Genomic DNA, 72,089 nt, shown 5'->3' with positions numbered 1-72,089 from the left:
GCAGCTCTACCCTTTAGCTCAGTGCGAATGCTACCTGTAATCCATGGCTTCTGGTTGGGGTATGTACGTACAGTCACTGTAAGGACGAAGTCCACGATGCACTTATTGATAAAGCCAGTGACTGATGTGGTGTACTCCTCAATGCCACCGGAAGAATCCCGGAACATGTTCCAGTCTATGATAGCAAAACAGTCCTGTAGTTTAGCATCTGCTTCATCTGACCACTTTTTTATAGACCGAGTCACTGGTGCTTCCTGCTTTAATTTTTGCTTGTAAGCAGAATATAGTTGTGGTCGGAATTACCAAATGGAGGGCGAGGGAGAGCTCTGTACATGTCTCTGTGTGTGGAGTACAGGTGATCTAGATTTTTTTCCCCCTCTGGTTGCACATTTAACATGTTGAAATTTGGTAGAACTGATTCAAGTTTCCCTGCATTTAAAGTCTCCGGCCACTAGGAGCGCCACCTCTGGGTGAGTGGTTTCCTGTTAACTTATTTCCTTATACAGCTGACTGAGTGCGGTCTTAGTGTCAGCATCTGTCTGTGGTGGTAAATAAACAGCCACAAAAAGTATAGCTGAAAACTCTCTAGGCAAGTAGTGTGGCCTGCAATTTATCACAATATATTCTACTCCAGGCGAGCCAAATCTAGAGACTTCCTTAGATTTTGTGCACCAGCAAATATGCACAGACCGCCCCCCATCGTTTTACCGGAGTGTGCTGTTCTATCTTGCCGGTGCAGCGTATCTCCCGCTAGCTCAATATTCATGTCGTCATTCAGCCACGATTCTGAAACATAGGATAGTACAGTTTTTGATGTCCCGTTAGTAGGATAATTTATTGTCCAATGATTGCACGTTGGCGAGTAGTATCGACGGTAACGGCAGCTTTCCCACTTGCCTTCTCCGGGTCCTGACCAGGCATCTGGCTCTTTGTCCTCTGTACCTGCATCGCTTCCTTTTGCAAATAACGGGGATGTCGGCCCTGTGCGTCCTCCTTGTAGAAAGAGGTGAGTGATCACTGTCCTGATGTCCAGAAGCTCTTTTTTGCCGTAAAATACGGTTGCAGAGACATTACATTTACATTTTACATTTAAGTCATTTAGCAGACGCTCTTATCCAGAGCGACTTACAAATTGGTGCATTCACCTTATGACATCCAGTGGAACAGTAGTGCATCTAAATCTTTTAAGGGGGGTGAGAGGGATTACTTTATCCTATCCTAGGTATTCCTTAAAGAGGTGGGGTTTCAGGTGTCTCCGGAAGGTGGTGATTGACTCCGCTGTCCTGGCGTCGTGAGGGAGTTTGTTCCACCATTGGGGGGCCAGAGCAGCGAACAGTTTTGACTGGGCTGAGCGGGAACTGTACTTCCTCAGTGGTAGGGAGGCGAGCAGGCCAGAGGTGGATGAACGCAGTGCCCTTGTTTGGGTGTAGGGCCTGATCAGAGCCTGGAGGTACTGAGGTGCCGTTCCCCTCACAGCTCCGTAGGCAAGCACCATGGTCTTGTAGCGGATGCGAGCTTCAACTGGAAGCCAGTGGAGAGAGCGGAGGAGCGGGGTGACGTGAGAGAACTTGGGAAGGTTGAACACCAGACGGGCTGCGGCGTTCTGGATGAGTTGTAGGGGTTTAATGGCACAGGCAGGGAGCCCAGCCAACAGCGAGTTGCAGTAATCCAGACGGGAGATGACAAGTGCCTGGATTAGGACCTGCGCCGCTTCCTGTGTGAGGCAGGGTCGTACTCTGCGGATGAAATGTCCTTTTTGCCTTTGTGCAGATTGCCATGTCTCATTTCCGATTAATTGAACATTATTTTTTATTTTTCCTTCAAACAAGAATTGCAGAGCAGGCAACAATTTCAATTTCATCCCCCTGAAAAGTTAAAACAAATATTACAACAAATATTATGGCTGAACTCAAATGTGCTGGTTGATGAAACATTATGTAGACATTATCTAGACATTATGTACAAAATAAGTTACAAATAACGCTGTAATCAATTGTTTGTACTCTTGGATTGAGCAGACCTTCCCGTACAATTCTGATAACTCCATGAAGGACATAACTCTACCATTACAATTTACAATATAATTTATGAATATATAATATATATATATATAATATAATCCCATAAATACAAGTATTTCATCAACCAGCACATTTGAGTTCAGCCATAATATTTGTTGTAATATTTGTTTTATCTTTTCAGGGGGATGAAATTTAAATTGTTGCCTGCTCTGCAATTCTTGTTTGAAGGAAAAAGAAAAAATAATGTTCAATTAATCGGAAATGAGACATGGCAATCTGCACAAAGGCAAAAAGGACATTTTTAAACAATGGATGAGTTTTTGTTAGTAATCTCCTTGAGGACCATTTAGGGTTCAAGTGAAGCTTTTAGAGAGAGGTTTAGAGCTTTTATATTTAATCATCTCAACCCACCCATTTCATATTCATTATATAGATAGGCACACTTCATTTTGTCTGGTTTTAGCGTCCCAGATAAAGCAAAATATTTTTTGCTAATATGATTTGAAAAACTAATCATCAGGAGTAGGCAGTGCCATAAGTAAGTGAGTAAACTGAGATATGACTAAGGAGTTTATCAGGGCAATTTTTCCATAAATAGACAGTTATTTACCTCTCCATGGTTACAGGATCTTGTCCATGTTTTACAAGTTTTCTATTCAAATTCATTGTGGAGAGCTTATTTACATTGTTTGTGATATGAATACCAAGTATGTCTACTTCATCAGCCCATTTTGTAGTTAAACTGCAGGGTTTTTCCAGGCTGAAAGGATTTAATAGCCTCAAAGTTATTCCTCTGAAAATGTGGCCTTCGCTTTGGTCTTTCTGTAAATTTGTAAATTTTTATTTTTTTATATTATTTGGAAAGAATTTCCAGAAAAGAGAACATCTGACTAAAATAATTAGCTTCCTCTTAAAATATCATTCGGAGAATCATAGATGACTCTGTCTTCAGTAACGAGTTTCAGCAAAATATTTTTGTTAACGTTCCTGTATTTGAGATTCAGGAAGAATTTTGTACATTTTTCTCCATATTCCATCCAGTTTGCTCCTTACCGTAACTAGATACTATTCTCAGCCTAAATTGACCATAATTAGTGCTTGTAAAGTTACTGCCATCAGAGGTATTATGATGGTCAAAATTAGAGCTTTCAAATGTCTAATATTTCGAATTCAAGAAATAGGTTCTAACAATATTTGTTTTATTCCCTTGCCTGTTTGCCTGTGAACCAATTCCACAGATGTTAGAACATTGAGACAAGATATTATGTGTGTAGTAAATCTGAGTAGGTTGATGTGTATCATATTGGATGTGATTTAGTGAGAGTGTGTACGATGTCTGTATAAGAGTAAGAATATAATGTGTGATGTCCAAATAAATAATAACTCAGCCAATTTGCATGGTTGAGTGTCTATGTACATAACATGTAGTGTGTATAGCCTTAATATTCATGATGATAATTGTAATCCATATCGTATCACCGTCATGGTTGCATCATAATTACCTTTAACGTCATTGAAAAACACATCCCTGCATTTCCATAGCAATTGACATTTCACATGATCATGAAAGAGACCTTGCATTACTCTAGAGACGGCTTCACTACAGTACAAATGTATTCTGTACAATATGTTATTATTCCCCAATGCCCCTATTCTGATATCTTGCCTGTTGTAAACATATATAAACTTTTAGACAAATAACATAAAAAAGATAGACAAACAAGAATCATATTAAATTATAAGACAGTTCTCGACAATGAGAGAATAGAGGAGAGAGTGAGAGAAGAGAGCGAGATCAGGTGTGTGTGTATAAGGCCGTACGTGTAAGCGAGCATGTAATTGAGTACGTGTGTGTTCATATCCACTTCATAGTGTTCAGATATTTTTACAGTTCCCATACTTTCTTTTTTTCGTAACCTGAAGTCCCTATAAAATTTAGTACAGCCTTGGTGTTATGGAGCTGTCTCGGAATAGCTGTCCATCTATAAACAGTTTGTTCACAATGAGAAAGGATCGCTTACCCTTCTCTCTCTGTTGCCTTTGTACCGGATACAGTCTCTTACGACGTTTGTTTATCTCCCTTGGAAATTGGTAATTGAGACCGAATTTGGTCCCTTTAAGCTCCCTTCCCCTGCTTTTGATCAGCTCATTTTGTTGGTAGTGTTCAAATTTTGTGATGATCGGTTCGGGGACCCTTGGTCTTGTCGCTCCGAGCTCCAAGTCTGTGTACTCGGTGGAAAGCCACCTTGTTTACAGTCTCTATAGGAAGTTTCAAGACGGATTGCATGAATTCTCTGATCGCGCCCTCTGGATTATTGGATGCGTCCTCAGGAATCCCAGAATTTTTTTTTATTTCACGCATGCTACGACTTTGTATGTCTAGTAGGGTCTCCTTCATCACCCTGCTCTCCCTGAGTAGACAATTCATGTTGGAACTGTGGATTTTTACCTTGGCTGTGAGTGCCTTGTTCTCTGCTTGGAGCGTGAGAATTTCACTCTGGCTAAACTCCAAACTCCCCTTCAGCCCTGCTACCTCCTCACACAACTTTTCCAGTGTTGCATGTAAGCACATTCCCTGCATGGGACTTAGATGGAAGCTTTTTCTTCATCCTCTGCTGCTTCCTAAAGCATCCTTGATTGGGAGCTAATTGTAAGAAGATCCTTAACTGCTTTGAGACTCCAATACACAGGTGCTCAATATAACACATTTTACAGGACATGATTGCCTCAATCAAATATATATTGTGTTTACTAAAACACCCTTTCCATTTTATTATAATAAACTCAACAGAAAACACCTGCTTTGCATCTTGAAGTAACCCGGACTCTTGATCGAAACCAAACTGGATTTGTCATTTGCAAGATCTCTTTTGCAACATCATAGACTTCATCTGCGCAGAGAGACATCAAGAAGTGGTAGATATGCTCATACTTGAAAATCAATATTTCAGTGTAGTCATAGACATGTTGTTTCAAATCAAATATCAAGGGTAAGGAATACCAGCATGCTACAGTTGGCTAATTTAGATTTCTAAGCTACTACTTAACATGTCTATCAATCTTTTTTCAAAGGATCTTTGAATACAAATGTGCAATGACAGATTTGGCCAGACTTAGGGCCAATGGTAGTCTGTTTTGTTTATTTTGTATGTTTCAATAAGGTTGCTTTGTGTATAGTGATGAGTAAGTGAAGATATGTCTATTGATCTCTCTGATTCTGAACGTACTGCTGCCAGTTTGGGAGCCCTCCTATAGAATATTTCATGTTTTTTTGCCGTACAGTGGGTTAAGAGCATCTTAGCGCTGTGTCTCTCTCTCCTCTCAGTTTCATCCTCAGGAGCAGAAAACAAGTTGACTCAGCAGCTCTGAAGAACGTTAGAAGATGCAATGTCATTTAGACCTAATGATTATGACAAACTACCGATAATACAAGTATTATTCATTATCCTTGTGATTTAAAAAAAAATACTAAGTTCAATGACTAATGTAACATTGTTAGCTTTTCGGTGCTATTCAAAATGGCTGATACACTACTGCCTTCTAGTGGTTGGAAGCTCACTGTGCGAGTCAAGTAAGCAAATATCTGAGAGTTGAAACACTAAAGACTAATATTAGTTGCTGTGCCAAGGATGAGAGCACGGGCAAAAATAGTACAGCTCTAACTGCAATGCCGTCTTTAGGTTTTCATACATCGGCAATCTCAATTATCCCTCTGAAGACCAAATTATCTACAAGGTACGGAAAAGTATTAGGGCCAAGTGAAGAGAACATTTTTATAAAACAGTGATGGGTCCTTAAAGTCCAAATGGAATGTTGTGAATAAAGTGCCAGTATTTTGAGAATAAACTCAAAATGAAACTTCAAGAATACAGTGGCAATATGTCGGGAGTGAATTCTAAATTAAATTCAAGAATAAAGTATAAATATTTTGACAATAAACTTGACATTTAATTTAGAGAATTAAGTTCACATTTTGAGAATATAGTCACAGTTATATTTCAAGATTAAAGTAGGGGATTTGGTTAATTGCATGCCTCCCTGTCTTCCTGTTCTGCAATGTTAAAATACCTTAGATGACCTGGTGAAACTATACTTAATAATTGGCTTTAGTAACAAGGCCTCCACCCACAAAACATAATGCCTAAAGCATCTATGCAGCTATTTACTTTAATATCATATGGCTTCAGTTTGTCATATGATTCTACAGTATATGCCATATCGGGTTGGGACCTTTGGTCGTGTACTGCCCTAAAACTCTTCTGTAACAAGGCACATGTGACAATGGCAGGTTTCTAAGTTTTGTAGTAAAAAATAAGTGTTTCCAATTACATCATCAAAGTGTATCATGTGATTTTAACCAATTATGAGTAGGCATTGCCTACTAATTGGTTGATGATGTCATTGGAAACACTTATCTTCCTCTATTTTTTACAGCAAAACATGGAAATGTGCCCTTTTTACATATGTTGATGTTGGGGTGGTGCTGGAAATTATGAATATGAAGTTTATTATTATTTTTTCCTTTAAGTAATGTGATAGGACACTTCCGTAGGTTGGCAAGGGTAGGGAATCCAAAAGATGATGAGAGACTGGGGCCTCAGGAGCACTCATCCATGCACAGGGACCCAAATCAAATCAAATTTTATTTGCCACATGTGCCGAATACAACCTTACAATGAAATGCATACTTACAAGCCCTTAGAAAATACACACAAATTATGTAAGAGATAAGAATAACAAGTAATTAAAGAGCAGCAGTAAAAAACAATAGCAGGGCAAAATACAGGGAGTACCGGTATAGAGTTAATGTGTCAATGTGCGGGGGCACCGGTGTCAAGGTATTTTAGGTAATTATGTACATGTAGGTAGAGTTATTAAAGTGGCTATTGCATAGATAATAATAGGGAGCAGCTTGGGGGGGGGGGGGCAATGCAAATAGTCTGGGTAGCCTTTTGATTAGCTGTTCAGGAGTCTTATGGCTTGGGGTAGAAGCTGTTTAGAAGCCACTTAGACCTAGACTTGGCATTCCGGTACCGCTTGCCTTGTGGTAGCAGAGAGAACAGCATATAACTAGGGAGGCTGGAGTCTTTGACAATTTTTAGGGCCTTCCTCTGACACCGCCTGGTATAGAGGTCCTGGATGGCAGGAAGCTTGTCCCCAGTGATGTACTGGGCCGTACGCACTACCCTTTGTTAAAATTTTGAAATATCCAATAAATGTCGTTCCACTTCATGATTGTGTCCCACTTGTTGTTGATTCTTCACAAAAAAATACAGTTTTATATCTTTATGTTTGAAGCCTGAAATGTGGCAAAAGGTCGCAAAGTTCAAGGGGGCCGAATACTTTCGCAAGGCACTGTATATACATTTGACAGACACAGTATATTTTACATTAGTTACATTTTTTTGTTTAGTCCCACCTTTCAGCTATCCTCAACCCCTCCCATCTATCTCTGAAAACCATCCAGTTTTGGTTTCTAATTTCCATATAACTGTGCTGTGATGTTTCCCAAAAGTTCTGAACCGTTCTATTCTCATAGTTTCTACAGATTGTAAATTAAGTCTATATTTTTTTGCTAAGAGTTTTATTATATTATTGATTGATTGACTATGACTTTTCAAATCACCCAGCATTGCTATTTGCAGAGTTAGCTCCAGGTAAATATTGCAAATATTCAGCCATTCCTGAACCTGGAACCAAAAACAAGCTACAGTAAGAGCAGTACCAAAAAAAGTGATTTGATGATTCTCTCTCTTCGCGGCAAAATCTGTAAAGCTGGGATGGTTGTTTCCCCATACATACAGTGCCTTGCAAAAGTATTGGTGAATTGGTGAAGTGAAATGAAAAAAAATACTTGTTTTAAAAAATTCTTTAAAAAGAAAAAAAGAAAAGTGGTGCGTGCATATGTATTCGCCCCCTTTGCTATGAAGTCCCTAAATAAGATATAGTGCGACCAATTACCTTCAGAAGTCACATAATTAGTTAAATAAAGTCTACCTGTGTGCAAGCTAAGTGTCACATGATCTCAGCATATCTACATACACCTGTTCTGAAAGGCCCCAGAGTCTGCAACACCACTAAGCAAGGGGCACCACCAAGCAAGTGGCACCATGAAGACCAAGGAGCTCTCCAAACAGGTCAGGGACAAAGTTGTGGAAAAGTACAGATCAGGGTTGGGTTATAAAAAAATATCTGAAACTTTGAATATCCCACTGAGCATCATTAAATCCATTATATTTTTTATCTAATAATTTGTTTAAAAAATGGCACCACAACAAAGCTTACAGGGCCGCCCACCAAAACTCACAGACCAGGCAAGGAGGGCATTAATCAGAGAGGCAACAAAGAGACCAAATATAACTGTGAAGTAGCTGCAAAGCTCCACAGTGGAGATTGGAGTATCTGTCCATAGGACCACTAAGCCGTACACTCCACAGAGCTGGGCTTTACGGAAGAGTGGCTAGAAAAAAAGGCATTGCTTAAAGAAAAAAATAAGCAAACACATTTGGTGTTTGCCAAAAGGCATCTCCCCAAACATATGGAAGAAGGTACTCTGGTCAGATGAGACTAAAATTGAGCTTTTTGACCATCAAGGAAAACGCTATGTCTGGCGCAAACCCAACACCTCTTATCACCCCGAGAACACCATCCCCACAGTGAAGCATGGTGGTGGCAGCATCATGCTGTGGGGATGTTTTTCATCGGCAGGGACTGGTCTGAATTGAAGGAATGATAAATACAGGGAAATTCTTAAGGGAAACCTGTTTCAGTCTTCCAGAGATTTTTTGAGACTGGGACAGAGGTTCACCTTCCAGTGGGACAAGGACCCTAAGCATCCTACTAAAGCAAAACTTGAGTGGTTTAAGGTGAAACATTTAAATGTCTTGGAATGGCCGAGTCAAAGCCCAGACCTCAATCCAATTGAGAATCTGTGGTATGACTTAAAGATTGCTGTACACCAGCGGAACCCATCCAACTTGATGGAGCTGGAGTAGTTTTGCCTTGAAGAATGGGCAAAAATCCCATTAGCTAGATGTGCCAAGCTTATAGAGACATACCCCAAGGGACTTGCAGCTGTGATTACTGCAAAAGGTGGCTCTACAAAGTATTGGCTTTGGGGGGTGACTCATGCACGCTCAAGATTTCAGTTTTTTCGTCTTATTTATTGTTTGTTTCATAATAAAAAATATTTTGCATCTTCAAAGTAGTAGGCATGTTGTCTAAATCAAATGGTAGAACCCCCCCCCAAAAAAAGTATTTTAATTCTAGGTTGTAAGGCACCAAAATAGTACAAATGTGAAGGGGGGTGAATACTTTCGCAAGCCACTGTATATAACATTATATTTGTTGCAAGAATTTTGTATAATCATTTGCAATGAAAAACTCAAAGTTTTGTACATTTTTTGGTCCTTAAATGAAACTGGTATACTTTTTAATTTATCACAATTTTCTTTAACCAATTTTGTTCTTTAATGCAGTGCCGACAGACCAGTTCCTTACCTTCTCCCTCTTCCACTTCCCTCCTCCATTTTTTAGGTAAACTGTAATCAGTTGGTTTTAATTGTGGATGGAGCAGACATTTCCATATTTTTTGTTAACTGCATGTGTGACAACTCCATCGGTCCTATTTATGATATAATTTACAAAAATTAAACTGTTTTTAACCTATTCGTTTTCTTCTTCTTTTTAAAATCAATTAGTATATTTGAGTTCAACCCAAATATTTGTTGTAATATCTTTTCTGGTGGATTAAACAAAAATGTCTTTCTATGGCTTGTTTTAAAAATAGTAATATTTTGTAGATTATTTCATTTTCAAATAATTGAAAGTGAGAGGTTGTAATCTGAAAAAAGGTAAAAATTACATTCTTGAACACTGGGTGAGACATTGTTACTAATCTGCTAGAGAACCAGTAAGTATAGTTTTTGTATGACTGAAGCCTTTAGTGAGAGGTCCAACGCTTTAATTAATATTTATTCATTTCTTCCCTCCGAATTCATATTCATCATATAAATAAGCCAGTTTAATTTATCTGGTTTGCCATTCCAAATAAAGTTGAATATTTTGTGCTCATATAATTTAAAAAACAGGCGTAGGCAGGACCATAAACCAGCGGTTGTTCCCCAGCCAGTCTCGAACACGTGGCCGACAAAGGAATTCGCCTCTGCTGCGTATTTTGCAGGGAGGTATTATAGCCAAACCTGTGTCAGCGTGATTTATTTTAGAGGAAATAAAATGTGTTTCATATCTTGTGTGCATCTCATTCTGCCTGTGTGTTTTTGTGTTTCATGCTGTGTGTATATATAATGTTGTATGGGTGTGTATAACAGTCCGGACCTCTGTCAAGAGCATCACATGAGAGATGCACGCACGCGCTCTGGATTACTGACCTCTGCTTGCCCTTGACCTGTCGTTTGCCTGCTCCCCTGTTTTTGTAATAAACTTTTGTTACTTCGAAGCGGTCTGCATCTGAGTCTTCTCCTGAGCCTTGACAGTACCGAGATGTAACCGAGATGGCATAGCAGTTCAGACGTATTTTGTCCTCGTCTTGTCGTGTCCTGTATATATATATATTTACAACTTTTTTCACATACATTTTATTTTTATTTTCCATCAACTCATCTTCAAAACACTCTCCTGCAACCCGCCTCACCAATTTATATTTATAAATAAGTATTATTTACCTCAAATCTGCAATCCTCCAAGAAGCTAGCCAGAAACTCCAAGAAGCTAGCCAGAAACTAGCCAGAAGCTAGCCAGGAGCTAGCCAGAAGCTAGCCCAGAAGCTAATCCAGAAGCTAATCAGAAGCTAGTTCAGAAGCTAGTTAGCTTCTTTACTGGCAAATCGTTAGTATTCAGCTAACCACGGTTTGTGGTCATCAGCTATCCTTTAGCTCGAAAATCTATCGCCAGTTTTGTACGGCGCAGCGCGGCTCGGAACGGAACATACCGGACCAATTTTTCTCTCCATGTCCCTGGATTTCAACTGCTCTCTGGACATTCATACCCGGATCTCACAGCTAGCTAGCTGCTATCCGTGTGACTATCGGCTTTCGTCGATTCTGGAGCAAACATCAATTACTCCGGAGCTAGCCAGCTCCGTCAATCACTCCTGAGTTCCATCAATCACTCCTGGGCTGCAGTCACCTATCCGGACCCGTTTTACTGCCTACGCGGAGCCCCACCGGGCCTTCACAACTGGACTGCCGACGTTATCTACCCGAAGGAGATCCGGCTGGCTCCTCCGTCGCGACGTTACCTGAACGCCCATCTGCGGCCTGCTAACCGTTAGCTGTCTTACCGGCTGCTCTCAGAATAGACAATCGGACAATTTATTTATTTTTATTATTATTATGTTTCTTCTTGGGCCTCTATAACTATATCTATTGTTTTTTTGTTTTTTTTGTGTGATTTGGATTAATCCCCTCTACCACACGGAACCCCACTAATCTACTGACGGAACGCAAGAGGTGGCTAACAACAGACCTCCATCCTATGCTACCTTGCTACCGATGGCCTGGCTAGCTGTCTAAATCGCCGTGACCCCCAACCAACCTCTCCACTCACTGGACCCTTTTGATCACTCGACTAAGGATGCCTCTCCTTAATGTCAATATGTCTTGTCCATTGCTGTTCTGGTTAGTGTTTATTGGCTTATTTCACTGTAGAGCCTCTAGTCCTGCTCACTATACCTTATCCAACTTATTAGTTCCACCACCCACACATGCAATGACATCTCCTGGTTTCAATGATGTTTCTAGAGACAATATCTCTCTCTTCATCACTCAATACCTAGGTTTACCTCCACTGTATTCACATCCTACCATACATTTGTCTGTACATTATACCTTGATGCTATTTTATCGCCCCCAGAAACCTCCTTTTACTCTCTGTTCCAGACGTTCTAGACGACCAATTCTTATTGCTTTTAGCCGCACCGTTATTCTTCTCCTATGTTCCTCTGGCGATGTAGAGGTGAATCCAGGCCCTGCAGTGCCTAGCTCCACTCCTATTCCCCAGGCGCTCTCTTTTGATGACTTCTGTAACCGTAATAGCCTTGGTTTCATGCATGTTAACATTAGAAGCCTCCTCCCTAAGTTTGTTCTATTCACTGCTTTAGCACACTCTGCCAACCCGGATGTTCTAGCTGTGTCTGAATCCTGGCTTAGGAAGACCACCAAAAATTCAGAAATTTTAATTCCAAACTACAACATTTTCAGACAAGATAGAACTGCCAAAGGGGCGGTGTTGCAATCTACTGCAAAGATAGCCTGCAGAGTTCTGTCCTACTATCCAGGTCTGTACCCAAACAATTTGAACTTCTACTTTTAAAAATCCACCTCTCTAAAAACAAGTCTCTCACTGTTGCCGCCTGCTATAGACCACCCTTTGCCCCCAGCTGTGCTCTGGACACCATATGTGAACTGATTGCCCCCCATCTATCTTCAGAGCTCGTGCTGCTAGGCGACCTAAACTGGAACATGCTTAACACCCCAGCCATCCTACAATCTAAACTTGATGCCCTCAATCTCACACAAATTATCAATGAACCTACCAGGTACCCCACCAAAGCCTTAAACACGGGCACCCTCATAGATATCATCCTAACCAACTTCCCCTCTAAATACACCTCTGCTGTCTTCAACCAAGATCTCAGCGATCACTGCCTCATTGCCTGCATCCGTAATGGGTCAGCGGTCAAACGACCTCCACTCATCACTGTAAAACGCTCCCTGAAACACTTCAGCGAGCAGGCCTTTCTAATCGACCTGGCCGGGGTATTCTGGAAGGATATTGATCTCATCCCGTCAGAGGATGCCTGGATATTTTTTTTAAATGCCTTCCTAACCATCTTAAATAAACATGCCCCATTCAAGAAATTTAGAACCAGGAACAGATATAGCCCTTGGTTCTCCCCAGACCTGACTGCCCTTAACCAACACAAAAACATCCTATGGCGTTCTGCATTAGCATCGAACAGCCCCCGTGACATGCAGCTGTTCAGGGAAGCTAGAAACCGTGATACACAGGCAGTTAGAAAAGCCAAGGCTAGCTTTTTCAAGCAGAAATTTGCTTCCTGCAACACTAACTCAAAAAAGTTCTGGGACACTGTAAAGTCCATGGAGAATAAGAACACCTCCTCCCAGCTGGCCACTGCACTGAAGATAGGAAACACTGTCACCACTGATAAATCCACCATAATTGAGAATTTCAATAAGCATTTTTCTACGGCTGGCCATGCTTTCCACCTGGCTACTCCTACCCCGGTCAACAGCACTGCACCCCCAACAGCAACTCGCCCAAGCCTTCCCCATTTCTCCTTCTCCCAAATCCATTCAGCTGATGTTCTGAAAGAGCTGAAAAATCTGGACCCCTACAAATCAGCCGGGCTAGACAATCTGTACCCTTTCTTTCTAAAATTATCTGCCGAAATTGTTGCCACCTCTATTACTAGCCTGTTCAACCTCTCTTTCGTGTCGTCTGAGATTCCCAAAGATTGGAAAGCAGCTGCGGTCATCCCCCTCTTCAAAGGGGGGGACACTCTTGACCCAAACTGCTACAGACCTATATCTATCCTACCATGCCTTTCTAAGGTCTTCAAAAGCCAAGTCAACAAACAGATTACCGACCATTTCGAATCTCACCATACCTTCTCTGCTATGCAATCTGGTTTCAGAGCTGGTCATGGGTGCACCTCAGCCACAATCAAGGTCCTAAACGATATCTTAACCACCATCGATAAGAAACATTACTGTGCAGCCGTATTCATTGATCTGGCCAAGGCTTTCGACTCTGTCAATCACCACATCCTCATCGGCAGACTCGACAGCCTTGGTTTCTCAAATGATTGCCTCTTCTGGTTCACCAACTACTTCTCTGATAGAGTTCAGTGTGTCAAATCGGAGGGTCTGCTGTCCGGACCTCTGGCAGTCTCTATGGGGGTGCCACAGGGTTCAATTCTTGGACCGACTCTCTTCTCTGTATACATCAATGAGGTCGCTCTTGCTGCTGGGGAGTCTCTGATCCACCTCTACGCAGACGACACCATTCTGTATACTTCCGGCCCTTCTTTGGACACTGTGTTAACAACCCTCCAGGCAAGCTTCAATTCCATACAACTCTCCTTCCGTGGCCTCCAATTGCTCTTAAATACAAGTAAAACTAAATGCATGCTCTTCAACCGATCGCTACCTGCACCTACCCACCTACCCGTCCAACATCACTACTCTGGACGGCTCTGACTTAGAATACGTGGACAACTACAAATACTTAGGTGTCTGGTTAGACTGTAAACTCTCCTTCCAGACCCATATCAAACATCTCCAATCCAAAGTTAAATCTAGAATTGGCTTCCTATTTCGCAACAAAGCATCCTTCCCTCATGCTGCCAAACATACCCTTGTAAAACTGACCATCCTACCAATCCTCGACTTTGGCGATGTCATTTACAAAATAGCCTCCAATACCCTACTCAACAAATTGGATGCAGTCTATCACAGTGCAATCCGTTTTGTCACCAAAGCCCCATATACTACCCACCATTGCGACCTGTACGCTCTCGTTGGCTGGCCCTCGCTTCATACTCGTCGCCAAACCCACTGGCTTCATGTCATCTACAAGACCCTGCTAGGTAAAGTACCCCCTTATCTCAGCTCGCTGGTCACCATAGCATCTCCCACCTGTAGCACACGCTCCAGCAGGTATATCTCTCTAGTCACCCCCAAAACCAATTCTTTCTTTGGCCGCCTCTCCTTCCAGTTCTCTGCTGCCAATGACAGGAACAAACTACAAAAATCTCTGAAACTGGAAACACTTATCTCCCTCACTAGCTTTAAGCACCAACTGTCAGAGCATCTTACAGATTACTGCACCTGTACATAGCCCACCTATAATTTAGCCCAAACAACTACCTCTTTCCCAACTGTATTTTATTTATTTATTTATTTTGCTCCTTTGCACCCCATTATTTTTATTTCTACTTTGCACATTCTTCCATTGCAAAACTACCATTCCAGTGTTTTACTTGCTATATTGTATTTACTTTGCCACCATGGCCTTTTTTGCCTTTACCTCCCTTCTCACCTCATTTGCTCACATTGTATATAGGCTTGTTTATACTGTATTATTGACTGTATGTTTGTTTTACTCCATGTGTAACTCTGTGTCGTTGTATCTGTCGAACTGCTTTGCTTTATCTTGGCCAGGTCGCAATTGTAAATGAGAACTTGTTCTCAACTTGCCTACCTGGTTAAATAAAGGTAAAATAAATCAAATAAAAAATAAAAGTATGAACTGGCCCCATGTGGTGGGGTTGGCAGAGACAAGGCAGCAAAGAGTTGTCTCCAGGTCTTGATTGGCTCGCTCCGACTGACTGTTGGACTGAGGGTGGAACCCGGAGGACAGGCTGGCCGGTGACCCAATAAGTGTGCAGAATGCCTTACAGAACCTGGACGGGAATTGAGGACCCCGGTCAGACTATGTCCACCGGGAGTCAATGGATCCGGAAGATGTGCTGCACCATGAGCTGGGCCGTCTCTTTGGCAGAGGGTAGCTTGGGGAGAGGAATGAAATGGGAAGTTTTGGAAAACCGGTACACTACTACCTCAAATGGTATGCATCCAGCCCTGGAGTTTCGCCAGACTTAAAGGCTATAATTGCATAAAGAAGTGCCACCTCTGTAATTTGGCCTTCACATGAGTCTTTCTGTTAATTTGATATTATTAATAGAAAAAAATCCTCACAAATAACTTCAGTTTGTGGAGATGAAGGAGACAAACTAAAACATGTGCTTTTAAAGTACTTTGCTTCCGCTTTCAAAATATAGTTTGGTGAATCATGTTTCAGTAAATTTATATGTTCATGAAAAAAAAGTGGTTTCCCTCATATTCCATCCAGTTCGCTTTATTTTTGTAATATATTAAACTTGATCTTTCTTGAAAATGTTCAAGGTCTTTTTGTTTTTCATTCAACTTATTCTGTGCCTCTATGATAGCAAAAAAAAAACTATCTATCTATCTGTATTGTTAGTCCCTCTATTTCCTTTGTTAATATGAACTCTTTTGACCTAAATTGCTTAGTTTTAAAAATTCGAATTAAATTGCATGACCACTAAAGGCACATTTTAAAAGTGTCCCATACAGTTATAAATGATTCTGTCTGGGTTAATAACAAGTTGTCATCTAATACGCTTTGTTTAAATTTCCAATATCCTCGCCCTCGTGGAAATTCTGTAAGAGTAATGTATATGCCAATTATTTGATAGTCCGACCGCGTTCTGTCCCAAATCAACTTTTTAAACATTTGGTGCCAATGAGAATGAAATAAGAAAGCGGTCAAGACGACTGGCTTGATTGAGCCTCAGCCAGGTACACTACCGGTCAAAAGTTTTAGAACACCTTCTCATTCAAGGGTTTTTCTTTATTTTTACAGTTTTCTATAATAGCAGTGAAGACATCAAAACTATGAAATAACACGTATGGAATCATGTAGTAACCAAAAAAGTGTTAAACAAATCCAAATACATTTGAGATTCTTCATATAGCCACCATTTGCCTTGATGAAAGCTTTGCACACTCTTGGCATTCTCTCCACCGACTTTTGACCCGTAGTGTATATCTCACTAGCTCAGGATATTTAAGCTTCCATATATCCACTAGTTCCAATATCTCCATAATATTTGTGATTTCCTTAAGTACATGAGGGTGATAGTGTGATTTCGTTTACGGACATTTGAGGTATTAAATAACGTTTTATAATCTCCCACCATAATAATAGATTATTCATGTACAAGTATTGCTTGTATGCTTGATCAGTCGTTTTTTCCACACAACAACTTCTTAAGGCTAGGCGTCCCGCTTGCGGGACAACTTCTGGTGAAACTGGAGGGCGCGCAATTCAAATAAATAATCATACAACTTATGGATATTAAACATTTAGGAACATAAATGTGTCTAATATCGGTTAAAAGTTTAAATTCTTGTTAACCTAACTGCACTGTCCGATTTACAATAGGCTTTACAGCGAAAGCATGCCATGCGATTGTTTGAGGACAGCGTCCCACATCAAAATATTTTTCCACCAGCACAGGTTTCATAAATTCATAAATATTCACTTACTTTAAAAAATCTTCCTCTGATTTGTCATCCAAAGGGTCCCAGCTTCAACATGTAGTGTTGTTTTGTTAGATAAAATCCTTCTTTACATGCCAAAAAGTCAGTTTAATTGGCGCCATCAATTTGAGTAATCCACTCAAATCCAAAAAGTTACCACTAAACTTTTGTAAAACAAGTAAAAATACGCTTCTACTTAATCCTCAGATACCCTCAAATGTAATTAAACTGTAATATTTCATACGGAAAGAAGTATGTTCAATAGGAAAACGATATTAGCAGGTGCATGTCCTCTTCGTCGTGATTTCCAAGTCTGTATCCCAGTACTAAAACTCATAATTCTTCCTCGTTTGGGAAGAAACAAGCCTGAAACCTTGAACAAAGACTACTGACATCCAGTGGAAGCCATAGGAATTGCATACTGGGAGCTATATTACATTTGTTCCCTATATGTTCTATTGGAAGAGCATGGGCTCTCAAAACAAAACAATTCGGGTTGGATTTTCTTTGGATTCTCTCAAAACATATCTATTGTCTTATAGTCTCCTACTTTATTTTAACAATTCTACAAACTCCAGAGTTTTTTCTTTCCAATGGTACCAATTATATGCATATCCTGGCTTCAGGGCCTGAGAAACAGGCAGTTTACTTTGGGATCGTCAGTCAAGCGGACAGTGAGAAAAATAGACACGAGCCAATCTGAAGTTGTTGAATGAGTTTCCTGTTACAATAGATATTATATTCCTTCTCATTTAGCCAGGTAAAATCTAATAGTCTTTTATTATATGCTAATCCATTATAATTATAGCTGGCTATACTTATTTCACCACTTACCATAATGAGATAAATGTTTCAATTGTATTTATCATAACATATGTTTGTAAACTTACCATAAAAAAATAGATTGAGTGTACATATACAGTTGAAGTCAGAAGTTTACATACACCTTAGCAAAATACATGAATACTCAGTTTTTCACAATTCCAGACATTTAAACCTATTCCCTGTTTTAGGTCAGTTAGGATCACCACTTTATTTTAAGAATGTGAAATGTCAGAATAATAGTAGAGAGAATGATTTACTTTAGCTTTTATTTATTAATTCACATTCCCTGTGGGTCAGAAGTTTACATTCATTCAATTAGTATTTGGTAGCATTGCCTTTAAATTGTTTAACTTGGGTCAAACATTTCAGGTAGCCTTCCACAAGCTTCCCACAATAAGTTGGGTAAATTTTGTCCCATTCCTCCTGACAGAGATGGTGTAATTGAGTCAGGTTTGTAGGCCTCCTTGCTCGCACATGCTTTTCCTGTTCTGCCAACATAATTTCTATAGGATTGAGGCCAGGGCTTTGTGATGGCCACTCCAATACCTTGACTTTGCTGTCCTTAAGCCATTTTCCCTCAACTTTGGAAGTATGCTTGGGGTCATTGTCCATTTGGAAGACCCATTTGCGACCAAGCTTTAAATTCCTGACTAATGTCTTGAGATGTTGCTTCAATATATCCACATAATTTTCCTTCCTAATGGAGCCATCTATTTTGTGAAGTGCACCAGTCCCTCCTGCAGCAAAGCACACCCACAACATGATGCAGCCACAACGGTTGGGATAGTCTTCTTCGGCTTGCAAGCCTCCCCCTTTTTCCTCCAAACATAACAATGGTCATTATGGCCAAACAGTTCTATTTTTGTTTCATCAGACCAGAGGACATTTCTCCAAAAAGTACGATCTTTGTCCCCATGTGCAGTTACAAACCGTAGTCTGGCTTTTTTATGGCGGTTTTGGAGAGGCCTTTCAGATTATGTCGATATATGACTCGTTTTACTGTGCATATAGATACTTTTGTATGTGTTTCCTCCAGCATCTTCACATCTTCACTCCTGCTCGGTGTGCGGCTCCAAGGCACCTGCCCTGAGGTAAGTTACAACCCTTACCCATTCCACAACGGCCGTCGTCGCACCTGTCGGTAGATTTCCTGACCGATCTTCCTCCTTCACAGGGTAACAGCACGATCCTGGTCGTTGTGGATAGTTTTTCTATGTCCTGTCGTCTCCTGTCTTTGCCCGGTCTCCCTGTAGGTGGACATGGGACGCTGCCCATTTTTTTTTACAACAGAATATAACCATGTACTCAATGTAACGTCCTGCCTCCTCAGTATGAATGAGAATGGGGGGCTAAAGTTGATATTAATTATGGGTGGCAGATTGTCTCCTCAGCAACATAGAAGGTGCTTCCCTTCTCACTCATACTGGGATATATTTTAAGGTGTGGCACTTTTTAAGTCCCAGAGGAGGGAAATATTGAGAGTTTTCCAGAACATGTGTGTGCACTCTGTATGTGCATGTGGGTCATTAGACACCATTAGACATGCACCTGTCTGGGGAGTGAACATGACTGGTTATTTCTGTAACAGTGCTATGGCCTAATATTTACTGTTGCTATGGTTACGTCTATGACCTACATGCATGCACCTGTCTTAGGCGTGAACATGTCTTTATTTTTTAACTATTGCTGTGGCTCTAAAGTTTCCATGCCCTAATATGAAGCCTCACGAAAATTAGTGCAAGGCAATAAGATAACGGTGGCTAAATGCCAGAGGGGATGAGTCATTAAGAGCAGTTACCATGTGTGTGACGTAAGGACAAAAAATGTATAAGTGTGTCCGCCCAGGTTGAAAAGGCAGTTATTTTCATGAACCAGCTTGGCTTTTATTATATTGTAATACAAGTCTATTTGAACTCACAGGCTCCGGTATTTGAGAAATATTATTGACTGAATATATCCACTACAGCTTCTGCCTGTCCCTGGACCCAGCTACCTGCATCCTCCTGTGGTCTTTTACAAATAAACGCCTGCTGTGCCCTGCGCTTGAAACCATCTCTCTGTCTCCTCTCATGTTCATTACACTGCTAAGAGACAGAATCCTTAGATCACTTGTTTTGGTAGTGCCCATATGTAACTTGTTTTTGGTCGCAGGTTCAGGAATGGCTGAAAATATGTAACATTTACTTGGAGATAACTCTGCAAATAGCACTGCTGGGTGATTTGATAAGTCCTAGTCAATTGATCAATAGTATAATAATACTCTTAGCAAAGGTGTTCATCTTTAATTTACAAACTGTAGAAAGGTTCCACACTTTTGTGAAACATCACAGCAAAGTGGAAAAAGCAGATAGAAATAAAAATTGGATGGTCTTCAGTGAAAGATGGGAGGGGTTGAGGGTAGCTAAAGGCTGGGACTAAAAACAAAGAAAAGAGAACTAATTTGAAATATACTTTCGGTGAAATGTATGTACAGTCGTGGCCGAAAGTGTTGAGAAGGACACAAATATTATTTTTCAAAGTCTCAGTTTGTATGATGGCAATTTGCATATACTCCAGAATGTCATGAAGAGTGATCAGATGAATTGCAATTAATTGCAAAGTCCCTCTTTGCCATGCAAATGAACTGAATCTCCAAAAAAAATTTCCACTGCATTTCAGCCCTGCCACAAAAGGACCAGCTGACATCATGTCAGTGATTCTCTCGTTAACACAGGTGTGAGTGTTGACGAGGAGAAGGCTGGAGCTCACTCTGTCATGCTGATTGAGTTTGAATAACAGATGGGAAGCTTCAAAAGGTGGGTGGTGCTTGGAATCATTGTTCTTCCTCTGTCAACCATGGTTACCTGCAAGGAAACGTGTCGTCATCATTGCTTTGCACAAAAAGGGCTTCACAGGCAAGGATATTGCTGCCAGTAAGATTGCACCTAAATCAACTATTTACCGGATCATCAAGAACTTCAAGGAGAGCGGTTCAATTGTTGTGAAGAAGGCTTCAGGGCACCCAAGAAAGTCTAACAAGCGCCAGGACCGTCTTCTAAAGTTGATTCAGCTGCGGGATCAGGGAACCACCAGTACAGAGCTTGCTCAGGAATGGAAGCAGGCAGGTGTGAGTGCATCTGCACACACAGTGAGGCGAAGACTTTTGGAGGATGGCCTGGTGTCAAGAAGGGCAGCAAAGAAGCCACTTCTCTCCAGGAAAAACATAGTAACATCTGACAAAAATATCTAAAGGCACTGAAGCAGCAGACTTTGTGAAAATTAATGTCATTCTCAAAACTTTTGGCCACGACTGTAATATGCATAAGCTGGAAGTGGAAGCCTAAGTATTGTTGTCCATTAGTTTACTCCAATTAGGGGAGGAGTGGTAGGGTTAGGGGAAAATAATAAAATTTATAAAAACGTTGAGCTTCTCCAGGCATCCACGCATACAAGCTGCATACAAGCTGCTTACAAGCTGCTGATGCTGGCCTTTGGAACATCTACATTTTAAAAACTTTAATAAATCAATTTAATATACACCATCACAATATTTATTTTAGGCAGGTCTAAAGAAACATTATGATATGAAGAAAATGTATTTCAGAAGAACATAATATGAGTTGGCCTACTGTATGTTATCTGGCTATGCGCCTTGCCATAGGCTTTAGGCTAGTTCATTTAGCAGAAAAGATATTGGCACCGGACTTATGAGCATATTTTATATTATATGACTTTCTATAAAATACAAAAGGGTATTTTTCCCATTTCGGAGCAAGTGCGCATATGAAATGGCAATGAGGAGCGTAAAAGTGATCATTTGAAACAGGTCCTGTATGCTAGATTTACACTGAACAAAAATATATTGAACATGCTGACTGCAGGATTGTCCACCAGAGCTGTTGCCAGAAAATTGAATGTTCATTTCTCTAACATAAACCGCCTCCAGCATCGTTTTAGAGAATTTGGCCAAACTGCCTCACAACCACAGACCATGTGTAACCAGGCCAGCCCAGGACCTCCCCATCCGGGTTCTTCACCTGCGGGATAGTTTGAGACCAGTCACCCGGACAGCTGATGAAACTGTGGGTTCGCACAATCCGAAGGATCTCTGGACAAACTGCCAGAAACCGTCTCAGGGAAGCTCATCTGCGTGCTCGTCGTCCACACCAGGGTCTTGACTTCAGTGGGCAAATGCTCAACTTCAATGTTCTTCGCAGATGAATCATGGTTTAAACTGTACCGGGCAGATGGAAGACAGCATGTATGGTGTCGTGTGGGATAGCGGTTTGCTGAAGTCAACGTTGTGAACAGAGTGTCCAATGGTGGCAGTGGTGTTATGGTATGGGGAGGCATAAGCTACAGACAATGAACGCAATTGCATTTTATTGATGGCAATGTGAATGCACAGCAGTACCGTGATGAGATCCTGAGGCCCATTGTCATGCCATTCATCTGCCGCCATCACCTCATGTTGTTCCATGTCGCAAGGATCTGTACACAATTCCTGGAAGCTGAAAATGTCCCCATTTTTCCATGCCCTGCATACTCACCAGACATGTCACCCATTGAGAATGTTTGGGATGCTCTGGATCGACGTGTACGTCAGCCTGTTGTGCTTCCCGCAAATATCCAGCAACTTCACACAGCCATTGAAGAGGAGTGGGACAACATTCCACAGGCCACAATTAACAGCCTGATCAAGGAGATGTGTCGCACTGTATGAGGCAAATGGTGGTCACAGCAGACACGGACTGGTTTTCTGATCCACGCCTCCACCTTTTATTTAAGGTATCTGTGACCAACAGATGCATCTGTTTTCCTAGTCATGTGAAAACCAAAGATTAGGGCTTAATGAATGTTTTTAAATTGACTGCTTTCCCTATATAAACTGTAACTCAGTAAAATCTTTGAAATTGTTGCATGTTGCGTTTAGATTTTTGTTCAGTGTAGGTATTTGGCAACTTTAGTTGTGAGTGATACAAACCTCAGAATGTCTTATAATACATGATGCTATTGATGGTTTAAGAAAGTCACAAAAAAAGCTTCCGCTATATAGTAGCAACTAGGATCCTCCTCATTTAAGTGGCAACCATCAAAACACTGCTTTCACACAGGACTGCATATAGAAATATCTGGGCTTATAAGAACACCAAACAATGTATGTTATGGGCTCTCCGACACTGTTCCTGCAGCTAACCAGTGCTTAATTTGGGTAACCAAGTGAAATCTGTTCGAGAACATCGATAGTAAGATGTGTTCACAACAAAACATGTCATTAAACTATTGGCAGGAACAACTCTCTCTGTGCTTCAAGAAAGGAATGAAGGAGAGAGAGGAGGAAAAGGAAACACACGGTGGTGAGATATTCCGTAGCTAAAGGTGATATCAGCTTAATATTAATTATGAAAATCTAAAGAATGTCCTATTACCTGTCTATTCAGAATTAAATACAAATTCACTGTAATTGTAGGCTAACTCTGTTGCCCTGCACAATCAATGAACCAACAGCATCGCCTAGGCGTTCTCTCCCAGACTCATGGATATAAAGTTTGGAGTGTAGCTCCATATGGCAAAATTTGTAGAATTACAAGAAATGTGTTATACATTTTCTCAACACCCAATAGCAAAATTTGTAGAATTGCATGTAATTAAGTCTTACTTTTCTTTCTCCATTTCTCTCCGCTGTCAGTATGAATAATAATACAGTCTACACTCAAAGGCGATAACTATAATTTGTTTGATTTTGGAGTACAGGCTAGACCAATTATGTACGACGTCTTAAATCACACAATCATTTTAATTCAGGGATTTTTGGGGGGAGGGGGGGGCTTGGGCTCATATATAGGCCTATGTATAAGCTTTAATGTGCGTATGTTGCTATGAATTAATCATCACCTTAGAAAGTGCTGTCCATTTCATTGTGTTAGGCTTTGAACATCCACAATAGCCATGTTTTCCACTGTTTCAACCAGTTGTTATACTTCTTTCTTCAAATTGATCTATCAAAGTGAGTTGAGTTTTAAAAGCATGATACTGTTTGGGGGTATGGATGCACACCCATACCACCCCCCCCCCCACACACACACACACACACATTGCGATCAAAACATGTTGGTATTCCCCCTCTTGACAGTGGAGAGAAATGGAAAAAGAAAAGTAAGACTTAATTACATGCAATTCTACAAATTTTGCTATTGGGTGTTGAGAAAATGTATAACACATTTCTTGTAATTCTACAAATTTTGCCATATGGGGCAGAGAGGAAAATGTGTTTTACAGCTAATTTCCTGCAATTCCACACATTTTTCCATTGGGTGGAAATGTTTACAGTTTTTAATATGATATCCGAGTGAGACTGACGAACAAAATCAATGGGTGCGCCCGGCCGGTAATTTGACCAAGTTTAAATAGCTGGCCATTAACTTCTACAGCATTGTTAGGCTAGTTAACCAGGTAGGCTAGTTGAGAACAGGTTCTAATTTACAACTGCGACCTGGCCAAGATAAAGCAAAGCAGTTCGACACATACAACACAGAGTTACACATGGAATAAACAGTCAATAAAACAGTAGAAAAAGTCTATATACAGTGTGTGCAAATGAGGTAAGATAAGGGAGGTAAGACAATAAATAGGCCGTGGTGGCGAAGTAATTACAATATACCAATTAAACACTGGAGTGCTAGATGTGCATAAGATGAATGTGCAAATAGAGATAACTGGGGTGCAAAAGAGCAAGATAATAAATACAATATGGGGAGGATGTAGTTGGATGGGCTATGTACAGGTGCAGTGATCTGTGAGCTGCTCTGACAGCTGGTGCTTAAAGCTAGTGAGGGAGATATGAGTCGCCAGCTTCAGTCATTTTTGCAGTTTGTTGGCAGCAGAGAGCCGGAAGGAAAGGCGGCCAAAGGAGGAATTGGCTTTGGGGGTGACCAGTGAGATATACCTGCTGGAGCAGGTGCTGCGATGGTGACCAGTGAGCTGAGATAAGGCGAGGCTTTACCTAGCAAAGACTTGTAGATGATCTGGAGCCAGTTGGTTTGGCGACGAGTATGAAGCGAGGGCCAGCCAATGACAGCGTACAGGTTATTTTGTAAATGACGTCGCCGAAGTCGAGGATCGGCAGGATGGTCAGTTTTCCGAGGGTGTTTGGCAGCATAAGTGAAGGATACTTTGTTGCGAAAAAAAAAAGAAGAAAAAAAGAAAAAAAAGCCGATTCTAGATTTAATTTTGGATTGGAGATGCTTAATGTGAGTCTGGAAGGAGAGTTTACAGTCTAGCCAGACACCTAGGTATTTGTAGTTGTCCACATATTCTAAGTACGAACCGTTGTAAGTAACAAGAAAATATCCCAGGACATAGACATATCTGATATGGGCAGAAAGCTTAAATTCTTGTTAATCTAATTTCACTGTCCAATTTACAGTAGCTATTACAGTGAAATAATATCATGATATGGTTTGAGGATATGGTTTGAAATGGTTTGAGGAGAGTGCACAGTTCTGAACTCGAACTTGATCCAACATTTTGAACAGAAATACAATGTTTCATTGGACCAGTCTAAAACTTTGCACATACACTGATGCCATCTAGTGGCCAAAATCTAAATTGCGCCTAAACTGGAATAATACAGCCTTTCTCTTGCATTTCAAAGATGGTACAAAAAAATACAAAAGAACAGTTGGTTTTTTCTTTGTATTATCTTTTACCAGATCTAATGTGTTATATTCTCCTACATTCCTTTCACATTCCTTCAAAGTGTTTCCTTCCAAATGGTATCAAGAATATGCATATCTTTGCTTCAGGTCCTGAGCTACAGGAAGTTATTTGGGTATGTCATTTTAGGGTCCGATCCTTAAACTAACTTTCGAATGTTAGCTGACAAGGGCTAATTGCTGACTATCCTTGACTGTCATAACAAGAGAAAAACTGCTGATGCACAACCAAATATTTACATTGTGTATTCTACTATTTTAACTCGCAACCGACTTAATTAGAGGGACAATAATGCGCTAAGTACCAGGCCATTAGCGACCTAATGGTCATTAGAGAGTTGGTTACTGCCAACACATGTCCAGAGTGCATAAGTGGAGATTACCGTGACTCAACGGTCACTTGGAAATGTACTGCGGTCATGACTCATGACTGCCTGTGTGGCGGTAATTACGGTCACCCCAACAGGCCTATCCTGGACCTCTCTGGTCAGATCGTCCATTCTTTTATTTGTTGACTCCACCAGTATTTGGACACAACACTTGAAGCTATTTTCTTGTTGTTGTAGTAACAACTGCTTGTAGAACAATTTTTGTTTGTTTAACCTCATAGTACGCCGCATCCCGCATGCGGGATCGTGACTACAGCCTCAAGCTCATTACCATAACGCAACGTTAGCGATTTCTAAAAATCGCAAATGAAATGAAATAAATATGCCTGCTCTCAAGCTTATCCTTTTCTTAACAATCCTGTCGTCTCAGATTTTCAAAATATGCTTTTGAACCAGAGAATATCAATCATTTGTGTAAGAGTGGTGATAGCTAGCTTAGCATTTAGCGTTAGCATTTAGCACGCAACATATTCACAAAAACCAGCAAAGGAATCAAATAAAATAATTTACCTTTGAAGAACTTCAGATGTTTCAATGAGGAGACTCTCAGTTACATAGCAGATGTCCAGTTTTTCCTGAAAGATTCTTGTGTAGGACACATCCTTCCGTTTTGTTACTATGCATTTGGCTACCGAAACTAACCGAAAATTCAGTCACCTACACATAGAACTTTTTTCCGAATTAACTCCATAATATCGACTGAAACATGGCAAACGTTGTTTGAATCAATCCTCAAGGTGTTTTGTCATATATCTCTTCATTGAAATGCCGTGCCTGGAAGCTTGCTTTGTTCTCAGATTCGGATGGAAAAATACTAGTAGCTGAGTTTTGCGCACCAATTTGCACGCAGGACACCGTGCGGGCACTTGGCAATTGTAGTCTCTTATGGTCAATCTTCCAATGATATGCCTACAAATACGTCACAATGCTGCAGACACCTTGGGGAAACGATAGAAAGGATCCGTTCATTCCTGTCGCATTCACAGCCATATAAGGAGATCATGGAAAACGTAGCTTCGGAAATCCTGTTCATTTCCTGGTCGCTGAAACATCTTGGTTTTGCCTGAAGGTTTTGTTCTAAGGCACTCACAGTGAAAATCTTTGCAGTTCTGGAAACGTCAGAGTGTCTTCTTTCCAAAGCTATCAATTCCAAGCACAGTCGAGCATCTTTTCGTGACAAAATATTGCGCTTAAAACGGGCACGTCTTTTTATCCAAAAATGAAATAATGCCCCTAGAGGTTAAATTATCATTCACCTGTGATAGAGACACCACTGTCCTCAACGATACTCCCACAGGCTTTGGTCTTTGTCATGGTAGCAATGTAGGCTACTCTGTACTAAGCAAATTGAATTGTTTTAAGAAGATCATACCAAGGATAAATTTGCTATTTGATTTTGAAGACCCCTTGAAGTATCAAAAAATATTTGATGGAAATGTATATTTGGCCTTACTGCTGTTAGCCCATACAAACGCACTGAATAACAGATTCACTACATGGGACAACAGATAGTCCCTAATATAGTGTGTCGTCCAAACTGTTAAAACGCTACAGACAGAAGTTGGCAGATCAGCTGTACCGACGAGTCCCAAGATGCTTGTGGAGATTGTAGAGCAAAACAGAGAAGACCATCGTGTTCGTGAGAGTCTCACCTTTCCATAGAGGCCAAACAGTTCGGATAGTACAAATTATTTTGTGAGAAGACTAATTTTCGGGACATAAGCGGATGCATCCAATGCACACAAAAAAACATCTCTAGCTTAAACTGTCAGTTAAAAATATATATATATATACATTTAAGTCATTTAGCAGACGCTCTTATCCAGAGCGACTTACAAATTGGTGCGTTCACCTTAAGACATCCAGTGGAACAGCCACTTTACAATACTAAATCTTTTAAGGGGGGTGAGAAGGATTACTTTATCCTATCCTAGGTATTCCTGAAAGAGGTGGGGTTTCAGGTGTCTCCGGAAGGTGGTGATTGACTCCGCTGTCCTGGCGTCGTGAGGGAGTTTGTTCCACCATTGGGGGGCCAGAGCAGCGAACAGTTTTGACTGGGCTGCGCGGGAACTGTACTTCCTCAGTGGTAGGGAGGCGAGCAGGCCAGAGGTGGATGAACGCAGTGCCCTTGTTTGGGTGTAGGGCCTGATCAGAGCCTGGAGGTACTGAGGTGCCGTTCCCCTCACAGCTCCGTAGGCAAGCACCATGGTCTTGTAGCGGATGCGAGCTTCAACTGGAAGCCAGTGGAGAGAGCGGAGGAGCGGGGTGACGTGAGAGAACTTGGGAAGGTTGAACACCAGACGGGCTGCGGCGTTCTGGATGAGTTGTAGGGGTTTAATGGCACAGGCAGGGAGCCCAGCCAACAGCGAGTTGCAGTAATCCAGACGGGAGATGACAAGTGCCTGGATTAGGACCTGCGCTGCTTCCTGTGTGAGGCAGGGTCGTACTCTGCGGATGTTGTAGAGCATGAACCTACAAGAACGGGCCACCGCCTTGATGTTAGTTGAGAACGACAGGGTGTTGTCCAGGATCACGCCAAGGTTCTTAGCGCTCTGGGAGGAGGACACAATGGAGTTGTCAACCGTGATGGCGAGATCATGGAACGGGCAGTCCTTCCCCGGGAGGAAGAGCAGCTCCGTCTTGCCGAGGTTCAGCTTGAGGTGGTGATCCGTCATCCACACTGATATGTCTGCCAGACATGCAGAGATGCGATTCGCCACCTGGTCATCAGAAGGGGGAAAGGAGAAGATTAATTGTGTGTCGTCTGCATAGCAATGATAGGAGAGACCATGTGAGGTTATGACAGAGCCAAGTGACTTGGTGTATAGCGAGAATAGGAGAGGGCCTACTATACACATGCGCTAATCCGGTTTTCTGCAGGGGCGCGGACATGGACCTTAGGGGGTTAAACGTCCTACACCTTAACGTGATGATGAATAAATAAGTCTGTTAATTCATAGTCATATTGCAAAAAAAAACACAAAGTATACAGTCGTGGCCAAAAGTTTTGAGAATGACAAATATTAATTTCCACAAAGTTTGCTGCTTCAGTGTCTTTAGATATTTTTGTCAGATGTTACTATGGAATACTGAAGTATAATTACAAGCATTTCATAAGTGTCAAAGGCATTTACTGACAATTACATGAAGTTGACGCAAAGAGTCAATATTTGCAGTGTTGACCCTTCTTTTTCAAGACCTCTGCAATCTGCCCCTGCATGCTGTCAATTAACTTCTGGGCCACATCCTGACTGATGGCAGCCCATTCTTGCATAATCAATGCTTGGAGTTTGTCAGAATATGTGTATTTTTGTTTGTCCACCCGCCTCTTGAGGATCGACCACAAGTTCTCAAATGGGATTAAGGTCTGGGGAGTTTCCTGGCCATGGACCCAAAATATCGATGTTTTGATCCCCGAGCCACTTAGTTATCACTTTTGCCTTATGGCAAGGTGCTCCATCATGCTGGCAAAGGCATTGTTCATCACCAAACTGTTCCTGGATATGACATTCTGGAGTATATGCAAATTGCCATCATACAAACTGAGGCAGCAGAATTTGTGAAAATGAATATTTGTGTCATTCTCAAAACTTTTGGCCACGACTGTACATGTTTCAATACATGCCTCCGGAAACAGAAGTAGGTTGTAGAGTATGGTGGTATAGCAGAAACAGTGTAGTCTAGTGGGAAAAACCTGGTACTTTCAGACTACTTTTGGTAAATAATGCAAGCGACTTCAAATACAAATTTCTCTGGAGGGAAAAAAATACATCACCAGATTTACAGGGAATACATTACGTAGTACGTAGGTGGCTTTTGAATTTAAAAAAAAAACTAATTTCTGACTCATTGGTTGGAAGACTCCCGAGTGGTGCAGCAGTCTAAGGCACTGCATCTCAGTGCAAGAGGCGTCACTGCAGTCCCTGGTTCGAATCCAGGCTGCATCACATCTGGCTGTGATTGTGAGTTCCATAGGGCGGCGCACAATTAGCCCAGTGTCGGCCAGGGTAGGCAGTCAATGTAAATAAGAATTTGTTCTTAACTGACTTGCCAAGTAAAAAAAAAATTAAAAATGGATGTTGGGTACTATATTTATTGAATATTATCAGAATCCTATCAATTAAAATGGCCAATTTGGTTGCAATTAATAAGCTTAATTTCTCCAAGATAACATTTTATTTAAACAAAATAATATTTCAGTAATGCCAATCTTACCTGTTTCTAACTACAGAGAGAATTTCAGAACATTCTGATGGTGGGTGTCATGGCTTGCTGAAATGACTCCTCAGTATCTGGTATGTTATCATGCACAATTATATTCTAGAAAAATTACAAAAAATATATACTTGCAGTCAAATCTTTACCCACATTTTGTTGGCACGTTAAGCAGCCCTTGATCAATGTTCTACAAGTGCATTTTGTTTTCACATTTTAAATCCACTTTCCCCAACATTGAAGAGAATCACCTTCTTCCCATGTAGGCTTTAGCACTCTGCTGATATACACATTATTTAGCTAAACCTATTTCAGCAACATATGCACATCCTTATGTTGGCAGCTGTAATTCATCCCTAAAGAAATTGGACAAAAACTTACCTGAGAAAAGTTGGGTCTCAACTGGATGCTGTTATCCTCAAATAAAGGTGTGCATACTCGAAGAGGAGATATTAAGTAGCTAGCATGAGACTATGCACAGGAAAAGTACCAGAACCGCCCCACACACATTTCCTCATAGGCAACCCATGATGGTTACAAATCTGAAAAAACAACTCTCGTAAAAAGGAGACTTGCAACAACATGATGAGTAATGTGTGTAAGCTACTGAAAAGGGTATTGGTGGTATGGAAAATTAGGTAATACTTTACTATACTTAAAGCATCCAGGTATAATGTATTATGATGCATTGGAAACCATGTCAGGAGCATCTACGACCATCTAGACTTGCATGCATATGTCATCAGACATACCCAGGCATGTAAACTGTCTTTTCAAGAGCTCTGTTAAGATGGTACTGCTGTATGGCATGTTAAAACTAGTCTCCATTCAAAATGCAACATGCATGTTATTAAACCCAGTTGGAACTTACATCATATTATAATGCATTATACATTACATGGGGAATTCCATGTTCAGTTCAACTGACTTGAAATGCAATCAAACCCAACTTTGGTCCATACAGGTTTATGTATTATTTGAACCATTATGCTAGCTGTTTTCTGTGTAAACCGTGGGATTTATATGAGTTTGGTCCTAGGATGTTTCCTGCTTCCTCACTGTGTGCCAGTTACAATGTAGGACATTTCTTGTATTGTCTTTTGTGTGAACATCAATGCAGGCAAATCAATGGTGCCAATAAAAAACAAAGCCTCTCCATCATTCTCAATGTGTGGCGCTATTGTAATTGTTTGAGCAGGAACAGGAATGATCAAACCCAATAACTGTGAAGCAGATGGATTGTGTCATTGCATTCTCGTGGCCTGTTTCTACAAGAGATACAGTGCAACCACTCCAGAAGTGAATGGGAAATAATTATCAGAAATCCCATAATCTAATGCCAAAAAGCCACGCAAGCAGTCTTTCATTCCTGCCAACTTTGACCTAAATGGACCCATGAGACTAAAGTGGAAAACTACATTTAAATCATGCCACTCCTCAGCTATAGAGGCCATCTGAGTCATCACAGATGGCCCCTATAGTACAAAACTGTGGTACCATTTATTACACAATATTTCCACTAATTCCAGAGCATTAGGCTCTATTATATGAAAACTAGTAGAGTCATTCCATGAGGAGTACACACAATATTGAATCATTTATACTGGAATGCCCAAAACACAAACGAGGAGAAGCTTAAACAACTAAGTAAAGCCTCTATTCTTTCAATATCTAATTGCAACTGTGTGATAAACAATCTTCATGAATGCAAAACGATCTCTGCTGGTTGTCACACTAGTCGTGAAGAAACAATGACATGAATCCACCATTAAAGGGGAACTCTGCCATTGATACATACATTTTTGGACTTTTAAATTAATTATAGCCAACGATTCTTTAATAATATAACTTACAAATGCCCCATGAAATTAGTTAAAACTGTCTAACCCCATCAGAACCCAAAATATTAACTTTTGAAAAGGTGGAAGGCTATTGCCCCTTTAAAGTAAATAAGCAATCTACAACACTTTACAATTATGGTATGTATTACTATGGTAATACATATAAACTGAGTATACAAACAGGTGTTGACCTGCTCATTCCATGGCATAGACTGACAAGGTGAATCCATGTGATCCCTTATTGATGTCACTTGTTAAATCCACTTCAATCAATGTTGATGAAAGGGAGGAGACCGGTTAAAGAAGGCTTTTTAAGCCTCGAGACAATTGAGACATGGATTTTGTATGTGTGCCATTCAGAGGGTGAATAAACAAAATATTTAAGTGCCTTTGGACGGGGTGTGGTAGTAGGTGCCGGGCACGCTGGCTTGTGACAAGAACTGCAACGCTGCTGGGTTTTGTACTTATTTCTAGAGGACATTTAGTAGGGCCCATGTTTAGACTGCTTCAGACACAGCGTTGGATAACTCAACTGCATGCATGTCGAAACACACATGCCCATCTCTCCTGTTTGCTGTGCACAAAGAAGATTGACATCACTAACAGTTGGTGTGAATGTATGTTCTTTATAAAATAATGTATTGACCCTTGACAAAACATTCCAAAATAATTACATGTAAACCTACTTCAAAGAGATTATTATCAAGACCTTCTATCCTCAGGTTGTCTGTAAAACTAATTGTTTTTATCAGGCGACAGTTCAGGCAGACAACGTGATTCTTAGCCTTCCCCTGTGAAACTAACCATTGCTATATATTCTCATCTCTTGTGACTTTCCTGTTTGGGCATTGGCTTTTTTAAATTACCGATTTATGTTTTTTCCACCTCGCTGTTAGCACAGACAACAGTGACTACATAAGGAACAAAATACAAAAACACTATATCCATCAGTTATTCATAAAGAAATGTGTGGCAATATCATTATTAGTATAGAAATGAAATTGCTTTTTCTTTTTACTTCCCTCTTCATATAGCCTAAGAAAACATTACAGAACATCACTTCTCAAAACATGTCTTTATTTAGTCACTAAATCATACAAAGCTACACTCATAATAAGATATCTGCAATACTCTTTATGGCTTATAAGCTAACGTCAGGTACAATGGGGCAAAAAAGTATTTAGTCAGCCACCAATTGTGCAAGTTCTCCCACTTAAAAATATGAGAGAGGCCTGTAATTTTCATCATAGGTACACTTCAACTATGACAGACAAAATTAGGAAAAAAATCCAGAAAATCACATTGTAGGATTTTTTATGAATTTATTTGCAAATTATGGTGGAAAATAAGTATTTGGTCACCTACAAACAAGCAAGATTTCTGGCTCTCACAGACCTGTAACTTCTTCTTTAAGAGGCTCCTCTGTCCTGCACTCGTTACCTGTATTAATGGCACCGGTTTGAACTTATCAGTATAAAAGACACCTGTCCACAACCTCAAACAGTCACACTCCAAACTCCACTATGGCCAAGACCAAAGAGCTGTCAAAGGACACCAGAAACAAAATTGTAGACCTGCACCAGGCTGGGAAGACTGAATCTGCAATAGGTAAGACGCTTGGTTTGAAGAAATCAACTGTGGGAGCAATTATTAGGAAATGGAAGACATACAAGACCACTGATAATCTCCCTCGATCTGGGGCTCCACACAAGATCTCACCCCATGGGGTCAAAATGATTACAAGAACGGTGAGCAAAAATCCCAGAACCACACGACCTAGAGAGCTGGGACCAAAGTAACAAAGCCTACCATCAGTAACACACTACGCCGCCAGGGACTCAAATCCTGCAGTGCCAGACGTGTCCCCCTGTTTAAGCCAGTACATGTCCAGGCCCGTCTGAAGTTTGCTAGAGAGCATTTGGATGACCCAGAAGAAGATTGGGAGAATGTCATATGGTCAGATGAAACCAAAATATAACTTTTTGGTAAAAACTCAACTCGTCGTGTTTGGAGGACAAAGAATGCTGAGTTGCATCCAAAGAACACCATACCTACTGTGAAGCATGGGGGTGGAAACATCATGCTTTGGGGCTGTTATTCTGCAAAGGGACCAGGACGACTGATCCGTGTAAAGCAAAGAATGAATGGGGCCATGTATCGTGAGATTTTGAGTGAAAACCTCCTTCCATCAGCAAGAGCTGAAACGTGGCTGGGTCTTTCAGCATGACCATGATCCCAAACACACCGCCCGGGCAACGAAGGAGTGGCTTCGTAAGAAGCATTTCAAGGTCCTGGAGTGGCCTAGCCAGTCTCCAGAACTCAACCCCATAGAAAATCTTTGGAGGGAGTTGAAAGTCCGTGTTGCCCAGCAACAGCCCCAAAACATCACAGCTCTAGAGGAGATCTGCATGGAGGAATGGGCCAAAATACCAGCAACAGTGTGTGAAAACCTTGTGAAGACTTACAGAAAATGTTTGACCTCTGTCATTGCCAACAAAGGGTATATAACAAAGTATTGAGAAACTTTTGTTATTGACCAAATACTTATTTTCCACCATAATTTGCAAATAAATTCATAAAAAATCCTACAATGTGATTTTCTGGATTTTTTTTCTCATTTTGTCTGTCATAGTTGAAGTGTACCTATGATGAAAATTACAGGCCTCTCTCATCTTTTTAAGTGGGAGAACTTGCACAATTGGTGGCTGACTAAATACTTTTTTGCCCCACTGTAGCTAACAAACATGTTATGTTCTCTGGGAGTGAGGCTTCAATGTATGGTCACTCCAAATATGAGAGGTTTGTAAAATAATAAATGTGGGTAACAAGTTATTTGCGAAAGCATTAACATATTATACCAATACCTGCCATAAATAAATATACCTCACAGTACATAACATATAAAGTATTTAGCACTGTAGTAGAGTAGGAAAATAATTCATTACAATTCAGATCTAAATAAATACAGATTTCCCTATATATTTTGTGGAAAGTCAATGGATGTCTTTGTAACTCAAGATTCTAAATCAGTCAAGGAAGCTATATACTGCTGAGGTTTGTGTTATTTGTTCAAGTTATAATACAGTTACTTAAAATATTCAACTTACACATGACCAAAAGTATGTGGAGAACCTGCTCGTTGAACATTTCATTCCAAAATCATGGCCATTAATATGGAGTTGTTCCCTCTTTGATGCTATAACAGCCTCCACTCAGCTGGGAAGGCTTTCCACTAGATGTTGGAACATTTCAGCAGGGACTGGCTTCCATTCAGCTACAAGAGCATTAGTTAGGTCATGCACTGATGTTGGGCGATTAGGCCGGACTAGCAGTCTGCATTCCAATTCATCCCAAAGGTTTCCGATGGGGTTGATGTCAGGGCTCTGTGCAGACCTGTCAAGTTTGTCCACACACATCTCGACAAACCATTTCTGTATGGACCCCGCTTTGTGCATGGGGGCATTGTCATGCAGAAACAGGAAGCACAGAATTGTCTAGAATGTCATTGTATGCTGTAGCGTTAAGATTTCCATTTACTGGAACTAAGGGGCCTAGCCCAAACCGTGAAAAACAGCCACAGACCATTATTCATCTTCCACCAAACTTTACAGTTGGCATAAGGCATTGGTGCAGGTATCGTTATCCTGGAATCCACCAAACCCAGATTCGTCCATCGGATTGACAGATGATGAAGTGTGTTTCATCACTCGAGAGAACACATTTCCACTACTCCAGAGTCCAATGGCGGCGAGCTTTACACCACTCTAGCTGACGCTTGGCATTGCGCATGGTGATCTGAAGCTAGTGTTGTGGCTGCTCTGCCATGGAAACCTATTTCATGATGCTCCCCTGACAAATAGTTATTGTGCTGAAGTTGCTTCCAGAGGCAGTTTGGAACTCAGTAGAGAGTGTTGCAACTGAAGACAGATGATTTGTACTCGCTACGTGCTTCAGCGGTCCTGTTCTGTGAGCTTGTGCGGTCTACCACTTCGCGGCTGAGCCGTTGTTGCTCCTAGACGTTTCCACTTCACAATAACAGCAATTACAGTTGACCTGGGCAGCTCTAGCAGAGCATAAATCTGACAAACTAACTTATTGGAAAGATGGCATCCTATGACAGTGCCACGTTGAAAGTCACTGAGCTCTTCAGTAAGGCCATTTTACTGCCAATATTTGTCTATGGAGATTGCATGGCTGTGTGCTTGATTTTAAACACTTGTCAGCAATGAGTGTGGCTAAAATAAACAAATCCACAAATTTGAAGGTATGTCCACATACCTTTGGCCATGTGGTGTATGATTGAGAGAGAAAATGTCTTGGTCTACAATGACCACATTTTCTAATCTTGTTCTCACTTAAATGCCCCCAAAAAATGAGATGCAAGTCAAAGCCCTTGAGGGGCAAACAGTCAATTAAATTAATAAAGTTGGTCTTCATTGATAGGTTTTCGCAAATCCACTGAGGTGCATTCAGAGAAAGGTTAATACCACCAGTTTAACAATTAAGGCGCAGAGAGGATCTTGACCTGACTAATCTAAACATGTGTATGTGTGTTCTGCTGGGTGCGCATGCACCTGCAGCCATGTGTCAGTCCCTCTGTGCATGCATGTGTGTGTGATGGTACTCTATCCCTCGATGTCGTCCCTTCCTACGGGGAATGCTTTTATCACCTGGGAGATGCGCTCTGCGATGGTTCTGCTGCTGGCAATGATCAGCCTCCTGGACATCAGGTCAAATGGGCCTCCTGAGTAGGACAACAATACAATAGATCCATGTAATAGCAAGTGTCCAGTACTCATTTGAACCTCATTGAGAACTTTAAGATGGTGAAAATATAATTCATAAGATCAATAAAATAATTTACTCAGGACTTGGAGGCCTTGATCATGTACCATCTACAATCCACACCACTTCTTCAGAAGCCCGCCACATCATGGTTACAACTATGTACAGTGAATCACCTGAGATGTCCATGATGACACCCCCAGCCTCTCTAATGATGGCAGCTCCTCCAGCCATGTCCCAGCAGTGTATGCCCATGTGGTAGTAGGCATCAGCCGCTCCGCACGCCACCAGGCACATGTTGACTGCCGCACTACCCGGCGAGCGGATGCTACGGGAGCAACATTTGCTTGTTAGCCTCATACATATCTAAACCACTGTAAGTCAAACATCATCACGTGTGGCTCAATGGGTAGAGCATGGCACTTGCACCTTTGATGCACTACTGTAAGTCGATTTGGATAAAAACATCTGCTAAATGGTATAAATTATTATAATACAACATCTCTCTTTCTGTGGCCTTATTAATGTTTGAAGCATTACAAGCTCACAATAATTGAGATGTTTAAACAGAGCGTGTGGGAAGTAATGTTTACCCGTGCACAGGGATGGTGAGGATTGTCTCGATGTTGCCCATCATGGTTTTGAAGTGCTCTGGATCCTTCTTAAAGCCCATCTCTGTCAGAACCAAGGACTTGGTGATGTCTACACAGAGAGTGTCATGAGTTATGACTACTCATTGAATCATTACACAACAAACTAGCATAACGCTAACCAAGCTAATTCTCATACAATAAAATGAGATACAATTCATCTGTATATCTTCCTCGTGTTATCATGATCAATTGATTCCTAATAGCTGTTATGACAGACCATTTTGAAGGCACAACGCTCAAATTAAGAGAAATGATGATGTAGGATCAGTTTAACTGACCTTTTAGATCATAATGACAAAGATTACATGGACGGGGGGACCAGACCCTAGATCAGCACTCCTACTCTAGAATGCTTTATGAATACCAGCCCTGCTGTTTGGTACTTGGTGAATGACTCTACCTAGTTGATATTATCTCAATTGGCTCAGCCAGACAGACAAGGCTGTACAACATACCTTCCTGCCCAGACACTTTGATGGGTTCTCCATTACAGAATGACCCTTTCCCCTTCCGTGCTGTGTACATCTTGCCCTCTTGGCAGCTGTAGACAATGCCAAACTCTATCTGAGTCAAAGACATAGCATAGAGAAGGTTGACTTAAAATGCAAAGTCAAAACCTGCTGAGTTCCTGCTACTCAGTTATTACTGTCTTATAAATCTCATGACATTGCCAAACACAGAAAACCTTTACCTCTTTCTTCACAGCAAAACCAATCGACATAGATACAAAGGGGAATCTGAGGTAAAAGAAAAGAGAAAATGTGTTAAGGTATTAAATAAGTGAACTCCTAGAGGAACTAAGCACATAAAAATCCATTTCTATTAAAATCCTTGAGGTCACTCCAGGAAAAATCTTGTCAAAAATAGCCATTTTAATATGAAGCTACCTATGCCAAAAAAACACATTATTGATGTAGGAGGCTATAGCTTCTTTGGTTATGAGAACATTAGATCATATGTTAGGCTATAAAAGGGGACATGTTTGCAATACAGAACTGTAACATTGTGCAGCACCTGTGGACAAAGTTGGTGGTCCCATCAATGGGGTCGATGATCCAGGTGGGATTATCAGTTAGGTTGCTGGTTGCTCCCGCCGCTACAGACTCTTCACCTATAAAACTGGTGAAAGAAGAATTCAAGAGAAGATGGTGGATAATGAATATCAGCGACAGAAGCACAGTACCACACCTTTCAGGCACTTAGGAACCAGACCTGGATCAAATGTAAATAATTGAGGTGTGCTTGATTTAGCTTGACCTGCATGGAAAGTGGGCAAAATGTGCACTTTTGGGACTAATGAATTGGGTTCCATTATACCACGCAAGCTAAATCAATTTCAAGCATTTTAGTTATGCATTTGACCCAAGTCTGCTGGGAACAATGTAAAGAAATAGACTCTCGAAAGCAGCAAATGATGATGAGTGGTGGTTCAGGCTTTAAAGATCTGCAGTGAGCTACTGTACCTGTGTGTGGGGAACTTCTCCTTGATGGAGGAGATGATGAGCTGCTCCACCTTCTGGTCGGTCTCAGTGACCAGGTCCACAGGAGAGCTCTTCTGCATGATGGAGATGTCCTTCTGCAACGCTTCTTGGATCATCTGACAGAGAGAGATGAGAAAGAGAGAGTGTCAGCCAGCTAGTCACATGAGGGATTAAATAGGGATGATAATAATAACAATTGTTTGAATCAAATTTTATTGGTTAGCAGATGTTATTGCGAGTGTAGTGAAATGCTTGTGCTTCTAGTTCCGACAGTGCAACAATTAATCTAACAATTCCACAACAACTACCTAATATGCACAAATCTAAGTAAAGGAATGGAATAAAAATATGTAACTATATGGATGAGTAATGACAGAGCGGCATAGGCAAGATGCAATAGATGTTGTAAAATACAGTATATAGATACGAAATGAGTAATGCAAGATATGTAAACATTATTAAAGTGGCAAGTGTTCCATTTATTAAAGTGGCCAATGATTTCAAATCTGTAAGTAGGCAGCAGCCTCTCTGTCTTAATGATGGCTGTTTAACAGTCCGATGGCTTTGAGATAGAAGCCGTCTTTCTGTCCCAGGTTTGATGCACCTGTACGGACCTCGCCTTCTGGATGGTAGCGAGGTGAACAGGCAGTGGCTTGGGTGGTTGTTGTCCTTGATGATCTTTTTGGCCTAACTGTGACATCAGGTGCTGTAGGTGTCCTGGAGGGCAGGTAGTTTGCCCCTGGTGATGCGTTGTGCAGACCGCACCACCCTCTGGAGAGCCTCTGCAGTTGCCGTACCAGGCGGTGATACAGCCCGACAGGATGCTCTCAATTGTGCACCTGCAAAGGTTTGTGAGGGTTTTAGGTGACAAGCCACTTTTCTTCAGCCTCCTGAGGTTGAAGAGGCGCTGTTGCGCCTTCTTCCTCACACTGTCTGTGTATGTGGACCATTTAATTTTGTCTGTGATGTGTACGCCGAGGATTATTATTTTATTTTTTTACTTTCCACCTTCTCCACTACTGTCCCTTCATGGATAGGGGGGTGCTCTCTCTGCTGTTTCCTGAAGTCCACGGTCATCTCCTTTGTTTTGTTGATGTTGAGTGAGAGATTGTTTTCCTGACAACACGTTTAAATGTCTTACGTCGGCCACGGCGGAGAACGCATAGTCCTTGGGAGCGGGCCGTGTCGGTGGCACTGGATTATCCTTAAAGCGGGCAAAGAAGGTGTTTAGTTTGTCTGGAAGCAAGACATTGGTACAATGTCTTGCACGTTCATCTGCACAAACAATAGTACGCAAGTATAAACACAATGGGATCACGCAGCCATCATACTGCTCAAGAGGAGACGCATTCGTTCTGTCTCCTAGAGATGAATGTATTTTGGTACAACAACAAAAAAGTACAAATCAATCCCAGAACTTGTGAAGATGCTGGAGGAAACGGGTATAAAGGTACAGTGCCTTGCGAAAGTATTCGGCCCCCTTGAACTTTGCGACCTTTTGCCACATTTCAGGCTTCAAACATAAAGATATAAAACTGTATTTTTTTGTGAAGAATCAACAACAAGTGGGACACAATCATGAAGTGGAACGACATTTATTGGATATTTCAAACTTTTAACAAATCAAAAACTGAAAAATTGGGCGTGCAAAATTATTCAGCCCCCTTAAGTTAATACTTTGTAGCGCCACCTTTTGCTGCGATTACAGCTGTAAGTCGCTTGGGGTATGTCTCTATCAGTTTTGCACATCGAGAGACTGAAATTTTTTCCCATTCCTCCTTGCAAAACAGCTCGAGCTCAGTGAGGTTGGATGGAGAGCATTTGTGAACAGCAGTTTTCAGTTCTTTCCACAGATTCTCGATTGGATTCAGGTCTGGACTTTGACTTGGCCATTCTAACACCTGGATATGTTTATTTTTGAACCATTCCATTGTAGATTTTGCTTTATGTTTTGGATCAATGTCTTGTTGGAAGACAAATCTCCGTCCCAGTCTCAGGTCTTTTGCAGACTCCATCAGGTTTTCTTCCAGAATGGTCCTATATTTGGCTCCATCCATCTTCCCATCAATTTTAACCATCTTCCCTGTCCCTGCTGAAGAAAAGCAGGCCCAAACCATGATGCTGCCACCACCATGTTTGACAGTGGGGATGGTGTGTTCAGGGTGATGAGCTGTGTTGCTTTTACGCCAAACATAACGTTTTGCATTGTTGCCAAAAAGTTCAATTTTGGTTTCATCTGACCAGAGCACCTTCTTCCACATGTTTGGTGAGTCTCCCAGGTGGCTTGTGGCAAACTTTAAACGACACTTTTTATGGATATCTTTAAGAAATGGCTTTCTTCTTGCCACTCTTCCATAAAGGCCAGATTTGTGCAATATACAACTGATTGTTGTCCTATGGACAGAGTCTCCCACCTCAGCTGTAGATCTCTGCAGTTCATCCAGAGTGATCATGGGCCTCTTGGCTGCATCTCTGATCAGTCTTCTCCTTGTATGAGCTGAAAGTTTAGAGGGACGGCCAGGTCTTGGTAGATTTGCAGTGGTCTGATACTCCTTCCATTTCAATATTATCGCTTGCACAGTGCTCCTTGGGATGTTTAAAGCTTGGGAAATCTTTTTGTATCCAAATCCGGCTTTAAACTTCTTCACAACAGTATCTCGGACCTGCCTGGTGTGTTCCTTGTTCTTCATGATGCTCTCTGCGCTTTTAACGGACCTCTGAGACTATCACAGTGCAGGTGCATTTATACGGAGACTTGATTACACACAGGTGGATTGTATTTATCATCATTAGTCATTTAGGTCAACATTGGATCATTCAGAGATCCTCACTGAACTTCTGGAGAGAGTTTGCTGCACTGAGGGGCTGAATAATTTTGCACGCCCAATTTTTCAGTTTTTGATTTGTTAAAAAAGTTTGAAATATCCAATAAATGTCGTTCCACTTCATGATTGTGTCCCACTTGTTGTTGATTCTTCATTAAAAAAATACAGTTTTATATCTTTATGTTTGAAGCCTGAAATGTGGCAAAAGGTCGCAAAGTTCAAGGGGGCCGAATACTTTCGCAAGGCACTGTATCTATATCCACAGTAAAAACGAGTACTACTACAAATACTACGTTTTGCAACTGCACATTTTTATTTTTTATTTTACCTTTATTTAACTAGGCAAGTCAGTTAAGAACAAATTCTTATTTTCAATGACGGCCTAGGATCGGTGGGTTAACTGCCTGTTCAGGGGCAGAACGACAGATTTGTACCTTGTCAGCTCAGGGATTTGAACTTGCAACCTTCTGGTTGCTAGTCCAACACTCTAACCACTAGGCTACACTGCCGCCCCACATGGGGACAAAGATCGTACTTTTTGGAGAAAGGTCCTCTGGTCTGATGAAACAAAAATAGAACTGTTTGGCCATAATGAACATTGTTATGTTTGAAGGAAAAAGGGCTTGCAAGCCGAAGAACACCATCCCAGCGTGAAGCACGGGTGTGGCAGCATCATGTTGTGGGGGTGCTTTGCTGTAGGAGGGACTGGTGCACTTCACAAAATAGATGGCATCATGAGGGAGGAAAGTTTATGTGGATATCTTGACGCAACATCTCAAGACATCAGTCAGGAAGTTAGCGCTTGGTCGCAAATGGGTCTTCCAAATTGACAATGACCCCAAGCATACTTCCAAAGTTGAGGGAAAATGGCTTAAAGACAACAAAGTCAAGGTTTTGGAGTGGCCATCACAAAGCCCTGACCTCAATCCCATAGAAATTTGTGGGCAGAACTGAAAAAGCGTGTGCGAGCAAGGAGGCCTACAAACCTGACTCAGTTACACCAGCTCTGTCAGAAGGAATAGGCCAAAATTCACCCAACTTATTGTGGGAAGCTTGTGGAAGGCTCCCTGAAACGTTTGACCCAAGTTAAACCATTTAAAGGCAATGCTACAAAATACTAATTGTGTATGTAAAGGTCTGACCCACTGGGAATGCGATGAAAGAAATAAAAGCTGAAATAAGTCACTCTACTATTATTCTGACATTTCACCTTCTTAAAATAAAGTGGTGATCCTAACTGACCTAAGACAGGGAATTTTTTGCAAGATTAAATATCAGGAATTGTAAAAAACTGAGTTTAAATGTATTTGGCTAAGGTGTATGTAAACTTCCTACTTCAACTATACATACAGTAGAGTAGGTGCTCAAAGCGCTTTACATAGTAAGGCGGGAAACTCACCTCTTCCACCACCAATTTGTAGCACCCACTTGGGCGATGACAGATCACTGTTTCACTACTGAAACGTTTTCATTATAATGGTTTATATAAGCACAGCACCCTGATGAGAGTAAGATAGCCCACTATGATAGACTACAAGGCATTGATAGACCATAAGGCAGGTTTCCCACGGGCTGAATTTGGTCCGCGGGTGATTTTATTTGGCCCCCAAAGTTTTCTAAAAAAATAAATAATGGAAATTCTTGTACAATTCTTGTAAAAACAAGCAAATCAGCTCCAAGTGATTTTAATTTAGGACATCTGTTCCAAAGTATTCCCATGCATAATAGAGTGAAACTATTCACACCCCTTGACTTGAATTTAAAATGGATTAAATATAGATTTTATTTGGTCACTGGCCTTGGTCACTTGGTCACTGGCCTTCACATAATACATAGTGAAATTATATTTTTTGAAATATTTACAAATTAATTAAAAATGAAAAGCTGAAAAACCTTGAGTCAATAAGTATTCAACCGCTTTATGGCAAGACTAAATAAGTTCAGGAGTTAAGATGTGTATGGAGTCACTGTGTGCAATAATAGTGTTTAACATGATTTTTGAATGACTACCTCGTCTCTTTACCCGACACATACAATTATCTGCACGGTCCCTCAGTCGACAAGTGAATTTCAAACACAGATTCAACCACAAAGACCAGGGAGATTTTCCATTTCCTTGCAAAGTAGGGCACCTACTGGTAGAATACAGAATACAAATATTCCAAAACATGCATCGTGTTTGCAACAAGGCACACAAGTAATACTGTACAAAGTGTTATGTTTGAGGCAAATCAAACAAAAACACATAACTAAAAAAACACATTAAAACTACTTCAAAATCTATGGGAAGACCTGCAAATGGTTGTGTAGCATTGACCAACCGATTTTACAGAGCTTGAAGAATTTTGAAAAAAACTAAATGGGTAAATATTGCACAATCCAGGTGTGGAAAACTTAGAGATTTACCCATAAAGACTCAGTTGTCATCACTGCCAAAGGTGCTTCTACAAAGTATTGACTCAGTGGTCTGAATACCTATGTAAATGAGTTATTTCTGTATGTCATATTCAATACATTTGCAAACATTTCTAAAAAAACATGTTTTCACTTTGTCATTATGGGGTATTGTGTGTAGATGGGTGATTAAAAATGTATATTTTGAATTCAGTCTGTAACACAACAACATGTGGAATAAATCAAGGGGTATGAATACTTTCTGAAAGCACTTTATGTGATCGTGTACAAATGTAAGCGAGGTTTGAAATTATTATTATTTAGTATAATATTCGATCTGTTTGGGCTTCTTGCGGTCAATTTGCAGTCTACAAATTATTTGTAATTATGTTATGGCCCCCTGACTATCCCGTCAAGAAAAAATCGGAATCTAGTTGATGATCCCTGACATAACGTAATATTATTCACTGTAACCTAGCTAGTAGGGTATAAGGCTGTTTTCTCACCTTCCCAGCCTCTTTGGTCACCTCAAGGCAGTGGTCCATGCACTCTTTCCAAGGGTCTGCCATGATGACGACAACCTAAACAAACAAGTAACAACACCCAATAGGATAATTATATTCAAACCGGAGCTGGATTTCCCAAAAGCATTGTAGCACTAAAATCGTATTAATTCAATTGAAACTAAAATGGACAAAATATTATATTAGTACTACGATGCTTTTCAGGAAACCCAGCCCTGGAGAATAATTTGCAAGAGGTTAACAAATTATTCTAGCTAAATAGAAAAATAAATTATCAACGTCGAAAATGTTACACATAACCAAGCTAACGATAGCTAGCTAGCTGACAGGCTATGAGGTCTTCCCGGGATTGATCACTAGCTAAATCAGCAAGGATACACAACAGCTAGCTAGTGACCAGATAACCGCCCTATAAATTGTAACAATAATCGATTTGCCAGCAAAGACCGTTTGAAAACCGAAACTTACTGTATTGTTTCCCTTTTCTAACCTCTGCACTACTATTCTACCAGCAGCACAAATTATGACATCATTTTCCTATAGCAATGACAAAACCTTCAAAATAAAGGCCAGCATTTGAATACCGTTGTAATATCATTAGCTGAATAAAAGGATATTGCAATTTAATTATTGGCCGCTTTTATTTTGGCATCAAGAAAGGCAATTAGGAATTTATGAAAACGGATTTAAACATATTTTTTTTAAATATATAATGTTGACACTGGTATGTTGAGAATATTGGGATGTAGAGAAAAAAACCTGTAAAAAACCTGTATCAGCCAAGTGGGATGGGAAATACTCAGTAGGGTCTCTACTAACCAAATAGGGGGCAGAGAAAAGCCAGCAGCAGGCAATGCAGCATGGTCCCCATCAAAAACAAAACATATTTGGTTAGTAAAGACCCTACTGAGTATTTCCCAAACCCACTTAGTGGAGACAGTTAGAAAAAAAAGTATATCAACAACCCAATATGTATTACAGTGTATTGCATTGGGGGCTATGGAGGGCTGTAAAAAGTAGTAGGTTTCAGTCTTAGTCCTGTATTGACACTTTGGCCATTTGATGGTTTGTCTGAGGGCATAGCAGGATTTCATATAAGTGTCCGGATTAGTGTCCTGCTCCTTGAAAGCAGCAGCTCTAGCCTTTAGCTCAGTGCAGATGTTGCCTGTAATCCATGGCTACTGGTTGGCTTCTGGTTGGGATATGTACGTACGATCACTGTGGGGACGACGTCCTCAATGCACTTATTGATGAAGCCGGTGACTGAGGTGGTAAACTCCTCAATGCCATTGGATGAATCACAGACCATATTCCAGTTTGTGCTAGAAAAACAGTCTTGTATAGCGTACCATCCGCCACATCGGACCACTTCCAGTAACTGGTACTTCCTGCTTTAGATTTAGCTTGTAAGCAGGAATCAGGAGGATAGAGATATGGTCAGATTTGCCAAATGGAGGGAGAGGGATAGCTTTGTATCCATCTCTGTGTGTGGAGTAAAGGTTGTCTAGAAAAATTTTGTTCTTGTTGCACATGTGACATGCTGGTAGAAACTAGGTGGAATATATTAAGTTTGCCTGCATTAATAAATCCTCACGGTGATAGGCGTCCCGCTAGGGGGACAACTTTAGGTGAAACAGGAGGGCATGCAATTCAAATAAATAATCATAAAAATTATGGATATTAAATATTTATGTACATACAAGTGTCTTATATCGGTTGAAAGCGTAAATTCTTGTTAGTCTAACTGCACTGTCCAATTTACAGTAGCTAATACAGCGAAAGCATGCTATGCGATTGTTTGAGGATGGCGATCAAATATTTTTCCACTGGCACAGGTTTCATAAATTCACAAATAGCGATAAAATATTCACTTACTTGTTGAAAATCTTCTTCTGATTTGTCATCCAAAGGGTCCCAGCTATAACATGTAGTGTCGTTTTGTTAGATAAAATCCTTCTTTATATCCCAAAAAGTCAGTTGAGTTGGCACCATCAATTTGAGTAATCCACTCGTTCAACATGCAGAGAAAAAAAATCAGAAAATCTACCCCTAAACTTTGTTTCAAAAAGTCAAAATACATTTCTATTTACTACTCAGATACCCTAAAATGTAATCTATAATATTTCTTATGGAAAGAAGTATGTTCAATAGGAAACCGATTTTAGCAGGTGCACCTTGTCTTCATGGCACGCCCAAACACGAATTTCCAAGACTGTGTCCCTGTACCAAAACTGATATTTCTTATTCATTTTGGAAGTTACAAGCCTTAAACCTTGGAAATGGACTGCTGACACCCTGTGGAACCCATAGGAATTGCATCCTGGGAACTGGAATTCAGTATGCCCCTATACTTTCCATTGTAAGAGCATGGCTTCTCAACAACAACAAAACACTCAGGTTGGTTTTTCTTTGGATTTTCTCCTACCATAGCTATTATGTTATAGTCTCCTACATTATTTTAACATTTCTACAAACTTCAAAGTGTTTTCTTTCCAATGGTACCAATTGGAAAAAGGCCTGAGGAACAAGGCAGTTTACTTTGGGCACATTAGTCAGGCGGAAATTGAGAAAAAAGGGCCTAGCCCTAAGTTAAAGTTCCCAGCTACTCGGAGCGCTGCTTCTGGATGAGCATTTTCTTGTTTGCTTATGGCCTTATAAAGCTTGTTGAGTGCGGACTTAGTGTCAGCATCGATTTGTGGTGGTATATAGACGGCTATGAATAACATAGATGAGAACTCTCTTGGTAGATAGCTTATGTTATTAAAGGGAAATTCCTTAAATATACATAATTGGTTTAAAAATACCAGTATTTATGTAAACTTTAAAAAATAATGCTGGCATTAATAATAATTGTATCTGTACGTGTTTCCTATGTGGCTGCAATGCTGTGCAACAACAAAAATCGATATTCCCAGGCTTAGCGTTTTTGCAGGGTGACTCTTATTTTGAAGAAAAATAAATCCGTGTTTGCACTGCCAGCATAATGATCTGCTGCCAGCAAAGTGGGTAATTCCAGACTAGAAAAGGCAAAACGAGAGGGTTTATCCCCCCGGAATCTGTCCATGAAAATAATACCAAGAAGTCAATGAGAGTGTCAAATTTGGTCAACAAATATGTAATTGCTAATTTGCTGTGTGAGGCTTATTTGATCGAATAGAAGTTGTGTCGTGGTTAGGTTGTTAGGAATGCACTGGTATAAGTGGACGCACGTGGCATTTCGGCAAAAATATTACAAACATGAATTCGGAGTTGTGCTGTTGTTTACAAGCGTGTCTGCCGTCTCATTGGCTAGATAATGATCCCATCTGATCCCGCCTGTTTTCCATGTATTTCCATTGTTAGTCGCGTGACGGCTCTATCTTGTCAATATAATATCAACTCTTAGGTAATACCACAGGTAGAATAATGAGCCAGACGTTTAGCCAGATGTTATAAACCTGAAGCATCCGTTTGGCAATTCCGTTCCCCGCCAAATATGGTGATGAGAAGAAACCCAGTAGACGGATGTGGGAGAAGATGGATTGTGGCCGAAATTCTGCACATGAGACATTTGATTTCAATACAGTTTTATGTTTCCAAAAATACAATATGTTACCAACAGATTTTGTCCTTTGCCAAAGTTTTTTTTAAATTGTGTTTTTTGGAAGGAGTACATGAGCGAATTGAGTTATTGCACACGCAATAAGATCAGAGTAGGCGTTTCCTAATTGAAATATGCTAATATATTCTAGAACGAGCCAATACGAGAGATCACCATGATGTCACAATAGCAAACAAATTTAGTTCCAGATGGAAAAAATTGTGTTCTGTGCATGGTTTTATTAGGGTTCTCTGCATGGTTGTGCTCTGTGTTTGCAAATCAGTAATCGCATAATGACATTACAGTAAGGAGCTGGTGTAATCGACTTTCCAACTAACATGATCATTGTAAATGTCGTAGTGCTATTTCATGGTGTAATCTCGAAATTACCTCGCAGATTGCGTTTGTGAGCCAATAGATCCATTCATTACCTGGCTATGTGAGGTTAGTGAGCCACGTCCAAAACTGTGAGTTCGCAATCAACGAGCAATACGATAGACCGTGCTTGTTTATTCATAGATAAATGATATCAGTCAAGCAATAATGTCGTCTGTTAAAACAGAGGTTATTTTTTGTGTAAAACATTAACTTCCAATAATCAAGCAGGCAACTAGTTCAAATCTGGTAGCTAGATGAGGAAAACAATTCTCACATAAAAAGTGTAATTATTACATGCCAGACATACAGTACACCATAGTCGACATGTAATAATTGACTGACATCTGCATTCATCCATACGTGCTGACAAGATAGCCAATGCAATGGCTGAGGCAGGAATATCCACCTAGCTACCACGCAGGCTGGCACCTTGTGGTCATGGTGTTCAAACAAAATATAGTGGGGCAAAAAAGTATTTAGTCATCCACCAATTGTGCAAGTTCTCCCACTTAAAAAGATGAGAGAGGCCTGTAATTTTCATCATAGGTACACTTCACCTATGACAGACAAAATGAGAAGAAAAAAATCCAGAAAATCACATTGGAGGATTTTTAATGAATTTATTTGCAAATTATGGTGGAAAATAAGTATTTGGTCACCTACAAACAAACAAGATTTCTGGCTCTCACAGACCTGTAACTTCTTCTTTAAGAGGCTCCTCTGTCCTCCACTCGTTACCTGTATTAATGGCACCGGTTTGAACATATCAGTATAAAAGACACCTGTCCACAACCTCAAACAGTCACACTCCAAACTCCACTGTGGCCAAGACCAAAGAGCTGTCAAAGGACACCAGAAACAAAATTGTAGACCTGGACCAGGCTGGGAAGACTGAATCTGCAATAGGTAAGCAGCTTGGTTTGAAGAAATCAACTGTGGGAGCAATTATTAGGAAATGGAAGACATACAAGACCACTGATAATCTCCCTCGATCTGGGGCTCCACGCAAGATCTCACCCCGTGGGGTCAAATGATCATGGGGTGGCTGTATTCGGTGCATGTGACAAATACAATTTTATTTGATTAGAATTCTAAATAAATCACTGACAATGTCACCAGCAAAGCACCCCCACACCATCATACCTCCATGCTTCACAGTGGGAACCACACATGCGGAGATCTCACAAAGACACAGCGGTTGGAACCAAAAATCTCAAATTTGGACTCATCAGACCAAAGGATAGATTTCCACCGGTCTAATGTCCATTGCGCATGTTTTTTGGCCCTAGCAAGTCTCGTCTTATTATTGGTTTCCTTTAGTAGTGGTTTCTTTGCATAAATTTGACCATGAAGGCCTGTCTCCTCTGAAAAGTTGATGTTGAGATGTGTCTGTTACTTGAACTGTGTGAAGCATTTATTTGGGCTGCAATTTGAGGCTGGTAACTCTAACTTATCCTCTGCAGCAGAGGTAACTCTGGTTCTTCCTTTCCTTGCGACTACACTTGAAGAAACTTGAAAAGTTCTTGACATTTTCCGGATTGACTGACCTTCATGTCTTACAGGAATGATGGACTGTTTCTCTTTCCTTATTTTTGGCTCCCGAATGGCGCAGCGGTCTAAGATACTGCATCTCAGGGCAAGAGGCGTCGCTGCAGTCTCTGGTTTGAATCCAGGATGCATCACATCCAGGTGTGATTGGGAGTCCCATTAGGGCGGTGCGCAATTGACAAAGCGCCGGCCGTGGTAGGCGATCATTGTAAATAAGAATTTGTTCTTAAATGACTTGCCTAGTTAAAAACAATTAAAAGCTGTTCTTGCCATAATATGGACTTGGTCTTTTACAAAATAGGGCTATCTTCTGTATACCACCCCTACCTTGTCACAACAACTGATTGGCTCAAATGCATTAAGAAGGAAATAAATTCCACAAACTAACTTTTAACAAGGCACACCTGTTTATTGAAACACATTCCAGGTACCTCTTGAAGCTGGTTGTGAGAATACCAAGAGCGTGCAAAGCGGTCAAGGCAAAGAGTGGCTACTTTGAAGAATTTGTTTAACACTATTTTGGTTTCTACATGATTCTATATGTGTTATTTCATAGTGTTGATGTCTTCACTATTATTCTACGATGTAAAACGAAAGAAAAACCCTTGAATGATTAGGTGTGTTCAAACTTTTGACTGGTAATAGTATGCGCTCTAGCCTGTTTTTGTTAAAAATCGCGCAAAATTTCAACATCCTGCTACTCATGCAAGGAATATAGTAAATGCATATGATTAGTATGTGTGGATAGAAAACACTCTGAAGTCTTTAAAACTGGTTAAATCATGTCTGTGGCTATAACAGAACGTGTTTAGGAGTCAAAATCCCAAGGAAAACTGTTCACAAAAAACACAAAAAAAATATCCATCCGCCAGTCTCTGAATTGTCTATGGCCAGGGAAAATAGATAGAGTCCCGTTTACAATGCCTACAGCTTCCACACGATGTCGCCAGTACTGGAAATTCAGTTCTGGTTTATCCTTGGTGGGATGACGAATAGGCACTTCCTGTCTTGGGGTACACCGAAGGAAGGGAGAAAATGGACGATGATTTCAAGACTTGCTGCTATCGAATACAAATCGCCCCGTGATCAATTTTATCGATTATTAACGTTTATTAATACCTAAAGGTGGTTTACAAAAGTAGTTTGAAGTGTTTGTCAAAGTTTATAGGCAACTTTTTTAATTTAATAAAATGACGTTGCGTTTTGAAAAGGAGCTTTTTCCTGGATCAGACAGGCTTCATAAATGGACATTTTTGGGTATACATGGACCGATTTAATCGAAAAAAAGACCCAATTGTGATGTTTATGGGACATATAGGAGTGCCAACAAAGAAGCTCGTCAAAGGTAATGAATGTTTTATATTTTATGCCTGCGTTTTGTGTAGCGCCGGCTACGCTAATTATTTCTGTTTACATCCCCTTTGGTTATTTCGGGGGTTGCATGCTATCAGATAATAGCTTCTCATGCTTTCGCCGAAAAGCATTTTACAAATCTGACATGTTGGCTAGATTCACAACGAGTGTAGCTTTAATTGAGTACCCTGCATGTGTGTTTTAATGAAAGTTTGAGTTGTATCGAGTACTATTAGTTGGCGCTCTGAAATTTCCGCTGATTTGGTCCCTGTACAGGGACAGCAGCCGTAAAAGGCTAGTTCGCCCAAAGTCGTTTTCTAGTGCTTTGTCTCCCTTATTTCTTCATGTGCATCAGTTCCAGAGTATTAACATATTTTATGGAAAAATGGTTTGGAAATAGCTGTCACCATAATGACAATCTAAATAGCCTAGCTACACTGGTACAACTTGCGTGTGTGCTGCTCTCTCCTCTCGATCACGTGCCTCACGTTACTTGTAGTGCTCTCTCGACACACCCGGCCCTCACCACCACTCACTCAGCAACAGCCTGTATCACTGCTTGACAGTCAAGAGCAGGTCATATTGAAATATATGTATTTTAAGATAAAAGCCATGGCGGCCGCGGTGCAACTTAGAAATAGCCCAAAAACCCTCTACCAATACAGTTTCACCCGCGACATCGTTTTCAAAGTAGCCCAATTTACAGAAAAACTATGAACATGGCAACACTGCAGCTCACCCCCCTCTTCCTGACATATGAAAGCCACTCCCCTCTCACGATTCCAGAGAATTGAAACCAACAGCTGAGCTAAGACAGCAGTAGATTACACCGAGTCTTGGTAGTAATAGCAAAGATCTAACACTCTGGTATGTATCGAATTCACTGTAGTAAGGTGGCTGAAACTATAGAACTTTTGAATTAAAAAAAGTTAAATTGTCTAATCTGTGTAGGTTTACTGGATCCGCTGAGTATTCCCTGTGGACAGAGTTACTGTAAAGTCTGTATTGGTAACTGGGTTCAGGATCACCAAAATGATCCCTACCACATCTGCCTTAAGTGCAGACAGACATACACCCCAAGACCTGAGCTATATACAAACACCAATCTTGATGAAGTGGTGGAAAAAATAGAAAAGACTGGACTGCAAGCTGATGAGACTGGATCTGGAAACAGTCATATACTCCAAGTCATATACTGAGGAAATACTGAGGAAACATACTGAGGAGATACTCCGCAAACATATGCTGAGAAATCAGCACCTGGTCAGCATGAACAAGGTATGGATAATAACTATTTCCTGTCTACAGTGACTCAACTACATAGAGTAGATGTAGAAAGAAATGTGACTTATTATGAAATAATAGCTGTAGCCTACTTTGTACAATGTACTTTGGAGGTCATGTGAAGATTACACAGACCCCATCCATCTACCAGAACAGGCAGAGACACAGTTCAAGAACAATCCAAGATTCAGGAAGAGTGTATATCACACAGAGAATAATGTTCTAATACCACAGTATTATTGCCTCAATACCACTGCGTGTTTGCCAACAGAAAAAGATGAGTGGGCGCAAGACACGCAAACAAGAAGCCCAGTCACCAGCTCCCTCTTCCAGCGGACAGGACTTGGTAAGCTCTGGCAATGAATGGGTGACATAAACCTAAATAGAAACTGGTAATTGTACACGACTACATTATTACTTACTAAAACTGTTGTTACACTTAGCTTTTTATTACTGTATTTTGTTAGGATCATTTCGCTCTTTACTGTAGGCCACTCCCGACAGGTCACATTGTACAGCGCCTGAATGGCACAATGTTCTAAGACACAAGCTGTGTTGCTACAGATGCTGGTTCAATACCCGTGCCGGTCTTCACTGGGAGATGCAAGAGATGACAGTAGGTTTTTCTCCCTCTTAAAAACAGAAATAAATCATTCTAAATAACAAACTGACTTTATTTACAAATTAGTAACAATGTCTCACCCCATGTTCAAGAATTTCCCTTTTCTCGCTCATTTTATGTTATTTGAAAACAAAATCATCTCCAAAATATTGTTATTTAAAAAAAAAAGCAATTATTATTATTAATTTATAATTATATAAAAGCCTGTTGGATATTCTCACAGATATATTATTGACCCTGTTATTAGCAGGACAATATATATTGGTCATATTGATCATGGCACCCGAGTGGGTCACAATGGGACTGCCTTGCAGTTCTCCAGCTGTATCCACTGAAAGCACGTAAGGTTTAAGGCACGAGGACAGGGGGCACGGCATGGGCAGCAGAGCTGCGCACAGAAGAAGGATGTAGCCCATGGGGAAGGGAGGAGAGGGGGGGGGGGGGGGGGCACCACACTGGCAACACTTTAAGGGGCATTGCACTAATAATGGCGCTGACTTGGGAAACGTTCCCACTGTTCTGTTCTTAGTGCCAGTCTGCACGTTCAAACTAAAACAATGTAACTAATAATGGCATCTTTATGCTTCATTAATAAAATAATGATAAGAAATACTCTTTCAAAATGCCAATGTTTATTTAGTTATGGATCCATACTGAATTACAGAAATATCCTCCAATTCTCTATATGCAATTATTGGCAGAGAGTCACATCATATTTTTCAATATACTGTAGGCCTACCGTAGGCAACATGATTCTCACTAGTGTTGAGTAATGTGCTGTTAAAAGTGGTGTAGGTCTTGTTTATTTAAAGAGCATATTGAAGATAGAAGCAATAGGATTTAAAGCAATGGCCTATTTTAGCACCGTTTTGCGCTGCTCTGAGACAAGCATGGTGACTGGTCTTGATAAATCAATAAGATCTTTATTTTCACTGAATCTCAGTTTGGGTATTAGTTAGACTAGAATGTGAAAATTAGGGTGTAGAAATGTTATGCTCTTAGTGTAACCTTTTTTTTAACTAGGCAAGTCAGTTATGAACAAAATCTAATTCACAAGGACAGCCAAGTCTTTCCTCCCCATCGGGGAATTGAACCCCAGTCTCCCGCGTAGCTAAATAGCCCAGTACTGTAATCCCAACCTAACATTAAAATAACATTGTACAGCGCCATGATTTCGGTTTCATCCTAATGGAAACCCAGACGGTTTTTCGTTTTCCTTGGAATAGAAACACCATAATATTAAGCAAATTAATTAAGCAAGTTCCAGTCAAAAGTTTGGACACACCTACTCATTCCAGTTTTTCTTTATTTTTACTATTTTCCATATTGTAGAATAACAGTGAATACATCACAACTGTGAAATAACACATATGGAATCAGTTAAGAACAAATTCTTGGGAATTTAACCCTGGTTTCCCGCGCGCCCGCATTGTCTAGTACAGATGTTATTGAAAGCTATCAAATGCTTCTCAAAGATGCCCTCTGGTGGTCAAACTAGCACTAATTTAGCATTAATGATACCAGTGGTGCACACTTAAATAACGTGCCATAGAATTCTGCAGCACCATGCAAGCTGCGCCGCAGTACACTGCAAGTTTTAAAAGAGGAACCACTGTATGTACACAGTCTGTACATGTGTGTTCAGTAATACCCTCCTGATTTAATATTATTGGTGATATCATGCTGATAACTTGAATGTCTGTATGTGACTGGCTCACCTGCCCCCAACTTATAACTTTAAGGAGTTTCAGGATCCAGAGCCAGGGAAGACACAGGAACTGTATGCCCAAATGGATGACATCCTGGATAGGGTGACTCAAAACAACTTCCAGCAATCAATGAATGCAATAACTGAGTTCACCATTAACACAGAGGGCAAACTGAGGGCCATCACTGACCTCATATATGAGAGGGCCATATCACACCCTGCCAGCTCTGTGGTCTATGCCAACATGTGCCACTACCTCATGGGGGTAAGTCTGTATCTGTACAATTCTCAGTCTGTCTGTATTTTGTCTGTCTCTCACAGAGGTGATTGCTATTTTTTTGTCAAATGCCAATGACCAGACATGGAGAACAGTTGGAAATCTTACAGGTTTTGCCTTTAATCAACTGTTACAGTGCAAATGGTTTAACACTTTCTAGGGCAGTGTTCCCCAACTGGCGGGTCTTTTATTTATAATTACATTTTATTCATAAAATCTGTTTTTATTGTTGGGCACATGACTGACTGTAAAAACACCAGGAAATCAACTCTAAGTCATTTTAATTTTGGAAATCTGTTCAAGTGTTTCCACGCATAATAGATACACGTGATCATATACAAATGTAAGCAAGGTTTGAAATTAATGTTTTAGTCCGGTTTCTTTCGGTCACTTATGTTCCGGCCACCCGACCATCCTATAAAGAGAAAAAAATCTGCCCGCGGCTGAATCTAATTGCTGATCCCTGGTCTAAGGAGTCGGGCATAGGCAATGATTCAAAGGTAAATGCACAGGAGCCAGGTGCAAACAAAGAGGCTTATAGTAAGAAAATGCAAATGAAATCCTGGCTCTTAAGACTTTAAATTTAGAAAACAAAAGCATGAATAAAGGTCTCAGCCATTCTGCTCTACCCAGCGGTGAGAGTTGCACACCTTTAAGTCTTTATGCAGTCGATTAGAGTGTTGCCACACCCTTGTAAGGGAACAGTGCTCAGCTGGAGCTTGTTCCCCAAGCCAACATTCCTGGTGCTGGCTTGGCCCTGCTGCACCACACCCACCAATTTGTTTTTACCCCACCCCCCTCGCATATCTTCCCCCCTCAGCTCCGTACCAGGAGTGACATTAAATGTCCGCAAGATACTTCTGAACCGAGTCAAGACAGACTTTGAGAACATAGGGAGGGACAGTCATGAAATCTTGCAGAAGAAGATGGACGCCATCACCAATGTATCACATTCATCTCTTTAGACGCACTGCCCATTACATTATAGACCAACACTTTGAGAAATTCTGATCTAAATTATATTAATCCCTCAGCATTTCACTGATGCTCTAATGCATCATTGATTATGTGCCTTAACCTTGCATGGTGTTCTTCCCCTGAATTGATCATTGGAAAACGTTTTCTTATCTAACTAGTCACCAATTGTATAGTTTAATTTGTTTACTGATTCCTTCCAGGAGGAGGACGGCCAGCAACTGAGGGAAGAGCTGGAGGAGGTCAAGGCGAAGGGTCGGTGACAGTCTCTAGGCAATATCCAGTTCATTTGCGAGTTGTACAGGTTGAAGATGATTACGGAGGCCATCATGCACGACACCATCGTAAAGCTGTTGAAGAACCACGACGAGGATTCGCTGGAGTGTTTGTGCACCTTACTCTCCACCATCGGCAAGGAATTGGCCAGGGTACAACATTGTCTCTCTCTGTCCATCACTCCCATCGGTCTATTTTTTATCTTTTTTATTCAGTTTAAATCCATGATAACAAAATCAATGCCATTTAATAAGTACTGTGCATCATTTTTATCACAGATGATCTGTTAGATTCATCCAATAGATTCAAATCTATAAATCAGTCAAAAGCATTCACTTGGGCTGTCTACTTCCACAGCCCAGAATGGATGAGTACTGCAACCAGATTGAGAAGATCGTGAAGAATAGGACAACCTCCCCCAGAATCACAAGCATGCTGCAAAATGTGATGGATCTCCGAAAGGTATGACCAGTTATTCTTCTTTCCTCTTTTAACATCCATCTAACGTCTTGGTTGTCTCTTTTTTTGCTCTGTGCTCTAAAGCCGTAATATGTCGTTTGTATGTGTAGCGTGGTTCATTCTGCGTTGTGTACTTTTAATTAGGACGCTGCCACAACTGGAGGTCTGCTAGTTGAATTATTTTTTTATTTGCCCTGCACACGAAGAGACAACACATATTATGTTAACCCTTGGCGCAGTCCTAGCTCTCAGGCACCTTGCTAGCCGAAGGTTAGGCAAAAGAGCCCCAAAAGGAAATAACAGGTGCTGTGTGCACACATTCAATGCAAAACAGCACACCATACAATACAAGTAAAATGATACAGAACATAATTCAGACAAAATAAAAGACATAGATGCACACGAAGAGACAACACACATTATGTTAACCCTTAGCGCAGTCCTAGCTCTCAGGCACCTGCGCAAGCACATGGACACTCACTCAAACACTGTCCCAAGTACTCACAAGTTACAATAGATACCCTAGTTAGCAAGCTTTGTGAAACTTGTTAACATAAATCTTTATATTATCCACATTGTAACAAACTTATGATAGCATAACAGCACATTGTGTAACATTATGACGGTTTTATATTAAACAATTTCGGAGCCAAGGACAACATACCTTGCTAGCTGAAGGTCAGGGAAAAGAGACCCATAAGTGGGTATGGAAATACAGATAACCCGCGATGGACCAAACCAAAATATACAAAACTTTTACAATCACATGTATGTACAATATTGATATGAAAAAGTGTACACCACCAAAGAAAAACATTAGCTATGCAGCTGTAATTCAATTTTAAAAAATACACTGAATAATTATTATTATTATCAAATTATTAACATCCTCTCTTGACCTGGTCTATTTGAATTGGTCCTTGTGTGCAATTTGGTGCATAATCTAGGGGAACAACATCACACTGCTACATATGCATCCATTTCAGGAATTACAGTTCTGTAAAGTTCTATAATTGATTAATTATTGCATTGTCTTTTTATGTAATATTAATAATGTTGTGTGTGTGGTGGGGGGGGGGGGTGTACGCATTTTCTCTCTAGACCGAAATACCCCAGCTTGCTGAAAAGATGGAGAAGATCAGACTGCAAACTGACGATGATGCTGAAGATCACACTGGACCTGCACATACGGAACCTGTTTTGCGGCCTCATTATAAATCATCACCCATGAAGCAACAGGAGCTGGTTAGCATATTTACCCCACTACAGGAGAATGTATGTCCTCATGATGATAAGCTGAAAGCTGAAGACCATGAGACAGACTCTGCAGGGCGGTCTACCAAGAAGGTATTCACGGGATACCGTAATAGGCTAAGGATAAGCGGTACATAGAAATGTTGCAGGCTTTACCAATCAGCTGGTGTAGATAGACATATTTCAACCTGAATAAAGACCATGCTGATGTATGTATCACAAAGGGATATGTTTTGGTCCATTGTGTAATGCCAATTACAACTGTCTGTATGTTTGTCCACAGAAAAAGGTTAGTGTGCCCTTTAAAACATGCCAGCAGATAATCCAGGAGAGAGAGGAGGAGCTACAGAAAGTCAGACAGGAAGTGGAGTCTCTAAAGGTCAGACATCAGGGGTGTATTCATTAGTCGGATTCCATTGCAAAACGTTTTGTAACGAAAATAAGAATTTCTATTGCACAGTTAAGTTAAGTTGAGTTAAGTGTTAAAAAGAGGGGCAAAGTTCTGTTTTTTTTGTTACCGATTTGCCTCATGATTTGTCAACTCTCGAACATTTTCTCTGACCTTCACATTGGAGTGCTGCTGCAGGCTCTTTGCATATCTTGACAAATCAGATTCACGGAAATCACAGGTTGCGCATATCGGGCACAACGCAACAAGCTCAAATCGCGCTCTCCACTTTGCTCTGGTATTTATTTAACAAGCTGATAACACATCACTCCCAACAAAAACAAGCAAAAACTCTTACATACACGTGGCAGCCTATACACCTATATATTTGCGATCTGACATGCTATATTGCATGGAAACAAGACTATTTTTCAGTTTAATCAACTAAGCTACTTACATCAGAAGCTGCGTAGTCTAACATATTATGCACCCCCCTCCCCAGTCCTGCTTTTAAAAGATCATTCATATGAACAAGTTCAGCTTGACAGGGTTTTCATCTTCCCCAAGGCCAGGAGTTTTTCCAGAAGTTTTTTTTTAACCATGTGACCTGATTAGAAAAACTCTGGTCCTGTCAGGTGAATCACGTCATACTGTATAAGGTCCGGAGTTTCTTCTCCTTCAATGAGGAATCAAGCAAGTACAATTGATATTCATCCCATGGCTCCATTATTCTCCACCGTTCTCCCAAAGTGTACAGTTGCACACTCCCCGTAATGGATTTAACAATGATGGATTTAACTCCCTCCAGCCAATGCATTTCAATTATAATCAAGACAGGGAGTATGCAAGTCCATACTTTGGGGGAAGTGTGGAGAGTCAGAACAAAGCAGATGCTTACCAAACTTTCTGAGACAAACACCTTGAAATGGACGACTCTTTCTCGCTCTCTGTCTTTTGACAGTGCTTATCTCAGGCTACACTGGAGGATGGTGAGAGGTTCTTCACCAAATTGATTGAGACAAGGTGCTCAGAGGTGAGAGAGTGGATCCAAGCCAAAGAGAAAGAGATGGTGAGTGAGGCTGAGGGACTCATACAGACACTCGAGAAGGAGCTTGATGAGCTGAAGATGACTGAAACAGAGGCTAGGCAGCTTCCACACATAGAGGACGTCCCCCATTTCTTCCAGGTAAGATCAGGAGCTCTCTAATAAAGTGTTACAGGTTTTCAAAAGACAGATTGACCATTGATATTAAGAAGTTAACATTTTTCGATCAGTTTGAACCAATAGCAATTACTTCTCTGTATTGGTAGTCATACATATCGTTCTTTACATAAGTGTTCACCCCCTTGGATTATTTTGCGGTGGGTAATATTTCCATATACGGTACCAGTCAAAAGTTGGATACACCTACTCATTCATAGGTTTTACTTTATTTTGAATATTTTCCACATTGTAGAATAATAGTGAAGACATCAAAACTATGAAATAACACATGGAATCATGTAGTAACCAAAAGAGTGTTGAACAAATCAAAATATATTTATATTTGAGATTCTTCAAAATAGCCACCCTTTGCCTTGACAGCTTTGCACACTCTTGGCATTCTCTCAACCAGTTTCATGAGATAGTCACCTGGAATGCATTTCAATTAACAGGTGTGACTTGTTAAAAGCTCATTTTAATGGAATTTCTTTCCTTCATAATGCGTTTGTGCCAATCAGTTGTTGTGACAAGGTAGGGGTAGTTTACAGAAGATAGCCCTATTTGGTAAAAGACCAAGTCCATATTATGGCAAGAACAGCTCAAATAATAAGCAAAGAGAAACAACAGTCCATCATTACTTTAAGACATAAAGGTCAGTCAATCCAGAATATTTCACGAACTTTGAAATATTTTCAAGTGCAGTCGCAAAAACCATCAAGCGCTATGATGCAACTGGCTCTCATGAGGACCGCCACAGGAACGGAAGATCCAGAGTTACCTCTGCTGCAGAGGATAAGTTCATTAGAGTTACTAGCCTCAGAAATTGTATCCCAAATAAATGCTTCACAGAGTTCAAGTAACAGACACATCTCAATATCAACTGTTCAGAGGAGACAGCGTGAATCAGACATACATGGTCAAATTACTGCAAAGAAACCACTACTAAAGGACCAATAAGAAGAAGAGACTTGCTTGGGCCAAGAAACACAAGCAATGGACATTAGACCGGTGGAAATATGTCCAAATTTGAGATTTTTGGTTCCAACCACTGTGTCTTTGTGAGATGCAGAGTAGGTGAATGGATGATCTCCATGTGTAGTTCCTACCGTGAAGCATGGATGAGGAGGTGTGGTGGTGCTTTGCTGGTGACACTGTGTGACTTATTTAGAATTCAAGGTACACTTAACCAGCATGGCTACCACAGCATTCTGCAGCGATATGCCATGCCATCTGGTTTGCGCTTAGTGGGACTATCATTTGTTTTTCAACAGGACAATGACCCAACACACCACCAGGCTGTGTAAGGGCTATTTGACCAAAAAGGAGAGTGATGGAGTGCTGCATCAGATGACCTGGCCTCCACAATCACCTGACCTCAACCCAATTGAGATGGTTTGGGATGAGTTAGACCTCGGTGTGAAGGAAAAGCAGCCAACAAATGCTCAACATATGTGGGAACTCCTTCAAGACTGTTAGTGAGGGTGGTTGAGGCAATGCCAAGAGTTTTCAAAGCTGTCAAGGCAAAGGGTGGCTACTTTGAATAATCTAAAATATATTTTGATTTGTTTAACATCATTTTTTGGGTTACTACACGATTCCATATGTGTTATTTCATAGTTTTAATGTCTTCACTATTATTCTACAATGTAGAAAATATAAAAATTAGAAGAATAAGGGTGTTGAAGTATGTATATGGGTGAATCTACAGAAGTGGTGCAAATTACAGTCCCACCCCCAAAAACGATAAACAACAAACAACTCTTCAAACATGGGACATTTACATAATGATGTGTTCTAATGCAATTCAAGGCATTAAAAAACATATTGTTAAATTAATATTGTACAAAGTCATTGTTTATACACCTGTTTATATTAAGGTGGCTGTCCCAAACTGCCCCAGACTCCTAAACTTCAAGTTTGAAAATAAAGCAATTCATGATTTTTGTAATAAAAACATTTTAAAACACTTTCTTATCTTGGCGTCTGTGACGGCATGGGCAGCGCCATTGAGGTTATCTCCATTTTAAAAGTTGCATGTCCCATGCTCTACCAACTGAGCTACAGAGGACCACCATGTGGACAAGTGCACACTTCAGGAGAACGTTTTTAAAGTATTGAGATTCATAGCCAGCAGGGGAGCTTCAATCCTCCAAGATATCAAACTTTGACATCTAATTGGCCAAAACATAGATGTCTATAATGTTCTGTACTGTATTCTACAGTACTATGCTATACTGTACTCTATTGTACTCAAGTTTAAAAGTTGACTTGAGTTTCTTACAATTGAAGAAGGGGCCCATGGACTCTTCATCTAGTGGTCTTGAGACCACTCAAAACCACACATTAGGTCTTTAAAGAGCGACTTCCCCTAAAAGCAACTTCTCGTTTTGAAAACGGCCTATGTAGCATCGATATGAGTAGTAGTGCAGCTGGATATATTTCAAATTTCAACAGACATGCATTGCTTTAGTAGCCTGGCATAACCATCCTCATAATGGCTCTTTTCCAATTCAATTAATTTCTATAAACTCTGAATAGAATATGAATGGAGTTATAGGCCTCCTCAGGCTGGTTAGGCAGGTTATTGGTTATTTTTAAATGTTCACATCATAAGGCTATTTCACAGAAAAACATGGACAGTCAGGTGCATCGCAAGTTCAGAACGTGGACTGCTGGACAGTGACATGTTAAACTAAAGCACTGATCATTGGGAACAAAATCAGAATGACTCCTTAGGGAAAGAAGGCTTAATCCATAAATCTAAATAACAAAGTAGGAAGCCTAGCCTACAAAACCCCAACATTCGAAATGGTTATTATTATTTTATTTAACTAGGCAAGTCCGTTAAGAACAAATTCTTATTTACAATGACGGCCTACCAGAAGGCAAAAAAGGCCTCCTGCAAGGACGGTGGCTGGGATTTTTAATTTTTTTTTAAATGTAGGACAAAACCATCCGGCCGTGATTCCTAATCACGGCCGGATGTGATGCAGCCTGGATTCGAATCAGGGACTGTAGTGATGCCTCTTGCACTGAGATGCAGTGCCTTAGACCCAGTACTGTACCGCCTTGTTCATAGATTTATCTAAAGCTTTTGACACTGTAGACCATGCGATACTTTTGGGTAAGCTGTCGTCAATAGGACTGGGACTGGATGCCTGTCGTTTGTTTCATGACTATCTAAAGGATAGAAGTCCGGCTGTTAGAGTCGACGACATCCAGTCAGAGCCATTGGAGTTGGTTAAAGGGGTCCCACAAGGTTCTATACTTGGTCCATTACTGTCCACTCTTTACATAAACAATATCGGTGATGAGATAAGAAAGTGTCAAATTCATTTATATGCTGATGACACTGTCATGTACTCTATCGCTTCAATGGCTGACCAAGCATTATCACTATTGGAGACAGATTTTAAGATATTACAAGGGTATTTTATACAGCTGAAACTTGTTTTATATGCAAAGAAAACACATTTTATGATTTTTAATAGGTTCAAAAAGTTGGTTGAAAATACACTTGCACTTACGAGCTTAGATGGTTCTCGAATTAATCAGGTCTCTGTATATAAATCCTTAGGGACATGTTTGGATGATAAACTGTCTTTTAAAATGCATATTGATGAACTTTGTAAACGGCTAAAAATCAAGCTACGCTTCCTCTATAGAAACAGGACATGCTTGTCCTCTACAAATAGAAGACAAATTGTGCAAGCTACTTTTATGTCTGTTATAGATTATGGGGATATTATTTACATGTATGCTACGGCATCAACACTTAAATCGCTGGATGCTACTTATCATTGCGCACTTAGGTTTATTACGGGTGCTAGCTACAGAACTCACCACTGTGTTTTATATCATAATGTGGGTTGGACTTCGTAGTCGTGATACGAGAATAACATGCTCTCGTGTTTGTCTATAAAGCACTTCTGAATAAGCTACCTTCTTATTTATCATCACTCATCAATATTAGAATTAGAATTCCTAAAACCAGGTCTCAAGCATGGATTACACTTGAGGCCCATGCGATTTCCACAGAGTTGGGTATGACTGCCTTTTCCTGTTACGCTCCTTGCCTATGGAATAGCCTGCAGACTAAACTTAAACTTGAGACTCTTGTCCCCCTTGCTCATTTTAAATATTTATTTATAGAGTAACCTATGTGTAAATTAAATCTGTTGCTGTACTTTTTTTTTTTTTTGGTGTTATCTGTGATCGTTTTGTTTGTCTTTAGTTTTTCTAATCATTGTACCTAAACTGTATGTGTAAACATGTATACGCAGGGCCCAGCTGTAAAAGAGATCTCAGTCTCAGTCTGTGTTCCTTGTTGAAATAAAGGTATAGTAATAGACCGCTGCGCCACTAGGGAGCCCTGAGTGGCGCATGCATGCGTACAGTGTATTCAGACCCCTTCACTTTTTACACATTTTGTTATGTTAAAGCCTTGTTCTAAAATGTATTAAATTGTTTTTTCCCCTCATCAATCTACACACAATACCCCATAATGACAAAGCAAAATGTATCAAATGTTTTTTATGCAAATGTAAAAAAAAGAAACGGAACTATCACATTTACATAAGTATTCAGACTCTTTACTCAGTACTTTGTTGAAGCACCTTTGGCAGCGATTACAGCCTTGAGTCTCCTCAAGGCTTCTCAAACCTTGGCACACTGTTACGCTCGTCGATGGAAAGATCGGACCAAGGTTCAGCGTGGTAGGCGCACATTTTAATTTATTAAATGAACACTGAATAAACAACAAATACAAAATTAAACGTAACGTCTAGTAGGGCTAAACAGCACAGTACCAAAAACAAGATCCCACCAACTACAGGTGGAAAAAGGCTGCCTAAGTATAGACGATAGACAGCTGCCTCTGATTGGGAACCATACCCGGCCAACAAAGAAATAGAAAACAGATTGCCCACCCTAGTCACACCCTGACCTAACCAAATAGAGAATTAAAAGGATCTCTAAGGTCAAGGCGTGACACACACCTGTACTGGAGTTTCTCCCATTCTTCTCTGCAGATCCTCTGAAGCTCTGTCAGGTTGGGGAGCGTCGCTGCACAGCTATTTTCAGGTCTCCAGATATGTTCATTTGGGTTCAAGTCCGGGCTCTGGCTGGCCCACTCAAGGACATTCAGAAAATTGTCCCGAAGCCACTCCTGCGTTGTCTTGGCTATGTGCTTAGGGTGGCAGGGTAGCCTAGTGGTTAGAGCGTTGGACTAGTAACCGAAAGGTTGCAAGTTTGAATCCCCGAGCTGACAAAGGTACACATCTGTCATTCTGCCCCTGAACAGGCAGTTAACCCACTGTTCCTAGGCCATCATTGAAAATAAGAATTTGTTCTTAACTGACTTGCCTAGTAAAATAAAGGTAAAATAAAAAAATAAAAATTGTTCTGTTGGAAGGTGAACCCAGTCTGAGGTCCTGAGCGCTCTGGGGCAGGTTTTCATCAAGGATCTCTGTGTACTTTGCTCCGTTCATCTTTCCCTCATTCCTGACTATTCTCCCAGTCCCTGCTGCTGAACAACATCCCCACAGCATGATGCTGTCACCTCCATGCTTCACCGTAGGGATGGTTCCAGGTTTCCTCCAGACGTGACGTTTGGCATTCGGGCCAAAGAATTCAATGTTGATTTCATCATCCTTTAGGTGCCTTTTGGCAAACTCCAAGCGGGCAGTCATATTTTTTTTACTGAGGAGTGGCTTTCATGTAGCCACTACCATAAAGGCCTGATTGGTGGAGTGCTGCAGAGATGGTTGTCCTTCTGGAAGATTCCTCCACAGGGGAACTCTGGAGCTCTTTTAGAGTGACCATCGGGTTCTTGATCACCTCCCTGACAAATGATCTTCTCTCCCGATTGCTCAGTTTGGCCCGGTGGCCAGCTCTAAGAAGATTCTTGGTGGTTCCAAACTTCTTTCATTTAAGAATGATGGAGGCCACTGTGTTATTGGGGACCTTCAATGGTGCGGAAATGTTTTGGTACCCTTCCCCAGATCTGTGCCTTGACACAATCCTGTTTCGGAGCTCTACGGACAATTCCTTCGACCTCATGGCTTGGTTTTTGCTCTGACATGCACTGTCAATTTTGGGAGCTTATATATATTCAGGTGTGTGTCTTTCCAAATCATGTCCAATCAATTGAATTTACCACAAGTGGACTCCAATCAAGTTATTGAAACAGCAAGAATGCTCAATGGAAACATGATGCACCTGAGCTCAATTTCAAGTCTCATAGCAAAGGGTCTGAATACTTATGTTTTCGCTTTGTCATTATGGGGTATTGTGTGTAGATCGATGAGGATTTTTTTAAATAACATTTTAGAATAAGTCTGTAACGTAACAAAATATGGAAAATGGGGGGATTTTTATACATTTTTATGTTTAGAATTGATCTTCCACTTGGATTTTTTTACAGAGTGAAGATTTAATCCATTTTAACCCCACTTTGAAACACACAGGGTGAATACAATCAGAGACAATGATGATGGGCTCTTAGGTTTCACTGTAACTATTTATATGGACACCTTGTGTTTTACCATTTCATCAGTGTATTTACTTGTGGACACCTTGTGTTTTACCATTTCATCAGTGTATTTACTTGTGGACACCTTGTGTTTTACCATTTCATCAGTGTATTTACTTGTGGACACCTAGTGTTTTACCATTTCATCAGTGTATTTACTTGTGGACACCTTGTGTTTTACCATTTCATCGGTGTATTTACTTGTGAACACCTTGTGTTTTACCATTTCATCAGTGTATTTACTGTCTTTCTGAATTGGATTTGTACGGTTTCTGATTTACTGAATGTTTATTTGTCTATCTGTAGAAATTGCCCAGCATCACTGAGGCTTTTGGAAAAGTGAAGAGGATATATGCCACTAAAATCCAAAAGCTATTTGAAAATACCTCCAAGAGACAATTTAACATGTTTTATGAAATAGGTACTCATTAAGCATTATAGCTGTACTATTTGTTTTAGCATAAACCAGATTCCTTCAGACATAACATTATTATTTATTTATTTTTCAACAGTTGAAGAAATGCTGGAACCATACAGTTAAGCATTACCATTACAGCACAATTGGCCCTAGCTTATCGGGGGCAACAACTGGTCAACCCGCCACCTTTTGGGATAAACAGCTGAGGGATGGAGCTGGAGAAATTCCAGCAAAAGATAGGAGTCACAAAAAGCACAAATAGAGAGAAAATTAATCACTAACCTTTTATGATCTTCATCAGATGACACTCATAGGACTTGATGTTACACAAAGCATGTATGTTTTGTTTGATAAAGTTCATATTTATATAAAAAAATCTGAGTTTACATTAGCGTGTTACGTTCACTAGCTCCAAAAACATCCAGTGATTTTGCATAACCACATTGATTCAACAGAAATCAACATCATAAATGTAGATGATAATACAAGTTAAAGATATACCTCTCCTTAATGCAACCACTGTGTCAGATTTCAAAAAAACTTTATGGAAAAAGCAAACCATGCAATAATCTGAGACGGCGCTCAGAAAAATAATAAAATTAGCCGCCATGTTGGAGTCAACAGAAACCAGAAATTACATGATAAATATTCCCTTACCTTTGATGATCTTCATCAGAATGTACTCACAGGAATCCTAGTTCCACAATAAATGCTTGATTTGTTCGATAATGTCCGTTATTTATGTCCAAGTATCTTCTTTTGTTAGCGCGTTAGGTATACAAATTCAAACGCTCGTGCATTACTTCGAACAAAAACTTCAAAAAGTTATATTACAGGTCGAAGAAACATTTCAAACTAAGTATAGAATCAATCATTATGATGTTTTTATCATAAATCTTCACTAATGTTCCAACCGGAGAATTCCTTTGTATCGAGAGGAGCAAGTCGATATCATGTGGAATGCGCGTGACCAGGAAATTGCTCTCTGCCAGTAACCTGACTCATTCAGCTCTTATTCAGTCCCACACACAGTAGAAGCCCCATTCAAGTTTCTAAAGATGATTGACATCTAGTGGAATCCATAGGAAGTGCATTTTTTTTACATCCCAATGTGAATTCAATAGGGCCTGGGTTGAAAATATACCAACCTCAGATTTCTCACTTCCTGTTTGGATTTCTTCTCAGGTTTTTGCCTGCCATATGAGTTATGTTATACTCACAGACATCATTCAAACAGTTTTAGAAACTTCAGAGTAGTTTTTATCCAATAATATGCATATATTAGCAACTGGGACTGAGGAGCAGGCCGTTTACTCTGGGCACCTCTGGGCACCTTTCATCCAAGCTACTCAATACTGCCGCTGCAGCCATAATAAGTTAATCAGCTTCTTGATATTCCACACCAGTCAGGTGGATGGGGATGTAAACACATTTCTGCACAACATATGAAATAAGCTTTTTGTGCATATGGAACATTCCTGGGATCTATTATTTCAGCTCATGAAACATGGGACCAACACTTTACATGTTGCGTTTTATATTTTTGTTGAGTATACATTACATGAACATAATTTCTCCTTATAATGCCTTATGCTTTCTTAACAATTGTATTTGATTTAAAGGGATATTTTGAGATTTTGCCAATGAAGCCCTACTTTCCCAGAGTCAGATGAACTCGTGGATACCATTTGTATACCTCAGTGTTCCGTTTGAAGGAAGTTGCTAAGTAGCATTAGAGCAATAACTCGAAGTCTATTAGACTTTGTCATTGCGCTAAAGCTACCTAGCAACTTCCTTCAAACTGAACACCGAGACATACAAATGGTATCTATGAGTTCATCTGACTCTGGGGAAGTACAGTCGTGGCCAAAAGTTTTGAGAATGAGACAAATATTAATTTTCACACAGTCTGCTGCCTCAGTGTCTTTAGATATTTTTGTCAGATGTTACTATGGAATACTGAAGCATAATTACAAGCATTTCATAAGTGTCTTTTATTGACAATTACATGAAGTTGATGCAACGAGTCAATATTTGCAGTGTTGACCCTTCTTTTTCAAGACCTCTGCAATCCGCCCTAGCATGCTGTCAATTAACTTCTGGGCCACATCCTGACTGATGGCAGCCCATTCTTGCATAATCAATGCTTGGAGTTTGTCAGAATTTGTGGGTTTTTGTTTGTCCACCCGCCTCTTGTGGATTGACCACAAGTTCTCAATGGGATTAAGGTCTGATGAGTTTCCTGGCCATGGACCCAAAATATCAATGTTTTGATCCCTGAGCCACTTAGTTATCACTTTTGCCTTATGGCAAGGTGCTCCATCATGCTGGAAAAGGCATTGTTCGTCATCAAACGGTTCCTGGATGGTTGGGAGAAGTTGCTCTCAGAGGATGTGTTGGTACCATTCTTTATTCATGGCTGTGTTCTTAGGCAAAATTGTGAGTGAGCCCACTCCCTTGGCTGAGAAGCAACCCCACCACATATGAATGGCCTCAGGATGCTTTACTGTTGGCATGACACAGGACTGATGGTAGCGCTCACCTGGTCTTCTCCGGACAAGCTTTTTTCCGGATGCCCCAAACAATCGGAAAGGGGATTCATCAGAGAAAATTATTTTATCCCAACCCTCAGCAGGCCAATCCCTGTGCAGATGTGCAGATGCAGTCACACCTGCCTGCTGCCATTCCTGAGCAAGCTTTGTACTGGTGGTGCCCCAATCCCGCAGTTGAATCAACTTTAGGAGACGGTCCTGGCGCTTGCTGGACTTTCTTGGGCACCCTGAAGCCTTCTTCACAACAATCGAACCGCTCTCCTTGAAGTTCTTGATGATCCGATAAATGGTTGATTTACGTGCAATCTTACTGGCAACAATATCCTTGCCAGTGAAGCCCTTTTTGTGCAAAGCAATGATCCTTGCAGATCCTTGCAGGTAACCATGGTTGACAGAGGAAGAACAATGATTACAAGCACCACCCTCCTTTTTGAAGCTTCCAGTCTGTTATTCAAACTCAAACAGCATGACAGAGTGATATCCAACCTTGTCCTCGCCAACACTCACACCTGTGTTAATGAGAGAATCACTGACATGATGTCAGCTGATCTTTTTGTGGCAGGGCTGAAATATAGTGGAAATATTTTGGGGGGATTCAGTTCATTTGCATGGCAAAGAGGAACTTTACAATTAATTGCAATTCATCTGATCACTCTTCATAACATTCTGGAGGACATGCAAATTGCCTTTACACAAACTGAGGCAGCAGACTTTGTGAAAAAGAATATTTGAGTCATTCTCAACACTTTTGGCCACGACTGTAGATCGTCCGGGATTGTGGTCATGAAGCCCCCTATCACTTTTGGGTCTCCTAGCCGTTAACCTTACATTGAAGAATTTATTCCCTTCAACTGATCATTGTAACGCTTGTAACAACTCACTAACTTGTACCTTGTTTAGTCCAATGCAATTTTCATTAGTTCAAGGAAGGCTCACCAAATCTCCCTGATTCCTTCCAGAAGGAGGGGCTGGAGGAGACGAAGGCAGAGGGGCAGCGGGAGTTGCTTTGCAACATCAAGTTCATGTGCGAGTTGTTCAAGCTAAAGATGATTATGGAGACCGTCATGCACAACTGCATTGTAAAGCTACTAAAGAATGGTGATGATGGTTCACTGGAGGTCCTGTGCACATTACTCTTCACCATCGGCAAGGACTTAGAGGAGGATTCTCAGGAGGCTGAGGTACAACTACATATCGTCTGTCTCTTGTTTGTTTGTCTTTCTGATTTATAAATGTGATCACTAATAGCCAGTCTATACTTCCACAGCCCAGAATGGATCAGCACTACAAGCAGATTGTGGTGATCATTAAGAAAAAGAGGACGTCCCCCAGAATCCGCTACATGCTGTGTGATGCGATGGACCTCAGAGAGGTATGACACGTATTAATGTCACTTGACCTTCAACTGCTGTTTGTCTTTGGTTGTCTGTGTTTGTATGTCTCCCATATCCTTTAATCTTATATGGCTGATATTAGATTGTCATTTTTTTAAAGTCTGATGTTTTACACTCTGTTCTCTTCCTCTAGCTCATTTTGGAGAAAAATAAAGACAATTGAAGCCAAGAACCAGATGTTTTCTATGAGGTCTAATGATGTCCCGTGTAGGTTAGTTGGTAGAGCATGGCGCTTGCAACGCCAAGGTTGTGGGTTCAATTCCCAAGGGGGACCAGTATGAAAATGTATGGAATCAATACTGTACGATGTCCTGGATAGGAGCGTCTGCTTGATGACTTAAATTTAAATGTTAAAACACACACCGATCACATTGGAAAATTAAATTGAAATATTGAGGATTCATAATAATTGAATCATAAGATGTACAGTATGTCCTACAATAAATCTATTTTTTCCCCTGCAAATGTCTGTCTACTTTATTTGTTTAATGACATTTAGATATAGTGAGATTGGAGTTATGTTGATGTGATTGAAGGAGTGGCGTGGGAAACGCCACCGTAACTCAAGTCAATGTCGACTGGTGATATCATCCACTGGCAAAGTGACACGACACCCACACACTACCTGGTTTGCAATCCACCCATTTTTCAGCCGTTTATAGTAAGAAATTCACTACCATTCAAAAGTTTGGGGTCACTTAGAAATGTCCTTGTTTTTGAAAGAAATCACTTTTTTTTTGTCCATTTAAAACAACATCAAAAGAATCAGAAATTAGGTGTAGACATTGTTAATGTTGTAAATTACTATTATAGCTGGAAACGGCTTATTTAAAAAATAAAAAATGGAATAGCTAAACTCAGCAAAAAAAGAAATGTCATCTCACTATCAACTGCGTTTATTTTCAACAAACTTAACGTGTAAATATGTGTATGAACATAAGATTCAACAACAGACATAAACTGAACAAGTTCCACAGACATGTGACTAACAGAGATGGAATAATGTGTCCCTGAACAAAGGGGGTCAAAATCAAAAGTAACTGTCAGTATCTGGTGTGGCCACCAGCTGCATAAAGTACTGCAGTGCATCTCCTCCTCATAGACTGCACCAGATTTTCCAGTTCTTCCTG

At 40.5% G+C, this 72,089-nt stretch overlaps 2 protein-coding genes across 6 annotated transcripts; one reads left to right on the top strand and one right to left on the bottom strand.

Moving 5' to 3' along the window:
* Nucleotides 1-33,155: 33,155 nt before the first annotated feature.
* Nucleotides 33,156-45,292, bottom strand: LOC115104616 (inositol monophosphatase 1-like). Its single transcript, XM_029625973.2, has 9 exons — nucleotides 45,226-45,292; nucleotides 44,740-44,814; nucleotides 38,997-39,130; nucleotides 38,548-38,652; nucleotides 38,225-38,270; nucleotides 37,989-38,097; nucleotides 37,474-37,582; nucleotides 37,057-37,208; nucleotides 33,156-36,839 (listed from the first exon to the last, which is right to left on the bottom strand). The coding sequence occupies exons 2-9, from the start codon at nucleotides 44,800-44,802 to the stop codon at nucleotides 36,721-36,723; spliced, it is 837 nt and encodes a 278-aa protein (XP_029481833.1). The 5' UTR covers nucleotides 44,803-44,814; nucleotides 45,226-45,292; the 3' UTR covers nucleotides 33,156-36,720.
* Nucleotides 45,293-52,398: 7,106 nt separating this feature from the next.
* On the top strand, nucleotides 52,399-71,424 carry LOC115105204 (uncharacterized). 5 transcript variants are annotated; one of them, XM_029626940.2, is made up of 13 exons: nucleotides 52,399-52,483; nucleotides 52,568-52,894; nucleotides 53,172-53,246; nucleotides 53,391-53,516; nucleotides 55,265-55,495; nucleotides 56,686-56,910; nucleotides 57,116-57,220; nucleotides 58,319-58,564; nucleotides 58,755-58,850; nucleotides 59,821-60,045; nucleotides 70,525-70,746; nucleotides 70,833-70,937; nucleotides 71,093-71,424. In XM_029626940.2, exons 6-13 carry the CDS (start codon nucleotides 56,794-56,796, stop codon nucleotides 71,120-71,122), a joined length of 1,146 nt encoding a protein of 381 aa, XP_029482800.2. In that variant the 5' UTR covers nucleotides 52,399-52,483; nucleotides 52,568-52,894; nucleotides 53,172-53,246; nucleotides 53,391-53,516; nucleotides 55,265-55,495; nucleotides 56,686-56,793; the 3' UTR covers nucleotides 71,123-71,424. The 5 variants fall into 5 exon arrangements, with proteins under 5 accessions (XP_029482800.2, XP_029482799.2, XP_029482805.2 ...); XM_029626939.2 differs by having other exon boundaries at nucleotides 52,430-52,894; nucleotides 53,465-53,516; XM_029626945.2 differs by having other exon boundaries at nucleotides 52,430-52,894; nucleotides 58,319-58,462.
* Nucleotides 71,425-72,089: the final 665 nt, after the last annotated feature.

This window comes from Oncorhynchus nerka, linkage group LG22 (genome assembly GCF_034236695.1).
Source record: "Oncorhynchus nerka isolate Pitt River linkage group LG22, Oner_Uvic_2.0, whole genome shotgun sequence".
In the NCBI taxonomy this organism is placed as follows: Eukaryota; Metazoa; Chordata; class Actinopteri; order Salmoniformes; family Salmonidae; genus Oncorhynchus; species Oncorhynchus nerka.
The sequence above is the reverse complement of the archived record's forward strand: the minus strand, read 5'-3'. Positions and strand labels throughout refer to the sequence as shown.

Bases quoted from the DNA above. Each gene is read 5' to 3' on its own strand.
- LOC115105204 (XM_029626940.2), top strand. From the start codon at position 56,794: ATGATTACGGAGGCCATCATGCACGACACCATCGTAAAGCTGTTGAAG. The intron at 58,565-58,754 runs GTATTCACGGGA...GTTTGTCCACAG, and splicing joins CAGGGCGGTCTACCAAGAAG to AAAAAGGTTAGTGTGCCCTT. The intron at 58,851-59,820 runs GTCAGACATCAG...GTCTTTTGACAG, and splicing joins AGGAAGTGGAGTCTCTAAAG to TGCTTATCTCAGGCTACACT.
- LOC115104616 (XM_029625973.2), bottom strand. From the start codon at position 44,802: ATGGCAGACCCTTGGAAAGAGTGCATGGACCACTGCCTTGAGGTGACC. The intron at 38,653-38,996 runs GTACAGTAGCTC...TTCTTTCACCAG, and splicing joins GAGAAGTTCCCCACACACAG to TTTTATAGGTGAAGAGTCTG. The intron at 38,098-38,224 runs GTAAAGGTTTTC...TCTTTGACTCAG, and splicing joins GTTTTGCTGTGAAGAAAGAG to ATAGAGTTTGGCATTGTCTA.